Below are 72089 nucleotides of genomic sequence, written 5' to 3' on the forward strand. Positions count from 1 at the left end.
CCCCTGCTACTAGCAACATCATGGGCATGTGCCCACACGAATGTTTGCAAACCCCCCCCCCCCCCCCCAAACTGCAGGGAGGTGACTAGCGCGACCCTACGGCTGTTGCAGCTACCGCTGCGGACGTGAAGCTCACATCCACATGGCATGAATGGTTGAGGGATACCAGAGGTGACATAAAATAGCCTAGTTATTTGTGTGCTAGGCACTGTACATACACGTCCGTGTTCCTTTTTTTTTTTTCTTTCTCTGCCCGAAAGAGTTAAATATCAGGTATGTAAGTGGCTGACTCAATTCTGACAGGAAGTGACCTTCACTGATACGAAATTCCAACTATAAAACACTTTCCTAGCAGAGAATGGCTTCTGAGAGCAGGAAAGAGATAAGGTCAATAGTTGATACATTTTAACTGGCATACTTCAATGACTGTCATTGAGCAAAAACTATAAAAGATAAAACTTAAAAAGTAGATTTAAACATAAAATAAAACTGGAATATCTTGAAAAGTCATTTTTAGTAGAAGGAAGAAGGATACAATCATTTATTTCATTCGTTTATTTTTGCCTCGGGTGTCCTTTTGAAGAGGAGCTGTCAGCCACACTATCTCAAAAAACAAAACACATATATAAGTAGATAAACACTTGCTCTACTCACATAACATATGTATTGCACTGTCCATGTTTTGATTGTAGTGATTTTTTTCTACAGTAAAAAAAGAGAAAATGCTTCTTAACATTTCCCATTTTAACTGGCTATTTAGAAGCCAATCCTGATGTAATTTCCTCCCTTATTCTCCTCTCCCTGAGTGTGTATGCATTGCCTGCCCTCCACTAGAAAGGGCATTGTCTCAGCATGAGAAATATTGGCCAGTAAGAGAGGAACAGAGGTGTGGGAGGGGAAACCAGGAGGGAAGGAGGCTTCAGCCAATCAGGCTGCATTAGTTATGTCTGAGAGCCAAGTAAAGAAGCAAAAAAAGACAACCCAGCATGCCCTGCAACTTCCTGTGTGTGGCAGATGTACTAAATAAGAGTCGGGTAAACTGGGGAATGATTATTTATCAACAAGAAAAGTAATAGTGATTTTAACTTTTGGATTGCCTGGTTAGCATCCTTATTACTTGTTTACCAGATAAAAATAAAGAATTGATTTTATACCCGACAGTTAAACTTTAATAGGAAAAAAATATGGCAGCCTACATCTCCCTCTCGCTACAGTTGTCCTTTAAGCATGAGTGCAGCCGTACTGCGCAAGTGCAGTAAGGCAGCGGCTCTGTGCTTCTGTGCAGGGTGGCCGGACATGTTCTGCTGCAGCACAGCCATGCTCATGCTGGAAGAGGAGTCTGTGCTCGATCAGCTGGAGTGTACTCTGCAGCGGCATGGGAGGCCTCTGAAGGATCCAGAGGCTTTCCTCTCCTTAGGTATGTGATTTTTCACCTGAGGGGAAGCTTGCTTTAAAGTGGCCCTCAACTCAGAACTTCCTCTCTGCTCTAAAAGATAGGCAACAGAGCAGCCAAGATGTAGGTTGCACCCACCACACAGGACGACGTGCTTGTAGGTCCAAATCCCTCGGAGCAGTGCTTTTCAGCGCTGCTAGATTTGGGTGCAGCCGGCGACTTCATAGACTACAATAGGAATCACTCCTATTGCAGCGCTCAGTGAGTAACGTCTCTGTCAGAAGACGGAGCTGAGGTTGCTTAACCTCCCCGGCGTTCTGATAAAACCGCCAGGGTGGCTGCGGGAGGGTTTTTTTTAAATAAAAAAAAAACTATTTCATGCAGCCAACTGAAAGTTGGCTGCATGAAAGCCCACTAGAGGGCGCTCCGGATGCGCACTTTCATTCGCCTCCGGCGATCAAAAGTAACAAGGAAGGCCGCAATGAGCGGCCTTCCTTGTTTCGCTTACCTCGTCGCCATAGCGACGAGCGGAGTGACGTCATGGGCGTCAGCCGACGTCCTGACGTCAGCCGCCTCCGATCCAGCCCTTAGCGCTGGCCGGAACTTTTTGTTCCGGCTACGCTGGGCTCAGGCGGCTGGGGGGACCCTCTTTCGCCGCTGCATGCGGCGGATCGCCGCACTGCAGTGGCGATCAGGCAGCACACGCGGCTGGCCTGCCGGCTGCGTGTGCTGCTTTTTATTTGAGCCAAATCGGCCCAGCAGGGCCTGAGCGGCAGCCTCCGGCGGTGTTGGACGAGCTGAGCTCGTCCAGACCGCTCAGCAGGTTAAAACACACAATAATTCGGCCTCCAGCAATCACTTGGAGCTGAATTATTTCATTCCCCAACTATCCATGTCGGCCTGGAGGGGGAATAGTAATTAAAACGGCCCGGACTTGTGCAGCAGCAGGATCAGCCATATACCGCTGTATCCTGCGCTCAAGTCTACTGGCGCCGATTTCAAATGTACTCCAGATCCCTCCGACCTTGGGGATTGAAGAAAACTGGCAAACCAGAAGATGACCCAGCACCGTCTTCGTAATGTATTTATAAGCCCTTTATTAAAGCATCTTCAAGCAAAGGCAGGATACAGCAAAACAAGAGACCAATGCATTAGAGAGCGACGTTTCGGGATAACGTCCTCCCTTTCTCAAGCCTCCCTTTCTCAATGTCTCTGACGTCAGAGACATTGCAGGCTTGAGAAAGGGAGGACGTCAGAGACATTGCAGGCTTGAGAAAGGGAGAACGTTATCCCGAAACGTCGCTTTCTAATGCATTGGTCTCTTGTTTTGCTGTATCCTGCCTTTGCTTGAAGATGCTTTAATAAAGGGCTTATAAATACATTACGAAGACTATGCTGGGTCATCTTCTGGTTTGCCTAAAAGATGACCAACAGCATAACCTTCAAAGAAAAACTTTTTGTTACAGCTTGCAGAACTCCTGCAATAAATCTGCAATATGTCTACTTCTTGCTTTCACGGAAGCAGACATAGGGTTAACATCGTGTGTGTACCAATTAGCTGCTCTGCTGTGGCAGTCAGCTGACATAGCTGAGTGATCAAATTACTACTTGTGATGAGTCACAGGTGAGGGGGAATTGGACAGGCTAAACTCTCTAAATACATACAGGGTGTGTTACTCTGTTTTCCTTCTGTACTTGGTAAGAGTTAAGGTCCATGTTAAACCTGAACTCTTGCACCGGACACAAGGAAAACATAACAGAAATGCACCCTGTATGTATTTAAAGAGTTTGGCCTGTGTAATTCCCCCCTCAATTGTGTCTAATCACGAATTGTAATTTGATCCTCCCCTGTGTCACATGACTTCCTATGGCAGATAAGCCCATTTGAAAGCACAGGCTGTAAACCATACGTCTGCTTCCATGAATCAGGAAGTAGAAGCTGTGCAGAATCATTTTAGAATTTGTGTCAGCTGTAACAAAGAAAAGTGTTTTTTTTTGTTTATAGCTTGCCTGAGGTGGGCTCAAAAAATGAAAAAAAAAAAAAAGGGTACCTGATCTGCAGGGCTGAGCGGATCAGGTAGCTGTAAAAAAACGCCTCTCCCGTGGGCCCTAATGGCCCACTTTCACTTTTGTGACCTCTGGGTCACGACACTGCACGGGAGACTGTTATAGCGTGCAGGGAGGTGGGGGCGTGGCCAGGGAGAGAGCACAGGAAACTGCAGGAATGCCCCTGGGAAGTGTTTTGAACAGGGAATCCCTCTCCCCTGTGCTTACCTCCAAGTTAGCGACAAATCTTGTCAAACTCGGGGCTATAACGCAGGGGGGGGGGGGGGGGGGGCAGAGAGTGGCGGTTTGGGACACAGAGCCATGTCTTTAGGCAGATATGGCTCTGTGTCCCATCTGCCTCCTGAAGATCCATCTCTGGTTTTCTTTAAAGGTGGCTATGCTGTTGTGTATCTTTTAGAGCAGAGAGGAGTTCTGAGTTCTGGTCTAGTATGTTGGCAGGTGGGAGGGATTGGCGCTGTGACAGCGGCGTGATCAATCCATGGCGTCCTGTGTGTTTAGGCGCTAAGCGTTGCCCCTGTGGGTTGTATTTGTGAGCTGGCAGAGGGGAGGCAGCCCATACGCCACACTGAGCGGACTCCCCGCCATGTAGCCAGGCAAAGCATTTATCATCCAGAAACAGACCAGCATCAGCCGATAGATCAGCAGGAAACTGTCATCGATGTTCCATTTCCTCCCTCAATGCCTCCGAAAAAAAGAAAAAACTCATTAATGGTCTGATTTCACAGTTCATCAGCTACGCGAATTACACCAGATGGCTGATAACAAACAGCTCAGGGCTAATAGAAAAAGGCAGGCTTCAGCTTCTTAATGTATTCCTCCAACATCAAGAAATCGCTTGTCAGTTCAGCCAGCGTAATAATCCAAAATATGCTTTTCTGATGAGATAACCACACCAGCTGAATGTCAAAATCAGGCTCATGGGGGGGGGGGGGGGGGAAGAGCATCTTCTCTGGCCAATGAGGGGTTAAGAATCCCAAGGATGAAAATGTAGGGGGTTGGAAGCTGGAACAATCAAATGTGGGAGTTGATATATTTGTATGATATGTAAAGATGTTTTTACACACTGAATGCTTTCAAATGTTGTTTTATGTACCTAACACCCTAATGGTGGCCATACATGGTACAATTTTTTTCATCCAATCTTACCATTTCTATGTAAGAGAAGGGAACTGCCTAAATTATCCTTTCAATATTCACTTAATTTACCCTTATACTACATAGAAATGGTAAGATTGGATGAAAAAAATTGTACCATGTATGGCCACCATTACATGGTACAATTTTTCATTTTTTGTCTATTAGATAATTTAGTTCGATTTCGTTAGATCAAATATAAAGATTTTTCCAGCATGTCCGATCTGATTTTTCTCGAAAAAACGGGATAATCGTTCGAATTTCTTGATCGAAAAAAAAAAATATTTTCAACTTTCATTCGATTTGATCATTTAGATCGAATAAACGGGATAATCGAACATTTTTATTGTACCATGTATGGCTACCATAAGAGAAGGAATTTAAAGTGAAAGTTATGGTGGCCATACATGGTACAATAAAAATGTTCGATTATCTCGTTTATTTGATCTAAATGATCAAATCGAATGAAAGTTGAAAATATTTTTTTTTTCGATCAAGAAATTCAAACGATTATCCGGTTTTTTCGAGAAAAATCTGATCGGACATGATGGAAAAATCTTTATATTCGATCTAACGGAATAATCAAACTAAATTATCTAATCGAAAAATTGTACCATGTATGGCCACCCTTAAAGTGGACCTAAACTCTTGCACAGGGCAAAAGGGAAGCATAGAGAACCCTGTATGTATTTAGAGAGTTTAGACTGTCTAATTCTCCCTCATTTGTGACTAAGCACTAGTTGTAATTTGATCCGTCAGCTGACTGCCATAGCAGAGGGCGAAGAGGTAAACACAGGGTGTTAACAATATGTCTGCTTTCATGAAACCAGGAAGTAGACAAACTGCAAATTTATTGCAGGATTTGTACCAGCTGTAACAAAGAAATGTTTTTCTTTAAAGGTTATTATGCTGTTGCTTATCTTTTAGAGTAGAGAGGAATACAGAGTTCAGGTTTCCTTTAAATTTTGGGCTGATTTTAACTTTCAAGCACTTGAAAGTGAAAGAATCGTATATCCTATTTCACTGCGCTCCCTGTGACAGCAGGAACGCATCGGATTGGCCACCGGCCTCGCGCGTTATTCTCATGTTGAGTCAGGTACGGTGAAGCATACAATCAATGAAAAGCATGCTTCATTTCTAATGTTAATGCGTGTGTTTACCAATTACACACTGCATGTAGTGCATTACTATACTGCAACCCATTATACCACAATGTACCTGCCGCAATGTCAACGTCGCTAGAGGTGGTGCATTGCAGTGCCATAAGCCACGTTATGAAAGAGGCCTAAAGCATCACCACATGCTAGATCACGGATCCCCAAACGTTTTGGGTTGAGGGTCCGGTCAACATACTTCATACTGCTGGGGGGCCGGAGTGTACATAAAATGATGTAGAAGTCTTTGTGCGCCAGACAGTTAAGCTTACCCAGGTGACAACCTGCAGTCCAATTGGACAGCAGTGTCACCTGTTGTGGAATTTGATTGGAAACCTTTCATGTGGATGGGTGGTGCCAGCACTGCTATTCTATATGCGGACCACCAATATTTAAATATGTAGCTGCCTGCATCTATAAATAATACATTTTGTGTGTGGGGGGCCGATAAAAAAGCCTCAGGGGGCCACATTCGGCCCACAGGCCTTAGTTTGAGGACCACTGTGCTAGAGGGAACTCTGACAAGGCCCCCAGGAGACGCTGTGTTGGCAGAGAATCCTACTACTATATAGGAGAGAAACCGAGGGCGCAGATGGCGCAGTATGTTATGGTTAGGGTAAGGCAGTGCAAAATTATCTCAAAATAAAGTGTGGGTTAACTCCAAGGTAGGGGCAGGTGAGTATCATAAACCTGTCCCCACTAAGGATAAAATGGCCCTTGAAGAAGAAAGGAAGGGATGTATCGCTTCACCAAAGGTGGACAACTATAGCGTGGAGATCGATGGTGCAGAGGCGCCAAGCCATTCACGCTTGGACTAACATGATCAACAAAATTTTTCCTGAGGAAGCTGGTACACCCATGAAACGCGTCACGTGGAGTTGTTGCTGTTTCTCTTTTTAATAAAGAACTGCTTTTCAAAAATAAACGGCCTGTGTCCATCTAGCTGAAGGTAAGTCCATCTCTACCTCCTTTTAACAATTTTAAATCATTTTATTCTGTTTTGCACTATCCATCTCAAATGCTTTTACTGTGGCCCCTCCTACCCTCTATTGAACAGTATGAACCCAAGTGATTTGTCTGTACAGTGCTGTTCCTTGCACTGTCAACCCAACGACTGAACACGATTACTATGGGTCGTACTGATTCTGCGCATGGTAAATCCGGCCCAGATTTAGATTTATAGCTGGAGGCAGGCTTTCATTTGTGTTTTAAAGTTGCTGGGGGTTGTTATTCGTGTCCAGGTCAGGTGACGGGTGTTGGTTCGGGGACTGTAGCAAACATGATGGCATCTTTGACAGACTAGGGAAAGTATGGGGGGAGTTAAAGTATTTTGTAAAAAACTGCAGAATTCTGCTAAGACCATCTCTGGTGTGGAAGCTGCAAGTCTGACATCTGCAGGCCACTACATGCTACTGCATGTTGTGTGGTTTTTAAAAAGCTTATAGCAGACCTCCAGTTAATAAGCCACCTCTGACAAGATCAGCTGCATGCTGTTTCAATGTGTGATTCAGGCACTACTGTAGCCATAGAGATCAGCAGGACAGCCAGGCAACTGGTATTATTTAAAACACAGCTTCAGAACACTTTAGAGCCGGTATGTCAAACCGGTCCTACGAGGGCCGAGATCCTCACACATTTTTGACACAGCTCAAATGAATTGATGCGACTGAATCAGGAAAGGTGTGGTCCATCAGGTAGAACACATTCCTCTCTTTCTCAGTCCATCCTAAACACTGGCATGAATCCAGGCCTGGAGTTCGACACATGCTTTAGAGAAATGCTGATGTGGAGGTGGAGTTTCCAAATAGGAAGGATTTACTTGAGAGCGGGAAAGTTACTGCCAACACCTACTCTGACTCAGAGCTTTATGTTAAAGTGTACCTGAAGGGAAAGAAAAGTTCCCCTGGGAGTACTTACCTTGGTAGGGGGATGTAACAACACAGACCATAATATTTACACTCGGGCTCTGGAGGAAAAAGCAAAGCCGAAATAGGGACCGCTCTACCACGCAGGTAAAATCCATCTATGACTACGTAGTAGAACAGACCTGATCGGGCTCAGCTATTTCTGCTGGCGACCACTGGAAAGCTCTACTGCGCCTGCGTGCAGCGCTGACAAGCACTTGTCAGGAGATCTTTGTGGGTTCCAGCAATGGAACTCCTCTGGTGAGGACGATGAGAGAAGCCTTCTTAGGATCAAGAGGCTTCCCCATCCCGAGGGAAGTACCCCCTAGGGGCACATTATTTCTCTGCAGGTTTACTTTAAAGGTTTCTAAATGTACAATCGTTGTACTCTTTAATGCACTCAACTTGAATTTCAGGCTCAACTAGAAAGTCAAATGAAAAAATTCACAGCCATGCTCCCCTTCGTGTACGAGCGCCTGCACAGTAGAACGGAGCTCCTTGTGTGAGCGATCAAGTTCGGCTGACTGCACAGGTGTGGGCCATACTTGTGCATGGGCAGTACGGACTGTTTTTGTGCAGGAAGGGTAGCACGGCCGTGAGAACATATCCAACAAGCTCTTGTGGGCTAGGTTCAGTGGGTCCCTGCGTGGCAGTGGTGGTGTCAAGTTGGAGACGGAAACCACCTGGAGTATCTAGAGCCTACCCTCTACATAGGCAAGTATCTAACCTTTTATTTTACACCAACACAGGTTCTAAACGGTCACAGGTGTCAAACTTCAGGCCTGGAGGGCCAGATCCATGCCAGTGTTTAGGATGGACTGAGAAAGAGAAGAATGTGTTCTACCTGATGGACCACACCTTTCCTGATTTAGTCCCATCAATTAATTTGAGCTGTGTAAAAAATGTGTGAGGACCTCGGCCCTCAAAGGACCCGGTTTGACATCCCGGTTGGGTTTGAGACCTTCAGGCAACATTGCAGGGCCAACATTGTACAGATGCATCACTAGCCCGGTGTGTTGTGTTGCTATGCGGAGGGCGAAGGGCCAACGAAGCAACACAGGAGCCACCACCTTCCATTAGGGAAAACGAGCCCAAAAGGTATGACACTAAGGCCTCTTTTCCACGAACAGTTGAACTGTGTGCTCAGCAAGCAGGTAGCAGGCGTCAGTGAGCAGTTGTGAGAGTTTGAGAGGCATTTCACTGCTTATCAACAGTCCGTGGACAAGAGGCCTAAATATCTGGCCTTTGCAGCTTAGTGTTCAATGAGATGCAAATAATTCTGAGTCTATGCAAATTTATGTAGCAGTGACATTTAAGTGGTCCATTTTCAAGCTGCATACATTTGCATATTTCTGAATAAACTTGGAATTATTTACATCCCACTGACCACCCCAACAGCCTGGTTCCCCTCAAATTCACTTTGGCAGCTGTAAACACTGAGTAACCTCAAAGAGCATGGGAGTTAGACCACAAGGAGGGGCATCCAACATCAGGGAGCGGAGCTTCCTAGTCCATGTGCAGCTACCCAACATCAGTCTTCTATTGGCAGTGACACTGAAAGCTGAAGACCTTGCAAGTCCCACCCTTGGTTTATAAGCTTTCATTACCGTGGTCAACACCCTTTGGTCTCAGACATATTATGCTTTGCATGCGCTGTGTGTCAGGTTTGTAACCTTGTGACCACCCTCCTTGCTTATCTACTATAAGGCACTGTCACAAGGCTCCCAACCCCACATACAGCGCATGCACAGCGTAGTATGTCTGGTATGTAAATGTGCCAATCACTCTGAACATGGCAACGGAACAGGGCCTTTTTACAGCACAATGGAGGGGGGTGCTGGCACACAGGTGTGGTAAGCATCTGCACACCTCCCCACACACACACATAGCGTCCATTTCTCTATGACCGTTTGCCTTGGGTATTACAAGGTTTTCAGTCCTGTTGCAGTAACATCACACTGCTCTCCTGTGGGTTAGACGCAGTGTTCCCCAACCCTGTCCTCAAGGCCCACTAATGCTACATACACACTTGAGATAAAAGTCTTTGAAAAAGGCAAGATCACAGACTAATTTTATCCCCTTCCATGTAGCATGAGAGCCGTACTCTACACAGTCTATTCTATGGAGCTGAACTCCCCATCAGACAGAAATCATTGCAAGATGCTGCACACACAGATGCTGTAGACATGCAACAGATCAGTATCTGCAAAAGATCTGTTCCTGAAAAATGCATTCATAGTCTATATCTGCAGATCTCATACACACCTTGTTTAGCGGATATTCATCTGCAGATCAGATCCACCAGGATGGATCTTCAGACGATTGTCTGATCTGCAGAAGAATGTCTGTTAAACAAAGTGTGTATGAGGATCTGCAGATCTTATGAATGCAATTTGCAGGAACAGATCTTTTGCAGATACTGATCTGTGGCAGATACTGATCTTTTGTGTGCAGCATCTTGCAAAGATTTCTGTCTGATGGGGAGTTCAGCTCCATAGAATAGACTGTGTAGAGTATGACTCTCATACTACATGGAATGGGGTAAAATTGGTCTGTGATCTTTCATTTTCCAAAGACTTTTATCTTAAGTGTGTATGTAGCATTACAGTGCATGTTTTGTGGAAATCCACAGAGGTAATTAATCGGTTCTGCTGAGACACTAATTACCTCACCTGTGAATGTTTGTGGTTTTCTGCAAAACGTACTGTTGGTGGGCCTTGAGGACAGGGTTGGGGAACTCTAGGTTAGAGGGTTGCAGAGATTGGGTGGGGGCTTTGTTAATGCTGCTGACCAAACACTTACCAGCGTTCTTCAGTGATGTGACAAGTGGTGCAGGGAGTGAAGAGTTTAGCTTGACAGATGCAAGTTACATAACACAGAAGAAATACCTTGCCTGGCAGATAAAAGCAAACAACTGTTACTTTCTGGATGACCCTTGTACATCCAATCTGGAATTGCTAGCATCCCTATCTCTTGCCATTAACCTTTGGAAGTCCCAGATCCAATTCAACTTTTTGCATAAGCACAGGCCACCTTCAAGTCATCCACTGAGTCACTGACCCAAAAGTAAGCTTCGCACACCTAAGAGGCATGGTCTCCACACGGAACGGTCGGTCTACCTGTACATTATATAGTATAGCAAGAAGGATGGACATCCTAGTCTACAATTCTTTCTTGGAAGCATTCTTGAGCCACAGAGAAAACAAGCACCATAGGAAGACTGATGAACTTTATTCACTTCCCTGAAAATAACAGAACAGAAGGTAGACGCTGGTATAATTAAACTGTCCCCAGGTCTTCCTGAGTCCCTAAGAACAAATGACAATAGCAACAACAGGAGGTCGCTCTGGCTTCACCAGTCGGCAAACTTTACCTGAGGTTACAGTGCGATCAACGGAACATGGAGCTGCGTGTATTAAGGTGGCCATACACAGGTCAACATTTTCAGCAGATTATTATCCTTCCGATCAAGTCTGCCAGTAGTTCGAACAATCCCAACAAATCCCATTGAATCTCTTCCCCTTTATGTCAGACAGAGGATTGATTGAAAGGGTGACTGGGTGGAATGTAAACGTTCTTCAAGTGGGTGAGAGGAAGGAGTCACGAGATCGAGGGTTGGTGATTTTTAGGACATCAGATGGTATAACACTAATATGGGCAACGGTATGACTGCCAAAATCTGATCGAGACAACATGGTGCATCGATCACTACAACCCAATCAACTTTAGGTTGCTAGCTGGATTGGCCATTATTAATCCATGTATGTCAAACCTTTATGCTTTACTGAGTACCTGGAGGAACGTCCTGAGGACAGACACACATAGGCTAATGGTACGTCTGTTAATCTAACCCCAAAACTGGTTTCTGATCAATGGTTCCATTATAACGTAGTACTTCTTCTCACTCTCTGAAGATGTGATACCCTCCTCAACAAATCAAACGAATATGCAAATTAATGACCAAAAAGAAACAAAACTGACAGCAACCGAACCCAAACCAGGAGCTGCCGGAAGGCTTACAAGCAGACTATGCGCAGTACATAATGCCCACACTACAATGCAGGCATAACATGTTACTTTTCAGAGCAAGAATGACTATGGTAACGTGCTTGTTATCGCATGAACCGTACAAAGTGCATTTGGATAACGTGGTCTGTCGCAATGAGGGGTGTAAACATTACCACTCGCATGCACTAATGCAGTGCGCAGCAATGCGCATAGTATGAATACAGCCTAATTTGGCCTCTTAACCACTTGCCGACCGCACGCTTATACCGTGCGTCGGCAAAGTGGCAGCTGCAGGACCAGCGACGCAGTATTGCGTCGCCAGCTGCAGGCTGATTAATCAGGAAGCAGCCGCTCGCGTAAGCGGCTGCTTCCTGTCAATTCACGGCGGGGGGCTCCGTGAATAGCCTGCGGGCCGCCGATCGCGGCTCGCAGGCTAAATGTAAACACAAGCTGAAATAATCCGCTTTGTTTACATTGTACGGCGCTGCTGCGCAGCAGCGCCATAAGGCAGATCGGCGATCCCCGGCCAATCAGCGGCCGGGGATCGCCGCCATGTGACAGGGGACGTCCTGTCACTGGCTGCACAGGACCGATAGCGTCCTTTGCAGCCCCGATCACTGGGCATGACAGGTAGGAGAGGGAGGGGAGAATTTCGCCGCGGAGGGGGGCTTTGAGGTGCCCCCCCCCCGCAACATGCCTGCACGCAGACGCGATCAGACCCCCCCTGCACATCATCCCCATAGGGGGGAAAAAGGGGGGGGCGATCTGATCGCTCTGCATGAAACCTGATCTGTGCTGGGGGCTGCAGAGCCCACCCAGCACAGATCACAAAAAATAACGCTGGTCCTTAAGGGGGGGTAAAGGGTGGGTCCTCAAGTGACTACCTGCTAAAAAAACTGACGCGTTTTAACTTTCCATAGGGGTGCATTGCGAAAAAGCTTTCAGCTGAAACACGTGTAATGTGAGCCATAAGGAAACATGAACGTTAGTTACCTTACACATCAGTTAAAGGGGTACTATGCACATATTTTACATTATAAATTTTTTCGCCAGACAAATAAGAAGTACATTTTTTCCAGAGTAAAATGAGCCATACATTACTTTTCTCCTATGTTACAGTAGGCAGTAGAAATCTGACAGAAGCGACAGGTTTTGGACTAGTTCATCTCTTCATAGGGGATTCTCAGGGATTTATTTTCAAAAGCACTTAGGGCCCATTCACACAATTGATGAGAGGTTTTTTTTTTTTAAATCGCTCCCATTCACTTTCATTAAAATCGCAGTAAAAATCGTGGAAAAATCGCTGCAATTTTGCGATCGTGTACGTGAAAATCACGGCGATTTTTCCACGCTTTTTATGAAAGTGAATGGGAGCGATTTTAAAAAACGCGAATCAATCGCAAAACGCTCAGAAAACCACTTCTAGTGTGAATGGCAGTTGCTCTGTCCAACTGCCAAAAAACTGTGTAGCGAGCAGGGAAGCTGGTCAGCATCATTGTTTAAAGAGAACCTGAACTGAAAATAAAAAGTCAAAATAACCATACATAGGTCATACTTGCCTCCTGTATAGTCTACTCCTCAATCTCTTTCTCCTCTCCTGCATCCCATTTGACCACTGTGATCAATGGATTTCTCCGTCCTCCATTTTAAAAATTGCCATTACCCCATAACAGCTTCCTGGTCAGCACACTGTTAAACTGTAATATCACCCACTTGAGGCATAGGGGAACATGGACATTACCTTGCACATTCAGTTGTAACTGACAGCTGTTAATAAATAACTGACAGCAACTGGTATATTTCAGTTCTGGCAAAATATTGTCAGAACTGGAAGGGATCACTGTCAGAAGAAAATGGTGAGCTTCTGAGAAGAACCGACGGTGAGGTTAGTATGTAATATTCATTTGCAGCTACGTAGTGTTTATATAAAATTTTCCTCGGTTCAGGTTCCCTTTAAATCCTTTTTAGGGAATATCTTTATAAAGAACAAAAGCCTTGCTGAGAATCCCCTATGAAGAGATGGACTAGTCCAAAACCTGTCACTTCTGTCAGATTTCTACTACCTACTGTAAGTGACAGCAACATAGGAGAAAAGTAATTAATACTCTGGAAAAAACTTACTTCTTATTGGTTTATGTTTGCACATATTTTACAATTTTTTCACCATAGTGCCCCTTTAACCTCCTTAGCGGGGACACGGGGTAAGCCGCTGCGGAGGATTTCCCAGGCCCTGCTGGGCCGATTTGCATAATTTTTTTTTTATGCACGCAGCTAGCACTTTGTTAGCTGCGTGTTACCTACGATCGCCGCCGCTCCGTGCCGATTCGCCGCGTTAGAGGGTGCCCCCTCCCGAGACCCCGTGCGCTGCCTGGCCAATCAGTGCCAGGCAGCGCTGAGGGGTGGATCGGGACTCCCTCTGACGTCACAACGTCAGTGACGTCATCGCGCCCATCGCCATGGCGACGGGGGAAGCCCTAAAGGAAATCCCGGTCAGACTGGGATTTCCTGATGGGCCTGATCGCCAGAGGCGATCGGAGCGGGTGGGGGGATGCCGCTGCTCAGCGGCTATCATGTAGCTAGCGCTAGGCTAGCTACATTATTTTTAAAAAAATAAAATAAAAAAATAGTGCTACACTGCCTCCCTGGCCAGGGAGGTTAAGTTATAACTGGCAGCACAAAATGGCCCTCCCTAACAGCTTCTGGCTTTGATTCGGCTGTTGACACTTCCATTTTTGATGTAACTGAAATTTCCGCATCAGATTTTAGACCCATCACTGGTTTTTATAGCCCCAAAACATACTGATAAGTTTTCCCCAAACTGCCCATATTAGATTGTGAGCTCCTCTTGAGGACAGTCAGTGACATGACTATGTACTCTGTAAAGTGCTGCAGAAGGTGTCAGTGCTACATAAATGCATCATAATAATATGGTAGGACAGTAGACTATGCACACGGTAGAATTAGATTGTAAGCTCCTCTGAGGACAGTCAGAGACATGACTATGTACTATGTAAAGTGCTGCAGAATATAATATGCAGCTCCCAGTGCCACCAGTCTGTACTCGTACACCAAGCAGTGCTGAGGTGCTGTCTGCTGGTCTGACATGGTCTCTGTCTCTGCCTCGCCTGTGAACCCACCACTGCAGCTCATAGAGGTTTGTGATCCCTGTTATCTGAAACGTGTAACTCACTGTGAGCTGAAACTGCGATCAGAATACAGGACAGGCAGGAAAGGGATGAAGGAGACAAGTGAGATTAGATATATGAAAATCACATCACAGATATGTGTAAAATGTTCTTACATGGTGGAAAGCACTGAAGAGAAGGAGGACGGGGAAAGAGAAGTGCAGGAATGAGGTTAAGGCAAGACTGATAGGACACTTCCAGGAGAGGCATGATCGCAGTAATACATGTATGACGCCAAGAGGACAAGTAGAAGGGCAGCAGTGCAGATATGAAACCAGGCGGACAAGTGTGAAGCCATCAGGATGAGTATAAAGCCAGCAGGACAGGTATGAGGCAAAACAGGTATGTGATCAGTAGGATGGTTGTGAGGCCTGAAGGGCAGACAGAAGGTCAACAGGATGTGTATAAAGTCAGCTGGACAGGTATGAGGCCATCAGGATGAGTATGAGGCCAGCAAGACACCTATGAGACCAGCAAGAAGTCTAGGAGGCCATCTGGACATGAATAAGACCGGAAGTACACACTTAAAGAGAACCAGAGACGAAGCACCCTTGTGTATTTTACCATATATATCAGTAAGAACATTAGAGAAAACACTTACCCTGCTCTCTGTTTCATCCTCACTGCTAAAAGTGTCTTATCAGCTGTGATAAGAATCCCGGACTGAGCATTCAGTCTGGCTTTGCAGGGAATAATTATAGCGGAGTCATTATAGCAGAGCCACAAGGGGGCAGGCTTGGGCTTGAAAAGACACCAGAGAAGACAGACTCAGCTATAATCATTCCTTTGCAAAGCTAGACTGAGTGCTCAGTCGGGGATTCTTATCAGAGGTGATAACAGTCAGATTAAACAGAGAACAATGAAACAAAGAGCAGATTAGGTGTTTACTGTCATGTTCCCACTGATTTATAAGGTAAAATACAAGAGGGTGCTTCATCTCTGGTTCTCTTTAAAGCCAACAACCTCAAGTATGAGGTCAGTAGGACACAGATGAGGCCAGAAAGGTGGAAACAAGGCCAATAAGACAGGCATGAGGTCGGCAGGACACGTATTTGGCCAGCAGGTAGCACCGTAGTAGTGTATGTATGTGTACAGACTGCTGGAATAGCCGAGGCACAAACAATAGGCAAAATCATTAATGCATTATTGATCAGGGAAGGGGAGGAAGTGACCTGGAGACAAACCAATCGGCTAAAGTAATGACCCCACAGCTGGCTGCTTGTAGCCGGTGCCTGGGCAGGAGCAGGAGAGGCGACTGAGCTCTACAGACAAGATACCAACCACCGAAACTATCCACAGCCCAGCTAAACACAAACCGAACAAGGCAAATTCACAAAGTAATCATCCCAGCATAGGGATAGCATAAACTATAAGTAATACTGTCACAATGAAATGCTCATTGTATACCTCAGCTGTACACCTATCTGCACAGGTTTGAAGCGCTACTTCACGCTCCAATTTTAAATGCATAGAAAAATAAATTTGCATCGCATGCCTGTACTTTTTTTTGCAATAAATGTATTTAAAATACCTATCTGGCTGGCACCAGTAGCTCCTTTCTGCTGGCAGAAATTACTTGGCACAGAACGGCCCCCGCCCACCTCCTTCCTATGCCAATAATAATGAACTCTTTGTGGGCAGCACTGCAGCTACAGTACCGCTACTCTCCGTGTGTAATAAAGCATTTAACCCTTTAACATTCTGCCGAACTGCAGAGCTGCTAACCACAAAGAGTTAATCTCTCAAGGAGACGGTGGACAGGGTCAGGTGATCTATACACAGATAGAGAGAATGGCTGACCCCTCCCAGCAATTTCCCAAGTCGTGATAGGTTGGGGGAAGAGTTTGGACACCTGTCGCTGTCGGTCTATTAAAGTTGCGCACAACAGTTAGCCACTTCCTGCCCGCCCACAGAGACACTAAAATGGGCGCAAGGGTCCTGCAAAATGGACATTTATAACACGTCCTTTCTGCACTATAAAGTGCGGAATAGGACATTTTAAAACGTCCATTTACAGGAAGTGATGTGACTTAAAAAATAGATACCTACTGAGAGGGAAGGGTCCGGCTCCCATAGAGCCGGACTCTCTCTGTCCACCACCATTGAAGTTATTCCACGAACTGGTCAAATAAGACTTTTGGGAGTCCTCATGAAGGCTTTAGAAAGTCCTCACGTCTCGGAGTACTTCTGAAGACGAGCTGCTCCATATTGCGAGCTCGGCTGGCGCATGTGAAATACGGATGTACCTGTCTTCAGAAACACTCAATGATATGAGCAGGGTTGTGCTCATGAGTCCCTAAGGACTCGAATACATGATTGAAACGAGGCTTAATTGCCTCAGCTGTGCGGCCGGGAGAGAGGGGGTTACTTACCCATAAGTCCGCGGTCCTCAATGCGTTCCAAAACGTCTTGCACACGTCCTATGGGACGGGCTGCAAGACTCACTACCGCGGCCCTTCCTCCTTCAAGCCGGAAGGAGGAAGTGCATGGTAGTGAGTCTTGCATCCTGTCCAATAGAATGCGTGCAAGACGTTTGGAACGCATAGAAGACAACGTACTTATGGGTAAGTAACCCCCTCTCTCCCAGCCGCACAGCTGAGGCAATTAAGCCTAATTTGAATCACATATTCGAGTCCTTCGGGACTCGTGAGCCCACCACTGGATACGAGTACTATCAAAGCCTTCCGAGGTGTAACAAAGGCATGAAAATCCAACAGGGCCTGGCACAGGACCGATTGCACAGAGAGAGGCCCAGAAAGACTGTGGGGTCCAGAGCTTCTCCCTACATGGGTATCTCACTCCCCCCCCCCCCCCCCCACACACACACACATTTGCTTTAAAGATAAACCGCAACCAAGAATGGAACTTCATTCCAATCAGTATCTGATACCCCCTTTCCCATGAGAGATCTATTCCTTTTCTCAAACGGATAATCAGGAGGGTCTGTATAGCTGATATTGTGGTGAAACCTCTCCCACAGTGTGATGTCAGGACCATGGTTCTGACATCACACTGTGGGAGCCTTGTTGCATTGTGGGAAAAGAACAGCTGTTTCCAACTGTCAAAAAAGCATGCAGCATCTCCTTCCACTGACATCACCGGCCAGCAGTAAATGTCACCATGTGATAAATGTCAGACTGTAAATCAGGGAGAGGAAAGATTTTATAATGGGCAAACACTGGCTAAATTATTTATACATAATTATTGTAAAAAAAATAAGCACTTTTTCATTACATTATTTTCACTGGAGTCCCTCTTTAACAGATACATCCAGCCAGGTACTTTAAATGTATTTAGTGCAAAAACAGACACTCAATGCACAAAAATCTTGTGCATTGTTAATTAGTAAATATCTACGGCCATATGCAGTACAAATGGGCGGCTGGACTATGACACTAAGACCTTTACATTTCCAGTTAGTTCGCTTCTTGAGAAAAGTCCCACCTCCTCAGAGACACATAGCTTCCTTTGTAATGAATGGATCCTGGGAAAGGCAGTCCGTTATCCGCAGTTCTTCCTACTTTAGGCGCCACACCTGATTAACCTGCCCACCTGCTGAATCCAGAGAGGAGAGGAAGCCAACTGTACTCCATTCTGGCCAATGAAGCAGTTATACTGTCCACCTGTATACACGATTCATCACATTACTACCGGCCTGCTGTTAGAATTTGCCCTGTTCGGTTTTGGGGTGTAGCTGGGCATACAGGTCTGTAAGTACCTTTAGTTTCCACCCATCTATTACATCTGTCCCTCTTACTTATCCATATCTCAAAGGGAAACCGCAGTAACCAATAGCAGCAGAGGACCTTGCCTTCTATGTCTCTAGAAGCTGAAATCTGATTGGTTACTGTGACTTCCTCCCCCATCCACATTGCTCTATTTCCCTGCGGTATCCGCACAGCCCGCGGTGTGGGCGGATGGAGTCTGGCGCTGGAGGCAGTTCGGCTATTTCTGGGTCTCTGAGTCGTCGGAGCCGCACAGAGCCGCGTGGTCTTGGGGTGTCACGGCGTAGTTGCCGAGGGCATCGAGGAAGTCCTCCAGCGGGCAGAGGGCAGAGCGGCAGCCTCTCATCACCTGTTCCTGCAAATGACAAGAGGAATCATAGCACTCGTTAACTCCTACAGCTTCCATCTGTTTCCAGACATTTTGCAAGATAAATGAAAACGGAAGACTTGATTGTGGAGTAGTAGAGCTGTCTTGGCACCTTGCAGGAAAAGAGACAGGAGACAAAACGGGAGCCCAATAGTGTGGTATGTTGGGTAAAAAGTATATAAGTTATGAAGTAAAAAGCACTACTCACAAAGGGGGGTTGCAAAGGGGCAACCGACCACAACAAGCAGGTGGAGATCTTGAAACAGTCTCCACTCGGGATGGCCTTTACGGACCTGGCTCTGGTCGCACTCCTAGAGAAAAGGGGGACAGTTGCCAACCGTGGTAAACCACTGGTGTTCTGTCTCCACCCCTCACGTGGGGTGCGTGGGGTCTGGTATCAGGGCCAGCGCTACCATAGAGGCAAAGGGGGCAATTTCCCCAGGGCCACAGAGCTTGTAGGGGCCCCCAGTAGCTACAAGAGGGAAAAAAATTCAAATCGACCTTATAGTTTTTGAAAAAAATGATTTTAAAGTTTCAAAGGAAAAAAAAATACACATTTAAAAACCCGCCAGCTTTAATGGTTAATAGCAAATCCACCTTAAATGCTAGAAACCCTAAATTTGCAGGATATGTTAAGGAGATCATTGGGAATAAGAAGAAAAAACAATTTTTCAAAAAGACTTTATAGTTTTTGAGAAAATTGATTTTAAGGTTTCAAAGGAAAAAAGTATACTTTAAATGCGGTAAATGTCACTTTTTAGTAGCAAACCTAACGGTAGTGTAATTTTACATGTATCAAAAGAAAGAGCAATAAATTTCCTGACGGGGTTTCCAGGGGGTCCATACGCAGCCGCAGCACTTTGGCCAGGGATCGCTATACAGCCGCAATATGGCTGTATGAAGATCCCTGACATTTTTTCCTATTTTCCCAATTTTTTTTTATGTTTAGAGTGCGGAATTTTTTTTAAAAAAAAATTATGTGGGGTCCCCCCTCCTGAAACTTTTTAACCCCTTGTCCCCCATGCAGGCTGGGGTAGCCAGAATGTGGAACTCCGACCGATTGGGGCTTCACACCCTGACTATACCAGCTGCAAAAAAGGTCCCTTAATGCCGATTTTTGTTCCGGGGTATCTGTTGGGGGGGCTCCCCAGGTTTATTTTGCCCTGGGGCCCCATTGTTGCTTATACCGGCCCTGTCTGGTATGCACTATAGAGGTGCCCTGGTATGTATAAAAGCTTGTAAAAGCAGTTTAAAAGGTGAAACGAGGCAGCTTACCTCAATGATGAAATCTTTATATGAATAAAAGATTATTTTGCACAGGCAACACATTTCGCGGGTCTGAGCCCACTTCCTCAGGCCAATAACAGTGCCAACTACTTCATTTGGTCCTGGGATCCCCTCCGTTCGAGATGTTGACCTCGCCAGGTCATCATCTCCTGCGCCTGTGGGAGCGCCTGTGGGAGCGCCTCTCCTGGTCGCACTGACGTGGTTCGGGAAGACTGTGCCTGCGGAAGCACCTTTCCTGGTCGCGCTGACGTGGTTCGGGGAGTACTGCGCCTGCGGGAGCGCCTCTCCTGGTCACGCTGACATAACATTAGTTATGTTAATTAAAATAGATAGGTAATATAATCTCTCACCCACCCTGTTTTAAAAGAACAGGCAAATGTTTGATTTCATGACGGCAGCCATCTTTTTGGTTGAAAGGAGGTGACAGGGAGCATGATACACAGTTCCAACTGTCCTGTGTCCTGAGCACCACTCCCAGTTGCTAGGCAACGTGAACAACAACATAGCATCAGCATCAGGGAAAAAAATATAGGCTTTTTTTCTTTGATGGGTGGAGCTTAGTTAAAAATGCAGCTAAAAATGAAGCTTTGGTAAGAAAAACAAAGTTCTGATGCTGTGAAACTGTTAAAGAAACACTAAGCCTTTTCAGTGCTGCTGAGTAGATTTTTAGTCCGGAGGTTCACTTTAATGAAGTGCAGTCGGCAGTCGCCGGAGGTAGCTCGGAAGGAATACGCAAGCGGTGATTTTATTTACAGAAGTAATGATACAATCAGGGATGGGAGAACGACTTAATTTAATGTAAAAATCAATAGCTGGTGAAATAAAGACGCTGCGGTTATGTTGTGCGTTTTATCACTCGGGAGCCTCCGCGAGATTAACCGGGGGATTTAATAAGAGCGTTCCGGCTCCACCGTGTGAGGATTAGGAGGACAGAAGATGCCTCGGAGTCATTCCTGAATCCCGGAGTAGCTCTACGGATGGGAGGATGTGATCTATGAGAGCTAACCGATAGATTCATCGACTGCTCGCCTCTGTAGTAATCACGCAATGTTAACAGGCGGCTACGACTCCGCGATTGCTTTACACTTCATTACAAGAGGCTGTTAGAGGCGATCTATGCAGTCTCTAGTGCCAAACAGGTCATATAATACGTGTATTCCTTATGTATATACTGTATGTCCCACTGCCCTCTATATATAATAATTACCTCTTGTAAGCCTTGTACACACACACACACACACACACACACACACACACACACACACACACACACACACACACACACACACACACACACACACACACACACACACACACACACACACACACACACACACACACACCTGGCTGCCCGCCTCCGTTGAGAACCATCTAGCGTCTGTGTGATACCTTATTTGTCACACCCATTTCCTGCTGCACCACTGATCAACCCTAACCACCCCCCTGCTGATGCCCAACCCTAACCACCCCCCTGCTGATGCCCAACCCTAACCACCCCCTTTCTGATGCCTAACCCTAACCACCCCCCTGCTGATGCCCAACCCTAACCACCCCCTTTCTGATGCCTAACCCTAACCACCCCCTTTCTGATGCCTAACCCTAACCACCCCCTTCCGACGCCTAACCCTAATCACCCCCTTCGGATGCCTAACCCTAATCACCCCCTTCGAATGCCTAACCCTAACCACCCCCCTTCTGATTCCTAACCACCCCGCTGCTGATGCCCAACCCTAACCACCCCCTTCCGACACCTAACCCTAACCACCCGCCTACTGATGCCCAACCCTAACCCCCCCCCCCTGCTGATACCACCCCCCCTGCTGATGCCCAACCCTAACCCCCCCCCCCTGCTGATACCAAACCCCCTGCTGATGCCCAACCCTAACCACCCCCCTACTGATCCCCCCCCCCTCCCTGCTGATACCTATCCCTAACCACCCCCCTTCGTCACCTAACCCTGACCAATGCTGATGCCTAACCCTAATCATCCCCCTCCGACCCCAACCCCCCTGCTGATGCCTAACTCTAATCATATCCCCCTTCAACACCTAACACTAACTAACTAACTACTCCTCTGCTGATGCCTAGCCAACCCCCTCTGACACCTAACCGACAGCACTCCCTTGCCCTACCCTCACCCTCCCCACTATGATGCCTAATCCCCCCACCAAAACCTAACCAGCCCCCCCCCCCCCCCTGCAAATTTGCTGATATATACACAGCATAAAAATGAGAAATGGGGGGCCATGGAAGTTTGGGCACCGCCTTAGTCACCGAAAGTAATTTTGGCTGTGGGGGAATTTTGGCCCCAGAGGCCTCCGGTGCCCAAATTTCCTGTTCTCCCAACTGAAAGCCATTCTCTGTTCTAGAATCTAAAAGACATTTTATTGTTCCCACACGGTGACTTCCTCCGTTGTGATGAGTGAAGGAGATTTCCGGATTAGGATAGGAGGAGAGGTTACATTGTAGGAGTGATGTATTATCTCTTAGAACAGCACAGCGTCTAGTTGCATTTGCTTTAGTTTTCCCTGTTGCTGTAAGCAGGTCACATGACAGCCCAGGACTCACCTCGCCATTGTAGCAGAGGCGGCCGTACCACTGCTTAGACTTCTGGTGCTGGTAGAGCTCTAGCGTCAGGTCGGAAGCGTACGGCGGCCACTTCTCATCGAAGATCCCCAGAGCCATGAGGAGGGGAATAATGGTTACATCGTGAGACGCGTACAGAATGAGCTTCCTGCAAACGGGAGGAAACGGAATCATTATAGAGAAACTACTCTGAGATCTTCAAGAAACTCCGGCCTCCAACAGAATAGTGGTTTCTAATGTTTCCCTGATTTGCACCAGAACAACTGTCTTGCCGCGTGAATGTGACAGTTTCATAACACCAAGCGCAGAAGGAGTGCTGAAACTGGGGGGTTGGGTTATTAAAACTGGAAGGCGTTGTGACTGATCCAGCAAACCCGGGACTGCAGTGATAAAAAGGAAATAGTGGGGAGTGTTTAAAGTTTAGTAAACGAGCATGGCTCGGCTGTCCTGTATTTTTCATATTTCTTTCTGCCGACTCAACAACAGAATCATCTTAATTTTTAAGACGACAGTGGCAATCGCAGAACTCCCACTGGGCCTTGCTGTCTTCTAGGAGGGGAGGCATGACTAGAATGACATTTCTTAGCCCTCCAAATCAGGATGTGCTAGGGGCGTGGCTGAGCTGTCACTCCCCTGTATCATAGGTGAGAATGCTGGGGGTGTGGTCCAGACTGGAGGAAGGAGGATGGGTTTGGACAGCAGATTGCCCAGAGTCTGCTCAGGGGACTCCGCCAGTCCGTGAGAACAACAAAAAGCAGTAGTGGCTGCATTTCCTGTAAAACACAGCCATTTCAGGGCATTTTTTAACAATATATTTTTATCTTACAAGAGTAGGGGAAAGAGGAGAGCACCTGATAAGCAAATGTTATGACAGGAGAGGAGATTTAAATTCTTTATGTGGGTGTCTCATGACCACAACAACATCAACTGTTTAGCAATATTTGCTTTATTCTGGTATGACCCAGAAGGTTGAAAAATATTGCCAATTAATAACAGGCACTTATTTAAAAAAATCCAGTCCAGGTATTCTGGATCATTCGTGTTGCTCAGCCTTTAGTAAACGAACCCCTGGTTATGAAGGATGCTTCCGCTAGTCTGGAGACTGCCTTTTCTGTGGGGCTGTTAAAGAACAAGCGACACCCATGCTAACCTATAAATAAAAAACACATAAGTAGATAAATACTACTTCTACTTACATAACAGATGTATTGTGCTATCCACGTAATGATTCCTGTGAATTTTATAAAGGAAAAGCAGTAAATCCTATTCTAGGCAGTGGCCATCTTGCCAAGCTAATGCTGACATCATATCCTCCCTGACTCTTGTTTTCCCCCCTCCCTTCTCTTGCTCATTGTGTATTCATTAGCTGCCCTCCTCCCAGAGTCTTCAGACACTCCCACTGAGGTGTATACTTGGAACTGCACTGTCTATTTTTTTTATTTACACATCCAATCACTGAGTCACCTCAGCCTTGCTTGTTAACACAAGTAATCAGAGGGTGTTTCTGATAAGCAGCTAGGCAGGGAAATAAATGGAAGAGGAGGAATGTATTATAGATAAAAAGAACTCCCAGCATTCAACTCTTTAGTACTGTTTGGCACTAGGGCCAGTGCACCTAAAGGATGTGATAACTACAAACCATAACAGCAGAAAAAGTTTTGCAAGTTTTGAATGCGGGATGAGCCTCTTTATCACTTAATACAGTTGCTGTTTAAATTTGATTTTTATGGTGACAATACCGCTTTAAGTGCCTCAGGTCAGGTATTGGACACGCCCCCTGTGTGCTGGTGGAGCTGAGCAGAGGGTGATGATGTCATGTCACCACTGTACCAGCTGGAAAGGCTTCCTCGTTCCAAAGCATTCCATCATGGGAACTTCTACAGTACGTGTAAGTAGAAGAACTTTTTTTCAATACTATACAAATTAGGCCCAATTTACCAGTGCTGGAGCTCATCAAAGAACATAAGCGATTCAGTGATGGTGATCTGGATTTTTTTTTTTAAATTGTCTATTAGTTGAACAACCCCTGGGTCATATCAGACTATAGCAAGGAATACTGAATGGTTAGATGTTTGGAGAGGATTGGAAAAAAAAATTGCATTCTCCCAACAAATCCCAAACATTTTTTAGAGTGGTCCTTGAGATGATGTTAATTACAACAGGGGTATGTGAGCTACTTAAAGGGGTACACGCTGCAGTCATGCTGTGACGCACTACATACGAAGTGTTTACCTGGACGATACATCAGTCGGGGCCCCTCTGGCTACGTCCAGCATGTTATTCTGTAGGGTGTACAGGAACGGCCCCACCATCATCTTCAGGACGTCCCTGCAAAGCAAGCATCTGTCACATGACAAAATCAATTCATTTGCCGCACTGAGAATTAAAGTGAACAGGAGGTGAGAGGGATACGGACGCTGCCATATTTATTTCCTGCTAAACAATACCAGTTGCCTGGCAGCCCTGCTGATCCATTTGGCTACAGTAGTCTGAATAACACCGGAAACAAGCATGCAGCTAATCTTGTCAGATCTGACAATATTGTCAGAAACACCCGATCTGCTGCATGCTTGTTCAGGGGATGTGGGCACATGTGTGCGTTCGTCACACATCCTGATAACGCTTACCGTTCTTACTGCACACATGACCGAGCCACTCAGCCCGACATCTTGCAGCATGTCCGACTGATACATGCAACCAATTTTGGCCCAAAATTAATCGCATCGTCGATCGGGCATGCGCTTGGCGGCACCGATTTTCATCTGATACGATAACAGTTATCAAATCGGATGGTCGATTGCCCGCCAAGTGACCATAATTAGGCGCACAGCTACAGGCATGCAGAGGTACACAGTCTCCCATATGTAATTCACTTTTTCTCCCAAGTTTTCCTCTCCTCTGAAAATTGAGTATTTTGTGGCTTGCTTGTGGTTTAACAGGCATTTTATTAAAGTGAATGTTAAAGAGGAACTTCAGCCTAAACAAAAATACTGTCATTAAGTTACATTAGTTATGTTAATTAGAATAGATAGGCAAGATAATCTCTTACCCACCCTGTTTTAAAAGAACAGGCAAATGTTTGTGATTTCATGAGGGCAGCCATCTTTTTGGTTGAAAGGAGGTGACAGGGAGCATGAGACACAGTTCCAACTGTCCTGTGTGCAGATCACCCCTCCCAGTTGCTAGGCAACGTGAATGAAAACATAGGAAATCCCATCATGCTTTGCACAGCATCAAGGAAAAGCCGCCCGGCAGTTTTCTTTGATGGGTGGAGCTTAGCTAAAAATGCAGCTAAAAATGATGCTTTGGTAAGAAAAACAAAGTACTGATGCTGTGAAACTGTTAAAGAAACACCAAGCCTTTTCAGTGCTGCTGAGTAGATTTTTAGTCCGGAGGTTCACTTTAAGTGGAAAAAAAAGATACTTACCCATGGACAGGGGAGGCTCTGGGTGCTACAGGGCCTTCCCGTTCCTCTCGCGGTCCCCGCGTTCCAACACTGGATCCCCCGGTAGCAGTATCGGGCTGATCAGTTGAATAATGCTCTCTGCCGCCGCGGGAGGCATTGGGAGCCTAAGTGCTCCAGAAGACTGGTGGTTCCATACTGCGCAACAGCACTACCTCGCACACTCACACGTGCGCAGTACAGAGACTTCCAAACCCTCCCACAGCGAGAGATTCAAACGGGGGTGACATCGCTGGAGTGCGGGGACAGTGAGAGGAGCAGGAAGACTTTATAGGACCCAGAGCCTTCCCTCTCCTTAGTTAAACATCTGGGTTTTTTTTTCAATTGACATCAGCCTTAACAAGGTGTAACCACATCACTTAGGAGAAAACTCAGAAGAACAATGTAATTGCTTATGGGGCAATATCTTTTTGAATCTGAAAAGATCAGTTCTAAAAGGCAATACTTATAATTGACATGAATCCACATGACTGTTCTGTGTATGTGTGGTATAGAAGATATACTGTACACTGTATACCTGTTTGGTCCCATAATGTAGGACACAATATTGATGGCTTGTTGCTCCGTCTTCTGCAGATGTTTCTTGTATTTCAGTGAGAAGGGGAACCCGTGCACCTGCAGAGAGAAAACAGTAAGACACGCCGCAAACTGAGGGGGGCGCTGTACAGATAGTGAAAACAACATCCAATCAGCAAACTGCAATCCCTGAATCGATATAGTCACTGGCATCTAATGTCCTTTGACAAATAACATTTATATTGCGTTTTTCTCCTGGCGGACTCAAAGCTGCAGCCACTAGGACGCGCTCTATAGGCAGTAGCAGTGTTAGCCTAAGGACTAATTACTCAATACAGTAGGTGCTGGCTCTGAACCCAGGTCTCCTGTGTCAGAGGGAGAGCCCTTAAAGGGAACCAGAGACGAAGCACCCTTGTGTATTTTACCATATATATCAGTAAGAACATTAGAGAAAACACTTACCATGCTCTCGGTTTCATCCTCACTGCTAAAAGTGTCTGTTATCAGCTGTGATAAGAATCCCGGACTGAGCATTCAGTCTGGCTTTGCAGGGATTAATTATAGCTGAGTCATTATAGCAGAGCCACAAGGGGGCAGGCTTGGGCTTGAAAAGACACCAGAGAACACAGACTCAGCTATAATCTTTCTGTAGCAAAGGTAGACTGAGTGCTCAGTCCGGAATTCTGATCAGAGGTGATAACAGTCAGATTAAACAGAGAACAATGAAACAAAGAGCAGATTAGGTGTTTACTGTCATGTTCCCAGTTTTATAAGGTAAAATACAAGAGGGTGCTTCATCTCTGGTTCTCTTTAAAGAGATTCTGAAGCGAGTATAAATTTACTTTTTTAACATGCAGTCATGTTAATCAGTATAACCGCTGCTACAACGCCGCTATCCCGCGGCAAAACGAGGGGTAAAAACCCCCCCAAATCCCCTCTGCAAAATCCACGACATTCTTGGTGGTGGATTTTGTTGCTCATGGAGGCAGAGCTATGAGCTGCAGCTCTGCCTCCATGCGCGTCAATCGCCGCACGGATCTCCGCCTCTCCCCGCCCCTCTCTGTGAAGGCAGATTGAGAGGGGCGGGGAGAGGCGGCGATCAGCGGGGATTGACGCGCTGAGAGGCAGAGCTGCAGCCATAAGCTCTGCCTCATCAGGAAGCGCTCCCCGGAGGTAGGAGAGGGGATTTGGGGGGTATAAACCCCTAGTTTTGCAGCAGGATAGCGGCGTTTTAGCAGGGGTTATACTGCTTAACACGACTGCCTGTTAAAGTAAATTTAGACTTGCTTCAGAGTCTCTTTAACCATTACACTCTCCAGCCATCCGCTATCCAGAGTTCGATATGTTCTTACCTCACCTTAACTCTTTTACTCCTATGTCTGACATTGGCATTTCCCTGCATAGGTCCAATGTCGGACACAACCCGACCTGGCTGCCTTTAGGTGATGCTGTTGCTGGATTAAATCTGACACAGCCTCATCCTCTTCCGATCAAAGTCCGACGCACCAGATAAAACTCAATGGAGGCGGTCGATAATGACCACCTCAACTGAGAATCCAGCGTCTGTACGGCAGACCCCGATGTCTCCTGATCACTCAGCCAGCGACTCGCCTTGTGGATTACTTCGGCCTAGCGACAGGAGATAACATTGTTCTCCTACACTAACTCCACCCACCACACAACGTCACTTCCAGACCTCTCTGCCCACCCTTGCATGGAGCAGAACATGTTTCTCACTTGCAAAGCTAGCAACGTGTCTGCAAAGCACCGGCCCGGCAATGTAGCCCAAGGAATTGGCACCTGTTCAATGTAGGGTGACATGGAGTGTGTGTTCAGGCCTCTACCCTTCTCCACTCTACAATTACAATTTAATTGCTGTCATTTTAAAGATATTTTTTCTGACTTCCTGTCTGGGCAGGAAGTGTTAGAAGCAGAGGACATGGGAAGACACTAAAGATACAAATAAGGTTCTACTCACTTTCCACACTATCCAAACAATCCTACAATAAAAATTGGTCCTGGGATTGGGCTGAAATAAAAATCTCAATAAAGATCCACACCAACCACTCGGATGTCTCCTCACCAATAGGCCCTGAATTCTGATTGGCTGGTGTGGGCGGTTCCACAGTTTCCGTTTTACCTGTTCAGCCAGCAGGTTGTCCAGCAAGAGAAAGAAGTCCACTTCCTTCGTGTTGTCAATGTTCAGATCCTGCTGCAGCTTCTTTAGATCGTCGTCCATGCCTAGCTGGCTGGTGGCGTCCGCCATCCGCCCACTGCAACGCCAACACACAAGTTATAGCAGGGCACCCCGGGTACTGACCTGCATGTAAACCGACTACAGGACAGTATTTTTATCATGCATTCACATTTTCCACGGCACATTACAGACTACATCAAACATTTCACATCACTTAAAGAAAAACCGTGACCAAGGACTGAACTTCATCCCAATCAGTAGCTGATACCCCCTTTTATATGAGAAATCTTTTCCTTTTCACAAACGGATCATCAGGGGGCTCTGTATGGCTGATATTGTGGTGAAACCCCTCCCACAGTGTGATGTCAGGACCAAGGTGCTGGCATCACGCTGTGGGAGCCTTGTTGCATTGTGGGAAATAACAGCTGTTTGCAACTGCCAAAAAAGCAAGCAGCTTCTCCTTCCCGTGACATCACCTGCCAGCAGTAAAAATGTCACCATGTGATAAATGTCAGAATGTAAGTCAGGGAGAGGAAAGCTCTTACAATGGACAAACACTGACTAGATCGTTTAAACATAATTATTGTAAAAATGAAGCACTTTGGTTCATTACGTTATTTTCACTGGAGTTCCTCTTTAAGGCCCATGCTGTGGTCACTATGGTAACAATCAAGCTCTCATACTGGGTCTCTGTGTTTGCTAGCATTACTGAGGATCTGGCATCCCCCAGAAGCCACCCTGGTGAAACCTGGGCTAACTGATGGGGAGCGGGAGCAGCGATTCACTTCGGGCACCTGATCCAACACCACAATTTCACCAGAGACAATCACAAATGATCGTTTCAGACACAATAAAAACCCCTAGACTGTGCACAAAGCTTTAGCAGATCAGGCTCATAAAATATTCAGATTAGTGCTGCCCAATAAGAAATGACTTATGATTCTGAATACAATGAACAAGTACAGCTCCTCTCCAGTGCAGCCCTGAGCTGTGAACATCTCTCGGCAGTGTGAAAGTGGAAGCGTCTCTGCAGGAAGGTAGTCTCACCGCAGGCTTCCAACTCTACAGGGGAAGGAAGTGGTGACAGTGCGGTCGGCTCCCTAGACTCCACACTGCGGACTCGCTTATTATTCAGGTGACAGCAATCTGCAGGACACACTTCATATCCCAGCCAAGTGTCCGGCAACAGCACTACTTCCCCTTCTCTTATTTACACTCCGTGTACAACAGCAAGCCAGAGGCCTGAGCCTCTGTGTCACCCAAACACACAACACACACACACACACACACACACACACAACACACACACACACCCAAGCAAGACGGAGGCCTGAGCAAACACACTGGGTCACACACATACACACACAAAAGCAAGCCGGAAGCAAGCAAGCCAAAGGCCTGAGCCTCTGTGTCAGCCAAACACACACACACACACACACACACACACACACACACACAAGTCGAAGGCCTGAGCCTCTGTGTCACCCAAACACACAGGGTCACACACAACAGCAAGCCGGAGGCCTGAGCCATTGTGTCAGCCAAACACACACACACACACACACACACACACACCCACACCACGGCAAGACGAAGGCCTGAGCCTCTGTGTCAGTCAAACACACACACACACACACACCACGGCAAGACGAAGGCCTGAGCCTCTGTGTCAGCCAAACACACACACACACACCACGGCAAGACGAAGGCCTGAGCCTCTGTGTCAGTCAAACACACACACACACACACACACACACACACACACACACACACACACCACGGCAAGACGAAGGCCTGAGCCTCTGTGTCAGTCAAACACACACACACACACACACACACCACGGCAAGACGAAGGCCTGAGCCTCTGTGTCAGCCAAACACACACACACACACACACACCACGGCAAGACGAAGGCCTGAGCCTCTGTGTCAGTCAAACACACACACACACACACACACACACACACACACACACACCACGGCAAGACGAAGGCCTGAGCCTCTGTGTCAGTCAAACACACACACACACACACACACACACACACACACACACACACACACACACACACACACACACACACACACACACACACACCACGGCAAGACGAAGGCCTGAGCCTCTGTGTCAGTCAAACACACACACACACACACACACACACACCACGGCAAGACGAAGGCCTGAGCCTCTGTGTCAGCCAAACACACACACACACACACACACACACACACACACACACACACACACACACACACACACACACACACACACACACACACACACAGCAAGCCGAAGGCCTGAGCCACTGTGTCAGCCAAACACACACACACAATCTGTTCATAGTATTCAATATATGTTGACTCATAATCAGGGCTGTGGAGTCGGAGTCAGAGTCAAGGAGTCGTAGCAATTTTGGGGACCTGGAGTCGGAGTCAGTGGTTTCATAATGATTTTTTTTACCAAATCCACAGCCCTGGAAAGTATTAGACTAAGGAGTCGGAGTCAAGGAGTCGGAGGTTTCATAAACTGAGGAGTCGGATGATTTTTGTACAGACTCCACAGCCCTGGTCATAATAATAAATAAATCATTCATTAACAGACCTGGTGATACTTTTCAGCCCCTTGCAACCCTGGTAATTGGGGTACAGAATTTCACCGCTGGCTTCACCAGTGACAATCGTGACTGGTCCTGTTAAAAAATAATGAGATTATGTATCCTATAATTCTAGGGTCAGACTTCACAACAAAATAAGACATGTTCTGCATTCATCAGTAAGCTTCTGAACGCCCCTCCCCCATCCTGGAATAGATTTTCCTGGTTTAAGTTCAGTGGGGGCTGAGACTAGTTTACCACCGACTCTTTGTTGATGTTTACAAGCCCAATGGGGAGATAAAGCCCCACCCCTGAGGAACCATAACAGATAGGGAGGGCAGCTGAGAAGCTCCACTGCATGTAGCTGCCGCCACGCGTACTTCTTTATACAGGTAATCCCCGACTTAGGAACCACCCGCTGATACGAACGGCCCCATCCCGTCACAATGATGTCATTTCCATGTGGGGGAAGTATGAAGGAGCAGCAAACACTGTCCATCCGCCTCTCTCCGCCACCTGCTGGGTCTTGTGCACGACATGCTTCCTGTATGTCACATGATATACAGGAAGCAGTGTCATACACTGCAGGGAGCAGGAGAAGTTTAGTACTGTTGCTGCTGTGAAGTTAGTTCCACCAGGCTGGGGGTGGGGGGGGGGGGCAGAGGCACAGAGGGATATAGAAGCAAAGAGGGGGACAAGAGCCATAGAGTGGGACAGAGCCACAGAGGGGGATTCAGGCGTACGTATATGTACACCACTGGTGAGCTAGGCACAGGGTGAGCCCGGCAGCATAAAATACTATTACTTATCCAAGTCGTCGCAACTTGGAGGAATATTTAACCCCTGAATTACCCTTCCGTGCCTTGTGCAGTATAACATTACTGCTATGGCGGCGCCTAGTTTCAGTGCTTGACGCTAAGCGCCATGTGCACAAACCACCTGCTTAGGATTTAGAGCCAAAGAGGGGGAACAAAGGCAAAGAAGGGGACAGAGAGGCACAAAAGAGGACACAAAGGCACAGAGGGGGAGACACAGGCACAGAGGACGGCAGAGAGGCACAGAGGGGGAGACACAGGCACAGAGGACAGAGAGGCACAGAGGGGAAGACACAGGCACAGAGGAGGACAGAGAGGCACAGAGGGGGACACACAGGCACAGAGGAGGACAGAGAGGCACAGAGGAGGACACACAGGCACAGAGGAGGACAGAGAGGCACAGAGGAGGACAGAGAGGCACAGAGGGGGACACACAGGCACAGAGGAGGACAGAGAGGCACAGAGGGGGGCACACAGGCACAGAGGAGGACAGAGAGGCACAGAGGGGGACACACAGGCACAGAGGAGGACAGAGAGGAACAGAGGGGGACACACAGGCACAGAGGAGGACAGAGAGGCACAGAGGGGGACACACAGGCACAGAGGAGGACAGAGAGGCACAGAGGAGGACAGAGAGGCACAGAGAGGGCTAGAGGGAGACACACAGGTACAGACGGGGATACTTGAGGCACAGAGGGGGACACACAGGCACAGAGGGGAACAGAGAGGCACAGAGAGGGCTAGAGGGGGACACACAGGTACAGACGGGGATACTTGAGGCACAGAGGGGGACACACAGGCACAGAGGGGAACAGATAGGCACAGAGAGGGCTAGAGGGGGACACACAGGTACAGACAGGGATACTTGAGGCACAGAGGGGGACACATAGGAGGCACAGGGGACAGAGGTGGAACAGTGTTCCGATTAAAGAACTGATTCAAGCCGTTATCTCGTTTTGTTATCACAGGGATGAGGGAAGAACACAAACTACAAACTATGGCCACTTCTAAGCCCCTCCCCCATGACACATGACCAGGAATCACTGACCTTCCTGCTTCTGCTGGTAGAGGCCGGCCAGTAAACACCGCGCTGACTCCAGGTTGCGCACTATGTTGGTGGAACGGACACTGAAACAGAGAGAAAATCCTTACAGTCAGCTGAATGTAGCTGAACCCCAGCGATTGCGTTTTGTCACTAATTTTTTTTATGCAATCATGATTTTGAATAAGCAATGCACTTGCATTGCAAAATTGCTTTAAAAACCGAATCGCGGTAGTGGACAATAACTACCGCGATTCCTATGTTGATAGCAAATCCTAGCAATTTAAAAATCGCTAGCGTTTTGCAATTTAGCAATTGAGCAGTGCAGTGGAAAAGGGCCCTTTCTCCGGGTATTGCATAGTGTCCACTGCTATCTTTCTTGGCTTTACCACTACTATCTTCCTTGGTTTTAGATAGAACATGGCTGCCCTCTACAGGCCAAAATCAGATGTTCAGGATTAATTTTACAGAAGCACAGATGACTTTTCTGCAGGTACTCACTAGACCTCTGATGGCTTAAACACCGGTGACAGGAACTGCCTCTCCTCCATGTATGCCTTGCGCAGCCGCGTGCCAAGTCTGAACATCTGCTGCATTCCCACAGTGGTCAGTTGCCCGGGAAACGTCCCTCCCTGTGACGAAAGCAGGACAATCACTCGCGTCAGGTGTGTGGGCGGGATTGTAACATTAATACACATCACACATATCAACATGCACAATACCGCCCAAAAGTGCAAAGCTGCCTTCTTGTAAAGAAATTCCAACACTAGGAAATTACAAAACATCTTTATGTACTTTCACAGAATCCTAATCTATTGTAACACGGTATAAAATGCCTGAATCTACTGATGTAGTCTATTAATTGACTGCATTTTTAGCATATTTTTTTAACTGCTGTGAGGAATAAAATACTGAAATCCCAACATTCCCTGATAATTATCTTTTTTCCAAAATATAGGATGCACCGGACGATAAGACGCACCTAGATTTAGAGGACAAAAATCAGGGGAAAAATGTAAGTTCTAAACCAGGTGCGTCTATGGGCAGTTTTCCCCAACCCTGTCCTCAAGGCAAGAGCTCCCCCACCATGTCCTCAAGGCAAGAGCTCCCCCACCATGTCCTCAAGGCAAGAGCTCCCCCAACCCTGTCCTCAAGGCAAGAGCTCCCCAACCCTGTCCTCAAGGCAAGAGCTCCCCAACCCTGTCCTCAAGGCAAGAGCTCCCCAACCCTGTCCTCAAGGCAAGAGCTCCCCAACCCTGTCCTCAAGGCAAGAGCTCCCCAACCATGTCCTCAAGGCAAGAGCTCCCCAACCATGTCCTCAAGGCAAGAGCTCCCCAACCCTGTCCTCAAGGCAAGAGCTCCCCAACTCTGTCCTCAAGGCAAGAGCTCCCCAACTCTGTCCTCAAGGCAAGAGCTCCCCAACCCTGTCCTCAAGGCAAGAGCTCCCCAACTCTGTCCTCAAGGCAAGAGCTCCCCAACCCTGTCCTCAAGGCAAGAGCTCCCCAACTCCGTCCTCAAGGCAACAGCTCCCCAACCCTGTCCTCAAGGCAACAGCTCCCCAACCCTGTCCTCAAGGCAAGAGCTCCCCAACCCTGTCATCAAGGCAACAGCTCCCCAACCCTGTCCTCAAGGCAAGAGCTCCCCAACCCTGTCCTCAAGGCAAGAGCTCCCCAACTCTGTCCTCAAGGCAAGAGCTCCCCAACTCTGTCCTCAAGGCAAGAGCTCCCCAACCCTGTCCTCAAGGCAAGAGCTCCCCAACCTTGTCCTCAAGGCAAGAGCTCCCCAATCTTGTCCTCAAGGCAAGAGCTCCCCAACCCTGTCCTCAAGGCAAGAGCTCCCCAACTCTGTCCTCAAGGCAAGAGCACCCCAACTCTGTCCTCAAGGCAAGAGCTCCCCAACTCTGTCCTCAAGGCAAGAGCTCCCCAACCCTGTCTTCAAGGCCCACCAACAGTGCATGTTTTGTGGAAATCCACAGAGGTCATTAATCAGCTCTGCTGAGACACTAATTACCTCACCTGTGCATGTTTGTGGTTACCTGCAAAACATGTACTGTTGGTGGGCCTTGAGGACAGGGTTGGGGCGTTATGGACCGAAAAACACGGTAAATTATTACGTATATGCAGGCGGTCCCCTACTTACTGAGATGTATAACAAAGGCGCCAAAGTGGTATAAAAACAATTAAACATAAGTTTAAAAAGGAGGAGGTAGTGTTGGACTTACCTTTTCCAAGCAGACACCAAAAATCATTATTTTATAATAATCAACAATTTATTCACAGTACTCCAATAATCTTTGGAGTACTGTGAATAAAATTGTTGATTATTCTAAAACAATGATTTTTGTTGTCTGCTTGGAGGGGGTAAGTCCAACACTACCTCCTCTTTTAAAAACTGTTTTTAAAGGATACGTCCAAGCAACTTAAAAAATAAAAAAACACTTACCTGGGACTTCCTCCAGCCCCTGACCGCCGCCCTGTGCCTTCGCCGCAGCTCTGGTGGCTCCCGATCTCCTCTGCTGCAGATGCGGATCTCGCCTGGTCCGCTTCCGGGTTGGCCTCTTATGAGCTCCACCGTGCGGCTCACGTGGTCGTGCTGACGTCATCAGGACAGTACAGCGCAGGTGCAGTAGTTCTGCGTCTAAGCAGTACCGTCCTGATGACGTCAGAGCGACCACGTAACCCGCGCGGCGGAGGGCAGAAGAAGCCGACCTCGAAGCAAACCAGGAAAGATCCGCATCTGCAGCGGAGGAGACCAGGAGCCAGCGAGGGCACAGGACGGCGGCCAGAGGATGGAGTAAGCTCCATGCAAGTGGATTTTTATTTTTTAAGTTGCTTGGACGTATCCTTTAAATGTTTTTATACTACATTGGCGCCTCTGTTATACATCATCTAGTCCACCAAGTGTTACCCCATATTTCCGATCTACAGAGAGCGACTTCTTAACCTGAGTGGGGTCGGCTCTGTTCTCCCCACCTGCCATTACAGTGGTTGTCTTTGTGGTAACCCTGGTTTGTGAGTATAGCTATATTGTTGTTACCGGTTTCCTGGTATCACAACTTACTACACTATATTGGGCTCTCGGTGTCCTTTTTCCCTTTTGGTCTCCTACTTACAAACAAATTCAGTTGTGGGAAATTGTCTGTATGTTGAATTGGTTTGTAAGTGGATTCCCACGTTAAGGTGCCTGTTAAAGGTTCACTATCATGGCCAATTGATCGTTTCAGATCGCCGAGGTAAACAATCAGTCGAGTTCATTTCATTAATGGACAAATTCCCACTAGACATTTCAAAAAGATTAATGGAATCGACCGTTTTTAATGGATCGATCCCATTGATCGTATCAGATTGGTTAGCGCCAATTCGGCTATCACAACGGTGGTGGGAAACAATTGATCAGCCACGGAATTGTACAGTTAATAGCAGGGCTGGGGAGTCGGAGTAATTTTGGGCACCCGGAGTCGGGAGTCGTTATTTTCATAAACTGAGGAGTCGGAGTCGGCTGATTTTTGTACAAAATCCACATCCCTGTTAACCACTTGCCGACCGCGCACTCACAACGTGCGTTGGCAAAGTGGTAGCTGCAGGACCAGCGACGCACATCTACGTCGCCGGCTGCAGGCTCATTAATCAGGAAACAGCCGCTCGCACGAGCGGCTGCTTCCTGTCAATTCACGGCGGGGGGCTCCGTGAATAGCCTGCGGGCTGCCGATCGCGGCTCGCAGGCTAAATGTAAACACAAGCGGAAATAATCGGCTTTGTTTACATTTTACAACGCTGCTAACAGTAGCAGCGTTGTACTAGATCAGCGATCCCCGGCCAATCAGCGTCCGGGGATCACTGTCACATGACAGGCAGGAGCCTGTTAGAGGCTGCACAGGACAGATCCGTTCCTGTGCAGCCTCCGATCTCCGGGGCAGGGAGGGAGAGGGGGAATCCTGCGGTGGAGGGGGCTTTGAGGTGCCCCCTCCCCCGCCAGCCACACACAGGCAGGAGCGATCAGACCCCCCCAGCACATCATCCCCCTAGTGGGGAAAAAAGGGGGGCGACCTGGTCGCTCTGCCTGGTATTTGATCTGTGCTGGGGGCTGTAGAGCCCACCCAGCACAGATCAGCGAAATCAGAGCTGGTCCTTAAGGGGGGGGGGGGGGGTAAAGGCTGAGTCCTGAAGTGGTTAAGTATTAGACTAAGGAGTCGGAGAGTCTGAGCCATTTTGGGTACTCGGAGTCGGAGTTGTGATTTCATAAACTGAGGAGTCGGAGTCAGAGTCGGAAGATTTTTGTACCGACTCCACAGCCCTGGTTAATAGTGAAACGTGGCTAAATGATTCACTTTCGGACAACTCTGGATTTGGACATGTAGTATAAGCTACGATTTTTGGTTGTCTTCAATGTGCTTTTAAAGTGTTTCAAAACTACTTACAACAGTTTATACAATATTGTAACAATTAAAAACAAAAATATTTAATAAAAACAATACTGCATATTTTGTAAGAAGTTTTGAATGTACATGAAGACAACTTTGTTTGTATCTCTGAAATGTTGTAACTAGAGTTCTTTGTAGGTAGGGGACTGTCTGTACATTTTAAGCTACTATGCAGGCAAGATGGCGCTACATAAACATGGGACTTAAATCAAAAACCATTTGTTCTGCACCTACAATTCCCAGAACTACTTCCTGAACAGTCCCGCACCTCTCTACCCCTCCCAAATCCTGAAACTACAACTCCCAACATGCCTCACTAGCCGATCCTATAACTTACACATACAAAAATCCCCCCAAAAAACACAAAAGCGGATCCCTGGCTTGAAATTGGTTAGACCCATACAACAAGCAAGAGTGAAAATATCAAAAACGTAACAGAAACGCAGTTTACCTTGAGTTTGTGGGACCTGTACCTGTCCTCAAACGGTGCGGGGGGTCTGGGCCCGCCCACCAGATCTGTGACAACATAATCAAACTGGGTGTGTTCTGGAGCATCGAGAAGGGTCGGGGACCACTCCACCTGTAATTGGAAAAGATACGGTGATGAGCAGAGAAATTCCGGAACTACAAAAGGGCGGAACCAACCACAGCTTGGAATAGGGCCTATCCGATAGGCCTGAAGGATAAATCGAATTTAAACCAAAATCGCGATCACCGAGATCACAATTTTGGATTCGTCAGAGCAGCGATTTCTACAATTATCTCATTTCCGCATGGAGGAAGTTTAAAGAAGCGGCTTCAAACTTACCCCAAGTCCTGGCGCGTTAATCCCGCAGCATCTGCAATGTTGGACATACCTTCTGCGTGAGTCCAACTCTGTCCGTCCTCTCTCGCCATCTGCCGGCTCTTGTGCATGGCATACTTTCTGGTTCCTGTATGGCACATGATATACAGGAAGTATGCTGTGCATTAGAGCCTGCAGGAGGCAAAGTGGATAGACAGGCATCGCTGGACGCTGCTGCAGCTTCGGGGACAGAGCGGACACAGAGAGAGGCACAGAGCGGCACAGAGAAAGACAGAGGGGGCACAGAGGAGACAAAGCAGACACAGAGAGGTACAGAGAGAGACACAAAGGGGGCAAGAGAAAGAGCTAGAGGGGGCACACAGAGACACAAAGGGGGCAAGAGAAAGACCTAGAGGGGGCACAGAGTGAGACACTAAGGGGGCAAGAGAAAGACCTAGAAGGGGCACACAGAGAGACACAGAGGGGGAAACAAATCTTGATTTGAAGGAAATCATGAAACGAAATCGTGATTTGGGACAGAAATTGTTCAATTCAATTTTTCCTAAAATCGTTCCAGCCTACTATCCGAGCTGGTGGGAAGTACATTCTACTGGCCAAGTTTCAACCTGAACACAGTTAGTACGAAGTCACCAAGCAAGCCAGAATTACTAACATCTCGCTGTCCTTCTTTATAAAAGGCAGTCTGAATTCCAAAAGACCGTCAGCAATAATTACTATCCCGATGTGGCTAAAAAGGGATACAGTGCAAATTTTACTCTGGGCCCCCTTCCCCCCCGAACTGCATGTATAATAATCACAAAACACTTTCTGAATTCAAAAGGAGGCTTTGTCAGGGTCTATGCTGGCCATCGCTATGCTGCTACATTACTGATGTATTGTTTTCAAATGTATTTTCAATTCACTTGCACTTTTTGGGGGACACAGTTATCACTAGTACCCCCGACAAAGCCTCCTTTTGGAAGTGAAACATGTAGACACTTTCCTGGTGTAATTTGTTTTAGTTAAGTAGAACTGGGAGATCAGGCACCCAGAACAGTTTGATTCCAACTTTTCCTTCTCCAGTTTTCTATCTGCAAATTCAGCAATTGGCATTATACTAGCTTTCTATCTTGAGTTTTTTAATCAACCCAATTAAAAGTTAAGTTTTAATAATTTTCTCCTCCTACTGGATCATTCCCATGCAGGCAAAATTGTGTTTTCTATGTATAACAATCACATGATACAGACCACCAAACCAGCTTTCTGAGTACAGCCCACCGTGTGAGAGAGATGTAAGCAGTGGAAGGAGTGGCGTTTAATGATTAACACTAGTCAAGAGCACATATGAAGGTGATTATCACCACTGCAGCACCAATACACAGCTGATGCAGTGAGTGCAGGTGGGCCCCATATGTAGGTAGGTGGACCGTTTAGGTCCAGTGTTCCCGATGCAATTGCAACCTATGGCTATGTGACTGCCAGTTACACAGCGTTGATGCATTTCCCACAGCACATTACAGAGTAGGGCTCACAGTTAGACATCCAGTTTCTACTCTCAGACTTGGAGTCCACTACAGATCGTCAATGGCTGTAGCAAACAGCCATTGTTTTTGCCAGTGTTTGCTACCGTGATTTAGGCACGATTTGTACGGCGATTGACCAGCGCTTCCTAAGCATGAACTACTTGCCGGGTCTCTCAAGGTAAATCTTTGCTAGCTTCCAGCGCATAACACCAGCTCCTAGCACAAGAGGTCATAGGCACCTCTCTATCTACATATAGGGAAGCATCAATGACCTCTTGCACTAGGGGGCGGGGCTACACGCCAGAACCTGGTGGACGTAGATTAAACTTTATTAACACATGAAAAACCCCCACAAAGTCACTGCAAAATTGCTTTTGCTTTGCTTCGGAAGTTCCAAAGCTTGCCGAGGAGTCCTAAAGGCATGAATTTTAAACAATGGACAGCGGTGGAACAAGGAGACAGAGAGATAACCGGGATAGCTCCATGGTATTCAGAGCCTTCCCTCTTCTTAGGTATATTACATTGCTGTGACCGTTATTACCAGCAGAGGGCGCTGCAAGAACAGCAACTGACTCCTTTTCCTATATTTAACACAAGGATGAATCTATCAACCAGAGTCTGTGAGGCAGATTTACTCCTCTGGAGTGGGGAGGGCATCAGTGAACCAGCAAACATGGTCTGAATGAACTGCAAATGATCTGATAGAAGACCGCTAGCATTTTCTTCCCTCACCCTCGCTATACCAGACTACAGTAAGCGCTGTCTTATTCTACACTCAATTTGCTGCGTTTTGCGATCCGTTTCAGATCACATGTAAATCCCAAAACGCAAGGGGGCCTACAAAATGAAAGAAATTTGAGGGAACACTTTTATACCGCTGCCATGCAATTACGTTTCGATAGCCTTATCATAAACCTCACGTTAGAAGTCATGTAAGTGTAAATGTCAACAGGGCGGCGTAGTGGTTAGCTCTGGGTCCTTGGTTCAAATCCCTGCCAGGGCACTCTCTGCACAGAGTTTGTATGTTCTCCCCGTGTCTGTGTGGGTTTCCTCCAGGCACTCCAGCTTCCTCCCACATGCCAAAAACATGCAGATAAGTTAATTGGCTTCCCCCTAAAAATTGGCCCTAGACCAGGATACATGCACTACACCATACATATATATGACTATGGTAGGGATTAGATTGTGAGCCCCTCTGAGGGACAGTTAGTGACAAGACAATATACTCTGTGCAGCGCTGCGTAATATGTTGACGCTGTATAAATACATAATAATAATAATAATAATAATACCTCCCAGCTTTTTGAGTCAAAGAGAAACTTTACCCAAAAATATTTGTAGTGGGAGAAAAATGAATACATTGCAAAGTGAGAAGGTAAAAAACAGAAGAGCGATCAAGAAAGTGTGAAAGTGATCAAGGGTGATATTTGCCGTGTAATTCATTCATGTTATTTGGTCCACCCCGAGCCTGCAGGTTATCATCTTTACTACTGGCAGACAAAACAACAACCAAGACATTGGTCTCAATTCACTAAGCTTATCTCCTGTCTTTAATACTGTTTCTATAGTTATCACCATGGTGATAAGGCAGGTAGTATTCAGGAAACCTTTTACCTCAGGCAAACCTAAAGTTAACTCTCCTGTCTTTAAGTTAAGGAGAGATATCTAAAGTTAACTCTTCAATCCTTAAAATAACTCCAGAATTCTAAAGTTAAAGACAGGCTGTTAATTGACTGCATGTGAAAATAACTACAGAGGGGGGTAACTTAAAGACTGAAGTGATAAGATAACTTTATAATAATAAACATATCTCTGCACCTTAATAAGGCAAGAAAGATGTGTGGCGGTAAGTTTTCTCTTGCCTTATTATCTACAGCATGATCTTATTGGCCTCAATTCACTAAGATCATGCTACCTCCTCTGTAGTTAATTAAAAGTCTGTCCTTAACTTTAAAATTCTGTAGTTATTTTAAGGATTGAAGAGTTAACTTTAGAGATCTCACCTTAAAGGACTTACGAGGTGACATGTGACATGATGAGCTAGACATGTGTATGTACAGTGCCTAGCACACAAATAACTATGCTGGGTTCCTTTTTTTCTTTCTCTGCCTGAAAAAGTTAAACATCAAGAATACAAGTGACAGTTTCTGTCTGGGTCGGGACCGGGTCGGACTGGGTCAGACTATAGCATAACCCTCACTGATAAGTAATTACAGCCATAAAACTTTTTTCTGACAGTAAATGGCTTTTAAAAGCAGGAAAGAGATAAAAAAGGGTCAGTAACTCATAGATTTGAGCTCTGGCATATTGCAATGAATGCGTCATTGAGCAGAGACAATGAAACAGTAAAAACTTAAAAAATAGATTTAAATATAAAATAAAACTGTGGGATATCTAAAAAAAAGTCATTTTTAGGAGAAGTAGGATAGATATAATTGTTTTTCTCAGAAGTTTATTTTCACCTCGTAAGTCCTTTAACTTAAAGAGAAGAGTTAACTTTCAGTTTGCCTGAGGTAAAATGTTTCCTGAATACTACATGCCTTATCACCATGGTGATAACTCTAGAAACAGCTCAGAAACATTATTAAAGACAAGAGATAAGCTTAGTGAATTGAAGCCATTATCTATAAACACACCCAACAATGTGATGGGCTAAAATGTATTTTTTTTTATAGATATACATTTGCACAGAGGGAGATATTGCTTGCTTGGCAGTTGGAAAGACGTTATTTTCCACAATGAGGTTCACAGACAGGAAACTGTCAGGACCATGGTGCTGACATCACACTGTGGGAGGGGTTTCACCACAATATCAGTCATACAGCGCCCCCTGATGATCCGTTTGTGAAAAGGAATAGATTTCTCATGGGAAAGGGGTATCAGCTACTGATTGGGATGAAGTTCCATTCTTGGTCACGGTTTCTCTTTAAAGAGCATCTGAAGTGAGGTGATATAAAAGGTGGCCATGTTTATTTTCTTCTAAATAATACAAATTGCCTGGCTGTCCTGCTGTTCCTTTGCCTCTAACACAGACCCTAAAAAAGCATGCAGATCAGATGTTTGACTGACGTTTGACTGGATTTGCTGTATTAGAATATCAAGCTTCATAGAGCCACATCAATCCATACCATGCACTGATGAGGATCAACCAATCCAAAACAGTCTGCATGCATGTTGGATTATTGTGGCTCTGAACAAATAACAAGCTGACACATCATTGCATTCCTGCGGATCTGGGGGCGTGTTTAGCTATCAAGGACAACAAAGGATGATTTGCATATTCAGCAGTGATGCATCCTGTGACATCCAAGTGCTAACTCCAACCTGAATAATCGCAAATACCTTCTGTTTTAAGAAGGCAAACTTCTGATTTTCATATCATCTTAGTAAGAGGGCTTTTTGGTCTCTTTCAGCCCTTTACACACTCCTATGAGTTTTGCTTCACCATGAGCAGGCTGGGCCATCTGTAGCTCTGTATTAGAATCTCGTAATAGCAAACTTTGATACATAATATAGCCTCTGGCTATTGTAAACTCAGTAATGTAATTAAGTCAGCGCAGGTCACAAGTAGGTTCACATCTGGGTATCAGGCCAACAAAAGTGAGTTCCAGTACCCAAAAGGAAAAAGGCTTACCAGCCAATAACAACCCACGTTATAAGGATGTACAGTATACATAGCATGAGGCGCCCATTGGTCACAGAACTGCTCCAGTCTTTAACTGCGTAAAGTCGTCCTCCAGATAGCATCGGTATACGATCGATGATATATCATAAAATGATAAAAAAAAATCTCACATACGGGGTCCAAAGTTGTGGCTACCCCGAATAAAAAGAGAAAGTGTATACTGGCCAGTGGTAGGAACAAGAATATGAGGTGTCACTCGTCCTGTCACATGTCTCCTTCCAGACTGGTTTCGCAAACTTGCGTCATCAGTGACGCAAGTTTGCGAAACTGGTTTGGAAGGAGACGAGCAACACCTCCTATTCTTCTTCCTACCACTGGCCACTGTACACACGTCATTTTAATTCGGGGTACCCATAACTTTGGGCGCCGTGAGTACTCTTTTTACGTCTTTTATGATTTTATGGTTTATTTATCCTCAATAAAGCGGTCTACACTTCGTACTGCTTTTTTTTAAATCATTTTATGATATAACATCGATCTTATACCGATGCTATCTGGAGGACGACTTTACGCAGTTAAAGATTGGAACAGTTCAGTGACCACCGGGGGCCTCATGCTCTGTACACAACATTATAAGGTGGGTTGTTATTGGCTGGTAAGCCTTTTTCCTTTTGGGTGCTGGGATTCACTTTTACTGGCCTGATACCTCAGATGTAAAGCACGGTGGAATTGTATGATATACCTACTTGTGACCTGTGCTGATTCCGTTATATTATTGCTTGAACAGTGGACACTGTTTTCTCTCAGCTGCGGTCTTTAGATGATAAACATTGGCGCTCTTCCTCTTTCTCTTTATAGTAAACTCAGTTCCCAGGTTGCAACCATGCGCCTGTATGAATATACAATGTATAACCAACTCCGATATAGTAAACTGTGATAGACTACTTGGCCTGGTCCCCTGAAGTGTATTATAAAGCGATTCTAAATAAATTGTATACACACACACACAGTATACATACACACACACACACACACACACACACACACACACACAGTATACACACACACACACACACACACACACACACACACACACACAGTATACACACACACACACACACAGTATACACACACACACACACACACACACAGTATACACACACACACACACACACACACACAGTATACACACACACACACACACAGTATACACACACACACACACACATACAGTATACACACACACACACACACACACACACACACAGTATACACACACACACACACACACACACAGTATACACACACACACACAGTATACACACACACACACACACACAGTATACACACACACAGTATATACACACACACACACACACACAGTATACACACACACACACACACACACACACACACACACACAGTATACACACACACACACACACACACACAGTATACACACACACACACACACAGTATACACACACACACACACACACACACAGTATACACACACACACACACACACATACAGTATACACACACACACACACACACATACAGTATACACACACACACACACACACACACACACACACACACAGTATACACACACACACACACACACACACAGTATACACACACACACACACACAGTATACACACACACACACACACACACACAGTATACACACACACACACACACACATACAGTATACACACACACACACACACACACATACAGTATACACACACACACACACACACACACACACACACACACACACACACAGTATACACACACACACACATACAGTATACACACACACACACACACACACAGTATACACACACACACACACAGTATACACACACACAGTATATACACACACACACACACAGTATACACACACACACACACACACACACACACACACACACATACATACAGTATACACACACACACACACACACACACACACAGTATACATACACACACACACACACACACACAGTATACACACACACACACACATACAGTATACACACACACACACACACACGTACACACACACAGTACACACACACACAGTATACACACACACACACACACACACACATACATACAGTATACACACACACACACACACACACACAGTATATACACACACACACACACACACACACACACACACACACACACACACACACAGTAAACACACGCACACAGTATACACACACACACACACAGTATACACACACAGTATACACACACACACACACACAGTATACACACACACACACACACACAGTATACAAACACACAGTATATACACACACACACACAGTATACACACACACACACAGTAAACACACGCACACAGTACACACACACACACACACACACACACAGTATACACACACACACACACACACAGTATATACACACACACACACACACACACAGTATACACACACACACACACAGTATACACACACACACACACACACAGTATACACACACACACACAGTATACACACAGACACACACACATACACACACACACACACACACACACAGTATACAAACACACAGTATATAAACACACACACACACACAGTATACACACACAGTATACACACACAGTATACACACACAGTATACACACACACACACACAGTATACACACACAGTATACACACACAGTACACACACACAGTACACACACACAGTACACACACACAGTACACACACACACACACACACACCTTGCAGGGATATTTTAGGAAACATTACAAACATTTATATAACACTCCTGCGTGTTTCCACATGTGGCAGCCGTGGTTAGTTATGCAGCTGGCAATTAGTATAGCCGCTGGTGGGAGAGGGATGATTGTTGAGAGGTGAGTCATTGCGGGCAGTGCATGGATTTCATTTTGCAAAGAGGATATAAGATTGGTATAAACACTACATTGTAAAATACTTACAAGCTAATGAAACATCTTGCGGTGACCGTGGTATATACTCGGGGTGGTCAATGGGATGCAAATAATTTGGAGTTGGTGCAGGATGATGCAAATTGTATATGCAAAATTATGCCGCTTGAAAATGGACCAATCAAATTTTACCTCAGCAGGATTCGATTGGTTCATGTTCAAGCTGCATACATTTGCATACAAAATTTGCCTAATGCTGCATCAACTCAAATTTATTTGCATCTCCTGACCATCCCTAGTACATACAGCTCTGAATTGTATGCTCAGATAGCAGCGCTGTGCTCTGTAGGCAGTAAGACAAGCAGCCTACAACAGTTGGGGTCGTTGTAATACTAACATTTTGTATAGCGCTTGTCTCCTGTTGGACTCAAAGCGCCGAAGAGCTGCAGCCACTAAGGAGACACTCGAGGGGCCACCCTGCAGTGCTAGGAAGTCTTGCCCAAGGACTCCTTACTGAATAGGTACTGAACCTAGCCAGGATTCCAACCCTGGTCACCCATGTCAACGTTTTGTAGTCCCTTAGTGTTTTTAAAACAAAAGCACTTGCAGCCCTTTTCCTCCAGGCGCATTGTGAACTGAAAATTGGAGGGGACACGTTTTCTGGCATTGGGGAAATGGCGGGTTGCACTGTGATTAACTCTGTAGTCCCGGTGCCCCTTTTCCACCATGACGATCAAGTGCATTGGGATTTTCTTAGGTACAGTCTACAGGAGTGCATGAAAATTGAATAGCAAGTGCGGTACTATGCGATTTTGTGGGAGTTCACTATGCAGCGTGAAGTCCCACCCCTTGATTTCCCGAAATCTCAATCCTGCTGCACATATTGCTGAATCACAGAGCGATGGCGATTTGCAGTGGAAAGGGGCTCTCTAAGTGTGCCTTTACTGCTCCAATCAGCGGCGAGGGAAGGGACGTGGGCGGGGACCGGAGCGATTCAGGAGGCGGGGGAGAGCGGAGACTGACATTAGTGAGGTAAACATAGCCCGCACAGCGCGGCTGTGATTAATGGGGTCTCCCTGAGCGCAGGGGGGGGGGGGGCTTTGGAGGAAGCTAAATAGCAATAGAGGCTGGGCTCTATAGACAGACCCAGCCTCTGTATGGGGATTGCGATGTAAGAACCCTGTCTCGGGTTCTCTTTAAGTGAGAGCACCTGATCTGCATGCTTGTTCTGTCTCTGTGCCTTAAAGAATTGGAGGCAAAGGGTGAGCAGGACAGCCAGGGAACATGCATTGTTTGAAAGGTAATAAATATGGCAGTTCAATAGTCCACTTGCTGTGGGGTCACTTTAAGTGGTGAGCTTTCTCTGGACTAATAAGTAACATTGCAAACAAGCAATTTAAAGAGACTCTGAAGCGAGAATAAATCTCGCTTCAGAGCTCATAGTTGGTCGCTTCTGGAGCCAGGGCTACCGGCTGCAGCCCTGCCTCCAGTCGCGTCTGTCAGCGGCGCATCGCCGCCTCTCCCCCGCCCCTCTCAGTGAAGGAAGACTGAGAGGGGCGGGGGAGAGGCGGAGATACGTGCAGACAGACGCGCGTGGGGCAGGGCTGCGGCGGTTAGCCCTGCCCCAACCAGGAAGCGCTCCCCCGCTGCACCGAGGGGATTTGGGGGATCAGGGACCCCCGTTAAGCCGCGGGATAGCGGCGTTTTAGCAGGGGCACACATGCCCCTGCTATCTATGAGGTCTGAAGCGAGATTTATTCTCGCTTCAGAGTCTCTTTAAGAAGCATGCTGAACAAGCTGTTTTGTAAAACCTGCTGGGATTAATCTTTATATGCTTTTTCAAAGAGGACACCTGACATCAGAAGGATACGGAGGCTGCCATATTTATTTCCAGTTGCCTGGGTGTCCTTCTGATCCTCTGCCTCTAATACTTTTAGCCATAGACCCAGAACAAGCATACAGATCAGATGTTTGACTGGATTTGCTGCATGCTTGTTTCAGGTGGGTGATTCAAAACTCTGCTAATACTTGAAAGATCAGCAGGATGCCAGTCAACTTGTATTGTTTAAAGGATACCGGAAGTGACATGTGACATGATGAGATAGACATGTGTATGTACAGTGGCAAGCACACAAATAGCTGTGCTGTGTTCCTTTTTTTCTTTCTCTGCCTGAAAGAGTTAAATATCAGGTATATCAGTGGCTGACTCAGTCTTGACTCAGACAGGAAGTGACTACAGTGTGACCCTCACTGATCAGAAATTCCCCTTTTTATCTCTTTCCTGCCCTCAGAAGCCATTTTCTGCTAGGAAAGTGTTTTATAGTTGGAATTGCTTATCAGTAAGGGTCACACTGTAGTCCCTTCCTGTCTGAGTAAGGACTGAGTCAGCCACTTACATACCTGATATTTAACTCTTTCTGGCAGAGAAAGAAAAAAAGGAATACAGCACAGTTATTTGTGTGATAGACACTGTACATACACATGTCTATCTCATCATGTCTTAAATCAGGTGTCCTTTAAGCCCATCTTATTGCGTACAGTTTTGTCTTGTCTCACCTGCTCATTGTGAGGGATGGGCTTCAGGGGGGTGCGGGCTCCATGGCGGAAGACCACTTGCACCAGTTTCAGCTCATAGTCCCGCCCCACGCTGCTGGGGTGGGCGGGGTCCCGCTTCAGCTCAGCGAGGGCATTCTTCTTTCTCTGCAGACAGTAGACGATGGACCCCAGTAGACCGGCGCGTACCCACAAGCTCATTGTGCAATCATCGGGGGGAGTCCTTCTGTCAGAGGAATCAAAGAATAGATTGTTATCAGTGCATAACAGGGCTGTGGAGTCGGAGTTGGAGTCGGAGTCGGGACAATTTTGGGCACCCGGAGTCGGACTTTCATAAACTGAGGAGTCGGATGATTTTTATACAAAATCCACAGCCCTGTTAAGTATTAGACTAAGGAGTCGGAGTCGAGGAGTCGGAGCAATTTTGAGTACCCAGAGTCGAAGTTAGAGTCGTGGTTTCGTAAACTGAGGAGTCGGAGTCAGAGTTGGAGTCGGAAGATTTTTGTACCAACTCCACAGCCCTGGTGCATAATGCCTGAATATACATAGTGCTTCTGACACATACAATAAATAAGGTCGCCAGGAAAAAAGGGTGCGGTGTGAAGCCAAAATTGTAAAATATCATCTACAACAATATTTGTTATTGTTTCTTTATCTCAGTTAGAATATTAAATATGTAAAAATAACGGTATTTAAAAGGGCGTGGGATGAAGCCGAAAATTACAAAATAACGATTACAACAATCAAAACGAAGAAAAATATACAGTGGTAATGAAGATTGAAAAACATTGGTAAATATAACTGATACTAGGGGTCTCAAACTCAATTTACCTGGGGGCCGCAGGAGGCAAAGTCAGGATGAGGCTGGGCCGCATAAGGAATTTCACAATCGCGGTGCATCGCCGCCTCTGCCCGCCCCTCTCACTCTTCCTTCACAGAGAGGGGCGGGGAGAGGCGGTGATTCGTGCGGCGATTGACGTCAGGAGGGGCAGAGCTGAAGCTGAAAGCTCTGCCCCTTCCAGGAAATGCCTGCGGATTGGGGGCTCTGCAGCCTTCGTTTAGCGGCGGGGATGCGGCGGATCACTTGGGAGCACTGAAGCAAACTATAGGAAGCTTTTGCCGGCGAGGGCCACAAAATATTGTATCGAGGGCCGCAAATGGCCCGCGGGCCGCGAGTTTGAGACCCCTGCTTTACAACAACTAAACCTAACCTACGCTCACACAGAACCCTCCCTCTACTGATGCCTAACCCTTAGATCCCCATGGTGGTGCATAACCCTAAAACCCCCCTTCCTGATGCCTAGCCCTAAACCCCCCCCCCCTTCCTAATGCCTAACCCTAAAACACCCCTTTATGATGCCGAACGCTAAAACCAACCTACCTCCCCTGTAAATTACATAAAAAAAAAAAAAAAAAAAAAGATGAATTTCTAAGACAATAAATTTCAAAACTATAGTTTACTAAATAATTCTAAATAATTCTCAAATGAATTACAAAATATTCAACAAATGCATTTATCTGTGCAGTCACCTTGCCCTCAGGAAACAGCTCAATTCTCCCTCCCCCCCAATAGTAAGAGAACATGTCGCTACAACAAATAACATATAACATTCTCCTAGCTAACTCACAGCACTTGAGTTGCAGCCACTAGGGTGCGCTCTGCAGGCAGTAGCAGTGTAGGTAGTCTGAATAGGTGCTGGCTTACCAAACAGAAAGAGCCAAGATTTGAACCCTGGTCTGAAGGGAGAGGTACATGGAGGCTGCCATGTTTATTTCCTTTTAAGCAATACCAGTTGCCTGGCAGCCCTGCTGATCCTCTGCCTCTAATACTATTAGCCATAGCCCCTGAACAAGCATGCAGCAAATCAGGTGTTTTAGACTTTAAAGTCAGATCTGACAAGACTAGCTGCATGCTTGTTTCTGGTGTTATTCAGATACTACTGCAGAGAAATAGACCAGCAGGACTGCCAGGCAACTGGTATTGATTAAAAGGAAATAAATATGGCAGCCTCCGTAGACCTCTTACTTCAGTTCCCCTTTAAAGGACAACTGTCATGAGAGGGATATGGAGGCTGCCATATTTATTTCCTTTTAAACAATACCAGTTGCCTGGCAGCCCTGCTGATCTATATGGCTGCAGTAGTGTCTGAATAACACCAGAAACAAGCATGCAGCTAATCTTGTCAGATCTGCCAATAATGTCAGAAACACCTGATCTGCTGCATGCTTGTTCAGGGGCTGTGGCTGAAAGTATTAGAGGCAGAGGATTAGCAGGGTTGCCAGGCAACTGGTATTGCTTAGAAGGAAATAAATATGGCAGCCTCCATATCCCTTTCATTACAGGTGTCCTTTAAACAGTACACTGTCCAGACACTAGTACACTATACAGAAAGTGGGGTAGCTAAGAAGCATTGGGCCCCAGTGCAAGTTTTACACGGGGGCCCACCCTAAGCACTCTAAACATAATAATTAATATGGAGTACCAAAACCTGCCAAGGACAGCTGCAGTATGAGGGCCCATTCACACTTGCTGATCGCAAAACGCTAGAGATTTTGCTAGCATTTTCCTCTGGCATTTTTTGGCCATTAACGCCAAAAATATCACCATTCACACCTGGCGATTTTTTAGCGATCGCGTTTTGCGCTTCTATAGCACTAAACCGCGATTGCCGGGAAATCGCCTGAAAATGTTGCAGGCTACGCGTTTGCGTTTAGCGTTTTTGGGCAATTTGCAGCGATTAGTGCACATCGCCCAAATGAGAATGGGCCCATAGACTTTTATTACCCTAGCGCTTTGAAAATCGCTAGCGTTTGAGCGTTTCGCTGAAACGCTGGCAAAACGATCAAGTGTGAATGGGCCTTTAGAGGTGCAAGAAAAGGATGGGGCTTATTCTAAGCATCTATAGAAGTGATCATTAACAGCACAGGACCAATAAGGAGCTAATACTGTCGCTGAGGGCAGGGCTGTGGATCGGGAGTCGGAGCAATTTTGGGTACCTGGAGTCGGAGGTTTCATAAACTGGGGAGTCGGAGTTGGCTGATTTTTGTACCAACTCCACAGCCCTGGTTAAGGGAAGGGCCCTCTGGTTCAGGGGCCCGGTGAAGTCGCAACCTCTGCACCCCCTATTGCTACACCACTGTATACAGCCACTTTAGCCCATGAAAAGATTGTGCAGCACCCATCTATGGCAGTGGCGTAGTTCAGGAGCTGTGGGCCCAGATGCAAGTTTTACAATGGGCCCCCCCTCGAGCACTCTATACATAACAATTCATATGGCGCACCAAAACCTGCCAATGGCAACTACAGTGTCAGAGGTGCACGAAGGGGATGGGGAACAGAGGGCCGCAGCATTTTGCACAGATCTGTGCTGCGTGGGCTCTTCAGCCCCCAGCACAGATCAGATTTCACGCAGGGCGACCAGACTTTCCCCCTTTTTTCCCCACTAGAGGGATGTCCTGCTGAGGGGGGGGGGGGGGGGGGGGGGGTCTGATTGTTGCCGCGACGTGTGGCTGAGCGGGGGGGGGGGGGTCTCCTCAAAGTCCCCCTCCACAGCGCTATTCTGCCCTCCCTCCTCGCTGTGGGCGGCACAGGTCTGCGATTCGTCCTGCGTTGCCTCTGATAGGCTTCAGCCTATCAGATGGCGGCGATCCCTGGCCAATCAGAGGCCGGGGATCACCGATCTCCTTTACGGCGCTTCTGCGCTGTACGATGTAAACACCGGGGATTTCTTCCCCACGTGTTTACATTTAGCCTGTGAGCCGCGATCGGAGGCTCGCAGGCTGTTCACGGAGACACCCTCCGTGAACTGACATGGAACGTCCGCTCGAAAGAGCGGCCGTTTCCATGGAAACACCACTGCAACCTGCGTCCGCCTATCGGCTGACGTTGGTCGTTAAGTGGTTAATGATTACCACTAATCAAAGTACCCATAGAAGTGATTATTATGAGCACAGGACCAATAGAGAGCTAATTCTGCAGTTAAGGGAGGGCCCTTCGGGGCCCCTCTGGCCCAAGGGCCCCCGATGCGGTGGCTACCTCTGCAACCCCTATTGCTACGCCCCTGATCTATGGTCTTAGTTATTATTTTTATGGAAAGGGAAGTTTCCCTTGAAGTATAATAATGAAATGAGTGTGGCTGGTGCAGCAGCAGGACACACATGACAGGCAGGCAGGCAGGCATACAGGGGAGGGTAGAGCACTGCACAGGATGCTGATGAGGCACAGAGGAGGGGGGAGGGGTCACTGCAGCTATAAGATGGGGTGAGGAGCTGAAGCAACCCTAAGGGTGAAACAAATCTCTTTCCCCCAAACCTACATCCAGTGTAAAGCGATCTGTGCCTTGCTGAGGGCTTCTGCAGGATGATCCCCGATCCCAGCCACATACAGACCAGCAGCCACCGCAGCGTCGCCCTCCTAGTGCCGTCCCAGGTAAGGCAGCGCACCTTGGACTCTGACAGCTGCTCAGCAGAGGCCGGGACTGAGGCATGCCGGGAAACGTAGTTCAGAGAGCGGCTCGAATAGGCGTTCCCCTCCGGCGAGCACTACAGTTCCCACAGGGCAATGCGCGCACACGCTGTCTCCGCTCAATGGAAGGCTTGGCGCTCCCGTCCGCTAGAGCGCGCCTTGTTCCCTGAACAGGTTGTCTCTGGTGTGCGGACCGCCGGGCGCCATTTTGGGTGAGTCATCTGAGGTTTCCATGGGGAGAATACAGGATTGGTTTAGCATCCGTGCCCACGATCAATGGATGCCGCGTTTCGTTGTTTGTAGGAGAGACAGAAGAGAATGCTGTGGAATACTGAGGATAGAAACACACTAGGCAGAAACGCTGAAAACGCACATAATGCAAGTCAGTGGGTCACATGGAAAAACTCATATGTTCAAGCCCCCCAAGTGTCCTGGATTCTGCGTGACTCTCCCGATTTGGCGGCTCTCCCGCTATCACCCCCCAGTGTCCCGGTCTGCTGGGCAGTAGTGATGGGTCGTTCGCCAACGAGCCGGCTCTAAGAGCCGGCTCTTTGAAGTGAATCAGAGGAGCCGATGCTCACTCTGAGAAGAGCCGATGCCTCAGCCGCCCCTTTTAGCTCTGCTTTGCTCCGTAATAAAGGGCGCTGAGGCATTCTGGGAGATGTAGTCCTCCTCTTGCAGCTTGTAGGAGTGTTTGGGGCGGAGCAGAGCAGTAGCAGGAGGGATTGCCCGAGTCAGAGAAGCAGTCTGAAGTTGGCATGGAGGCGGGGGCGGGGCTTTTAATCCGATTCTGAGTGGTGTCTAGTGATATTTAATTAAGAGCCGATTCAGAGCCGTAAGAGCCGGCTCTTTAATGAGAGCCGATTCTCTGAGAAGAGCCGGAATTCCCATCACTACTCGGCAGAGAGGGTGAAAAAAAATGAGCCAGCCGCGAAAATGTGGGATGCGGGGTCAGCATCACATTCCTCCCTCCCTCGGAATGTGTCCCCCCCCCCCCCTGCTTGCAGAGTATCTGTGCGCAGTGGAGCGGGCTGTCATTTTACCATTCATCCACGCATATCGGCAGCTGGCTTCACTCTACTTCCTGTGACATCACAGGAAGCAGAGAAGAGCCAGCTGCCGGTACAGAAGCATCATTGGTAAGAGGACAGCCCGCACCGCTGCACACACAAAGGGCCTGTTTCCACTACGTGCTTATTCTGGATGCAGAAAACTCCACATGTAGTCGAAACAGGCCCTTACTCTGCAAGCAGGGGGGCACATTCGGAGGGAAGGAGGAATGATACTGGTGAGTAAAATGAGTTTTACTCACCTGGGGTTTCCCTCAGCCCCCTGCAGCTGATCAGTGCCCTCGCCATGTCCCTCTGAGCCTCCTGTCCCCGCCTGCGGCTACTTCCGGTTTCGCATCACCGTCCGTCAGGCTGGGAATGCGAGTGATTCTTTGCATTCCCAGCCACAATATCGTTCCCTATACTGCAATTGCGGCAAGGAAGGCTGCAATATCAGCATAGGGGGAGATATTGTGGCTGGGAACGCGAAGAATCACTCGCGTTCCCAGCCTGGTGGAAGGTGACGGCGAAACCGGAAGTAGCCGCCGGCGGGGACAGGAGGATCAGAGGGACATGGTGAGGGCACAGATCAGCTGCAGGGGGCTGAGGGAAGCCCCAGGTGAGTAAAACTCTTTTTTTTTTTTTTTTTTTGACTTAAAGGACTTACGAGGCCAAGAATAGAGAAAAAAAAAAGTTAGCTACCTGCGTCAGCTTGTCAGGCACGGAGGACGCTGTTCGCGTCCTCCGTGCCGTTCCGCCGGGTCCCCGCCGCTCAATAGCCCCCCGAACGGTCCCCGACCGTGTGGCCCAGCTCGGGCTCTCCAGCCTGTACAAAGATGGCGGCCGGAGCTGGCCGCGGCTGCGCAGTACGCATAGCCGCGAGTGCAGCCGCGCAGCTCTAAAGCCAACCCCCGATCCACGCTACTGTTACGTGGATCGGGGGGTTGGCCTTAGAGCTGCGCAGCCGCACTCGCGGCTATGCGTACTGCTCAGCCGCGGCCAGCTCTGGCCGACATCTTTGTACAGGCTGGAGAGCCCGACCCGGGCCGCGCGGTCGGGGACTGTTCGGGGGGCTATTGAGCGGCGGGGACCCGGCGGAACGACACGGAGGGTGCGGACGGCGTCCTCCGTGCCTGACAAGCTGACGCAGGTAGCTAACTTTTTTATTTTTTTTTTCTCAATTCTTGGCCTCGTAAGTCCTTTAAGTGCCTCTTTAAGCCCTGGAACATGCACTGCACTTTACATTGCCCATCTTCAATCCGATCAATAGCAACTATGTTGAACCGAGCTGTAAACAGGTTCAGGGTGTTATGACTGAGTGGATGGTTGCAAATGAGCGGTGACTAAATGTGGTTTTTACAGGGCCATTTCTTGGGTAGGGCGCAGAACAGCAAATAGAAGAGGGGGGCGCAGGCAGAAGGACATAACTGCTAGGGAACTGGTGACGCGCGGTGCAGCCACATGGAAGAAGAGAGAAGATTACCAGTTTGATCACCTTCCTTGACTCCTCCTGGGCTGCCTGCGTCAGACGTCAAGTCATCATTACATGACAACCGTGTGATGACACCCGATGTCCTGTAGCGGTACTGCAGGCTGTCAGTGCACGGCGTCCATGGAGGAGTCGGCTTTCCGGGCTTTCTTCATCTGTGTGTTTTCCTGGTCCCTGCTTCCTCCTGGATGAGCGGCTGGTCACTAGTAAGTAGGCAGATCTACTTGTGACCTGTGGCTGTGTGACTGTCCCTACAGAGTAAGGGTTTGCAAGTCCGTGGGGGGAAGGGGGCACAATTTTTACACCCCTGCCCTGGGTGCAATTTAACCTTAAAACTGCCCTGAGTTTTTAGCTCAGAGACAGCAGTAAGCCGAGTGTGGCTAGATTTTATGTATTCTTAGCGTTCTATATTACTCTGTGTTATTGTGCTGATTAGTAAATTCCACTGGATGCAATACTTGTTGCCGAGGCACAGGAGTCTTTTTATTTTTATTTTCAATCTCTGCAAATGGTTGCAAGCTAGAGCTTGCCATCAACTGGAAAGATGTCCAAAGAATATTATTATATTCTTTGCGCTGAGGAGGACCAAAAGTCCGAAACAGGCTGTCTGTCTACCTGTGGGGTTGGTGTGATTCACTAAATGTAAAGCTATAGGCTTGCTAGACACCAGCAGCTCCGGATGTAAGCCTGGCCTCAGAGGCATAAAGAGATCATTTTCATATTCAGTAGCTACTAAAAACAGATTGATTTCTGTAGCGATTTCAGGGAATGTGATTCTGGCCCCTGTATTCCCTGAATGAAATCGCTCTGATAGTGCTGCGACTGTGTGACTTCAGAAAATCGCAATAGTTCTTGTGCAACCACTGCCATAGGCTTTCACTAGCCTAGCGCATTTGGAATTGCTGCTTATTCCTAAAGCACACATTGCTGCTGTTACAGCTGTAGAGGGTCCCTGGGCCTAAACGTTGACCTGTTTCGGGTTGGCGCAGTTTGATGGGTGTCCTGTAGGGTAGACCACCATGTTCACTAATGGTGATTACATACAGATATACGGAACAGATATACCGTATACTGTGCATTAATGGCCTTTTCCTGGCAGCTGTCCTCTCTGTGTTATTTGTAGAGGTGCAGGAGGCCAGAGAAAAGCAAGAGGTGACACTAACCACATTTATTAGAAACAGGCCTAGGCGACATCCCTGCATAGTGTCAGAGGCGTAAATTACAACACATGAAGAGCAGAGAGATTAAGCCCTGCAGACTCAGGATTTATCCCCGGGTGTGTCCAGAATTCTTATCCACAGGAGTTATTTTCAGAAATATACAGCTGAGAACCCAGCAGGTTTGTAACTTTCTTTATGCTCTCTGCACTGTCAGAGTTTTGAATCAGGATGATACCATTTATTGGCTAACTTAGCGGTAAATAAAAAGTAAGCTTTCAGCTAATAAGCCTTCTGCAGACTTGGTTCCTGTATGTTAACAAGATGTTAAAGTACATAGCTTATATACACTGGAGGAAAATCATTCTTTTGAAAACATAAATATTATTTACAGTGGTATGAAAAACTATTTGCCCCCTTCCTGATTTCTTATTCTTTTGCATGTTTGTCACACTTAAATGTTTCTGCTCATCAAAAACCGTTAACTATTAGTCAAAGATAACATAATTGAACACAAAATGCAGTTTTAAATGATGTTTTTTATTATTTAGTGAGAAAAAAAACTCCAAATCTACATGGCCCTGTGTGAAAAAGTGATTGCCCCCCTTGTTAAAAAATAACTTAACTGTGGTTTATCACACCTGAGTTCAATTTCTGTAGTCACCCCCAGGCCTGATTACTGCCACATCTGTTTCAATCAAGAAATGACTTAAATAGGAGCTATCTGACACTGAGAAGTAGACCAAAAGTGCCTCAAAAGCTAGACATCATGCCAAGATCCAAAGAAATTCAGGAACAAATGAGAACAAAAGTACTGTAATTGAGATCTATCAGTGTGGTAAAGGTTATAAAGCCATTTCTAAAGCTTTGGGACTCCAGTGAACCACAGTGAGAGCCATTATCCACAAGTGGCAAAAACATGGAACAGTGATGAACCTTCCCAGGAGTGGCCGGCCGACCAAAATTACCCCAAGAGCGCAGAGAAAACTCATCCGAGAGGCCACAAAAGACCCCAGGACAACATCTAAAGAACTGCAGGCCTCACTTGCCTCAATTAAGGTCAGTGTTCACGACTCCACCATAAGAAAGAGACTGGGCAAAAACGGCCTGCATGGCAGATATCCAAGGCGCAAACCACTTTTAAGCAAAAAGAAAATCAAGGCTCGTCTCAATTTTGCTAAAAAACATTTCAATGATTACCAAGACTTTTGGGAAAATACCTTGTGGACCGACGAGACAAAAGTTGAACTTTTTGGAAGGTGCGTGTCCCGTTACATCTGGCGTAGAAGTAACACAGCATTTCAGCAAAAGAACATCATACCAACAGTAAAATATGGTGGTGGTAGTGTGATGGTCTGGGGTTGTTTTGCTGCTTCAGGACCTGGAAGGCTTGCTGTGATAGATGGAACCATGAATTCTACTGTCTACCAAAAAATCCTGAAGGAGAATGTCCGGCCATCTGTTCGTCAACTCAAGCTGAAGCGATCTTGGGTGCTGCAGCAGGACAATGACCCAAAAGACACCAGCAAATCCACCTCTGAATGGCTGAAGAAAAACAAAATGAAGACTTTGGAGTGGCCTAGTCAAAGTCCTGACCTGAATCCTATTGAGATGTTGTGGCATGACCTTAAAAAGGCGGTTCATGCTAGAAAACCCTCAAATAAAGCTGAATTACAACAATTCTGCAAAGATGAGTGGGCCAAAATTCCTCCAGAGCGCTGTAAAAGACTCGTTGCAAGTTATCGCAAACGCTTGATTGCAGTTATTGCTGCTAAGGGTGGCCCAACCAGTTATTAGGTTCAGAGGGCAATTTCTTTTTCACACAGGGCCATGTAGGTTTTGAGGTTTTTTTCTCACTAAATAATAAAAACCATCATTTAAAACTGCATTTTGTGTTCAATTATGTCTTCTTTGACTAATAGTTAACGGTTTTTGATAAGCAGAAACATTTAAGTGTGACAAACATGCAAAATAATAAGAAATCAGGAAGGGGGCAAATAGTTTTTCACACCACTGTATGTTTGCAAAGGAAGGTTTCTCCTCCGAATGTCCAGTGTATATAAGCTGTGTGTTTTAACTGCTTGTTAAAGTGGATCAGAAATACACTTTTGCTCAATGCATAATTGTGCCCCTTATATACAGTTTAATGGGCATTCCTCAAGCCAAATACTTTTTTTTAGTTGAAATACCCTAATTCCCTATAAACTAAACAAGCCTCGCCAAAAGCCCCTCCAGTGCCTAGGCATTCTGAGACCCATGTAGCAAGTGCTCATGGGAGCTCAGTCTGGGGAGGAGAAGGTTTTTCCTGAAGGAGGAGGAGGAGGCGTTACCAGGAGAGAGGAGTGGAGTTTTTTCATGCTGAGGGGTGGAGATGCAGTGCAGCTTGCCTGTGTAATGACGACAAGCAGAATATGGCTGCTCTCAGTGTATCACAGAAAGAAATAATCATATACTGTTGCAGCTGTTTGTAGCTAGATTTACTGTGTTAACCATCTAAGCTTTAGATAAGATATATAAACAAGTTACTTCCTATAGTTAGTTTTTCATCTCAGATCCGCTTTAATATGCAGGAACAAAGTCTGAAGAAGGCTGAAAGCTTACTTTTAGCCGAAAGCTTACTTTTTATTTACCTAAGTTAGCCTATAAATGGCATCATCCTGATTTAAAATGGTTTACTTTGACTGATGGCTACCACAGTACAACACTCCACTGCTTCCACTCTTGGATGCAGAGTACAGTGGAACCTTGGTTTGGGAGTATAAAATTTGTTCCAGAAACATGCTTGTAATCCAAAGCGCTCTTACATCAAAGCGAATTTCCCCATAAGAATGAATGGAAACCCAGTTTATTTGTTCCAAAATCCAAAAACAGTTATGGCAAAATAGTATAAAGTAAAAATGTAAACAAAACGTTCACTATAACAGGATCATGGCCATCTCTTGGCTCGCCCCAAACATTTTTTTAGTGTGGCTTTAAAGAGACACTGAAGCGAAAAAAAAATTATGATATTATGATTTGTATGTGTAGAACAGTTAAGAAATAAAACATTAAGATCAGATACATCAGTCTAATTGTTTCCAGTACAGGGAGAGTTAAGAAACTCCAGTTGTTATCTCCATGCAAACAAGCCATTAACTCTCCGACTAAGTCTTAAGGTGGCCATACACTGGCCCGATTCGCGGCCGTTTCGACAGCAGATTCGATCCTGGGATCGAATCTGCTGCCAATCGTTCGCGCTAAACGCACCCGCCGATCCGATTTCCTCCCGAAATCGGATCGGTCCGTCGATCGCGCCGTGCGGGAAATTACCCTCGATCGCCCGCGGGTAGGTAGCGCGTCGCTAGCGGCGGACGATCCGATCAGGTATACATTACCTGACGCTGGCTCCCGGGCATCTTCTCCGCATCTTCTCCGCGCTGCACCCACTCCATCCCGGCGCTTCCTGTCACTGCAGTGACCAGGAAGTTCAAATAGAGGGCGCTCTATTTGAACTTCCTGGTCACGGAGTGACACAGGAAGCGCCGGGATGGAGCGGGTGCAGCGTGGAGAAGATGCGGAGAAGATGCCCGGGAGCCAGCGTCAGGTAATGTATGCGCGGGGGGGGGGGGGGGACAGGCGGCAGCGGCGGCTCCACAGATTGTGATCGGTTTCAGGCTGAAATCGATTCACAATCTGTTTGCAGTAAAGGCAGCCATACGATCCCTCTCTGATCAGATTCGATCAGATAGGGATCTGTCAGCTGGTCGATCTAATGGCAAATCGACCAGTGTATGGCTACCTTTAGTCGTGGAGAGGGCTGTTATCTGACTTTTATTATCTCAACTGTAAGGGCTCGTTTCCACCATAGCGAAATCCGCATGCGGCGCCGACATGCGGATTCGCTTGGTACATTGAAGTGGCCGGGGCTGTTTCCATATGTGCGGCGTGCGGGAGCGATTTGGCGGCGGGCCAAATCTGCACGACGGGACCCACAGAATTCGCCTGCGTCGGGAATCCATGCGAATCGCCGCTAATGTATTTAATAGGAAAAACGCATGCGTTTTTACCCGCGATTCGCGTGCGATTTCGCACCTTTTTCAATGTTATTTTGCCCTGGCAGAGTCATGGTTAATTTCGCATGGCACCCTGCCATGCGAAATCGCGGGTAAAAACGCATGCGGAAACGCATCCGCATGCGTTTTTACAAGCGTCGGGATGCCGATGAAATCGCGTCACAACAGTGGAAACGGGCCCTAAGTGAACTGTTTACTTTTCCTCTAGCAGAGGAGAGTTCATTACTTCACAGACTGCTCTGAAAGACTCATTTTGAATGCTGAGTGTTGTGTCATCTGCACATATTATAGAATGATGCAATGTTAGAAAAAACACTATATACCTGAAAATAAAAGTATGAGAATATTTTCTTTGCTGCTAATCTTCTAGTAATTATTCATAGTACACAACCAATTCACTATATCATATATTTTTTTCGCTTCAGTGTCTCTTTAACAAGGAACTAATGCAGTGACAGTTACTTTTGCCTACTTTTGAGGATTACATGGAAATGTGACTTTGCACAGTCTCTACGCTTATATTAAAGAGAGTCTGAAGCGAGAATAGATCTCGCTTCAGACCTCATAGCTAGCAGGGGCATGTGTGTCCCTGCTAAAACGCCGCTATCCCGCGGCTTAACGGGGGTCCCTGTCCCCCCAAATCCCCTCCGTAATGCGGGGGAGCGCTTCCTGGTTGGGGCAGGGCTAACCGCTGCAGCCCTGCCCCACGCGCGTCAGTCAGACGCGTATCTCCGCCTCTCCCCCGCCCCTCTCAATCTTCCTTCACTGAGAGGGGCGGGGGAGAGGCGGCAATGCGCGTCTGATAGACGCGCTGGGAGGCAGGGCTGCAGCCGTTAGCCCTGCCTCCAGGAAGGAAAATTCTGCGACCAAAATGACGACCAAGGTTTGCGGGGGGTGGGTTGGGGGTGAAGGGACCCCCGTTAAGCCGCGGGATAGCGGCGTTTTAGCAGGGGCACACATGCCCCTGCTATATATGAGAGCTGAAGCGAGATTTAGTCTCGCTTCAGTGTCTCTTTAAGTACAATTAAGTACAATCCTGCAGCGCCTAATGGGAGAAGAACTATCGGCTCGGTTGTGATCATGTGACGCATGTATACTTATTTTTATTTTTTTTTTTGGTTGTATATCAAGTCAAAATTTCACAGTAATTTTTGCTTGCATTGCAAAGCACTGTTAAACCAAGTTACACTCATTCCAAGGTTTTACTGTATAGGCAAATTACATTGAACCTCCATCTACCTTTTAACCTAATTCCACAGCAGTTGCTAAGTCTAAAGCTGGCCACTAACGGTACAATTTCTAGCGAAAAATCGTTCGAGCGATCAGAAATTCTGATCGGATTGGTTGTAAATAATCTCCATTGGTGGACACAATCGATTATGAACGAGTGAAAAAAATGTCACCCGAATGAATTTTCGTCGAACGAAAATTTGGATTTTCTTGGTGGTCGTGATAGATAGGAAGCAGAGATTGGTTAGTTGATGGTGTAGTGAACAATTTTTCGTCCGATCAGAATTTCTGATCGCTCGAACGATTTTTCGCTAGAAATTGGACAGTTAGTGACCACCTTAACTGTCAAAATAATAAGATACCAGCCAATCTCCCTTCTAGCTGGCAGGCTATTGTGGCAGTTGGATTGAGCAACTTCCATTCAGAAAATGCTTTGAAAAACAAAGAAAACCCTGAGAGCCCCCCATGAGGAGATGGACTAGTCCAAAATCTGTCAGTTCTGTCAGATTTTAAGCGCTTACTTTTTTTGCTGTAGTGGTCCTTTGAGAAAACAGTTGATAATGTGATTGTTCAGGTTCGAATGGTCCCACCAGCTTCTCTGTTTTCAAACAATACAATCTGAATAATCTGATCAAAATAGGACTGTACACTAAAAATTGTACCCTTAACCTTCCTGGCGGTTCGGGGTAAACCGCGCAGGAGGTTTTCTCAGGCCCTGCTGGGCCGATTTGCTTAATTTTTTTTTTTTTGCTGAACGCAGCTAGCACTTTGCTAGCTGCGTCAACACACCGATCGCCGCCGGCCCGCGCTCGATCGCCGCAATCCGCTCCGCCGCAAGAGCCCCCCCAGATCCCGTGCGCTGCCCTTGCCAATCAGTGGCAGGCAGCGCTGAGGGGTGGATCGGGACTCCCAAAGACGTCACGACGTCGGTGACGTCATCCCGCCCCGTCGCCATGGCGACGGAGAAGCCCTCAAGGAAATCCCGTTCTTTGAACGGGATTTCCTGATCGGAGATCGCAGCGGGCGGGGGGATGCCGCTGAGCAGCGGCTATCATGTAGCGAGCCTTTAGCTCGCTACATGATTTAAAAAAAAATAAACAAAAAAAAAACTGCTGCGCTGCCTCCTGGCGGAAAACATTAGACCGCCAGGGGGGTTAATGGGCATTTTAATGAATTCTGGACTTTCAAACAAATTTGATTTATAAAGGCACCCCAGCAATCAGAACCTGTTTGTAAGCATGCAAGATTTTGCACATGCTTCAACCCTCCTCTGAATTCCCAGTCAGGAGAATTTGGACAAGACTCCCTAACACTGCTACTGCCTATAGAGCGCACCCCTAGTGACTGCAGCTCTGGTACTTTGAGTCCGCCAGAAGAAAAGCGCAGTATAAGTGTTCTGTGTCTGTCTGAGTTCTCTGGAACAGGGATGCTCATGCGGATTCTGGATATCTGGGTAACCCGAATATCTGAACTTTTTCCGCTATCCAATTCGGATTCCGGATTTTTAAAAAAATCCGGCTAGCTATCTGCGGATATTTGGGCGCATAACGCGGATATCCGCGGATATTGAGGATATCCGGAACCGAAATACTGTAACTAATGAGATGATGTCCTGGAGCCAATCAGAGGGCTCCCAGCAGAAGCCCTAGCAACCAATCACAGAGGGGAACCCTGGTCAGCCCCACCTGACCTCATTCAGCCAATAAGAGGGCTCCCAGCCTAAACCCTGGCACCCAATCACAGAAAGGAACACTGGCCAGCCCCCCTGTATAATAAGGAGGGATGCCATGATGAGACATATCGTCTTAGCTTGCTGAATGCTCACTGAGAGACATGCTCCAGTGCTGGACTGGTGGCCTAGCAAGGGCTGTACACAGTTAGATAACCTAAAACACACTGGCCCGTACGCAATTAACTTTTTTCTCATGAGTTTTCTCCTCTGTGATATTTTTAAACTTGTTAATAAATTGACTTTTAAGCCACCAGCAAGCAAGAAAATACTCAAAATAATTTTAATAGTACCTTTTCACCTACTTTACAGTATTTTTCAGTTGATAAGTGCCAGAAAATTATTTTAAATAGAAAATTAAAATTTTTCTCCTAGTAGAAAACTCCGGTAAAAAATTAATTGCATATGGGCCTCTAGGTATGAATAGTGTATACTACCCCACCTGTTGTTCCCCCCTATTTTTTTAGATTGTAAACTTGCAAGGGCAGGACTCTCTCAGTTTATGAAACCACTGACTCCAACTCCGACTCTAGGTACACAAACTGTCTCAGACTCTGACTCCTTGACTCCAACTCCTTAGTCTAATACTTACCAGGGCTGTTGATTTGGTACAAAAATCATCCGACTCCCAACTCCGACTCCTCAGTTTATAAAACCTCCGACTCCAGGTACCCAAAATTGCCCCCACTCCGACTCCACAGCCCTCGTGTCTTGGCGGGCTAGTAAAAAAGGGCGCATATGGCTAGTGAACAAAAAGGGCGCCGCCATAGACTGCAATGCAAAATATCGGCTATTCGGCGCCCCACAGGAAAAAAGAGCACCTCAGAAATAGCGGTTGCAGGGATCGTTTTAACAAAAGTTTTAGTTTACAGCATAAGGTTTATAACAAAGATCATTTACAAGTTCGTTTTGACTTTGTGTTATACTTATTTTTAGTTTTTAAATTTCGCTTATAGGAGCTTTAACTTATTTTCCCGCTTTTAAATTTCACTTACAGGACTGTAACAAGTAGATTTTCGTTTACACTTATTTTGTCATTTAAAAATCGTTTTCATACGTATAATGCTTAAATATCGTTTTCAACCTTATTCTATTAGAAATACATCGCTTTTGGTATTAAAGAGACTCTGTAACCTCAAAGACATCCCCTGAGGATTAGTCACCTCGGGTGGGGGAAGCCTCCGGATCCTAATGAGGCTTCCCACGCCGTCCTCTGTCCCACGGGGGTCTCGCTGCAGCCCTCCGAACAGCCGGCGACAGACCCAACTGTGACTTCAATATTTACCTTTGCTGGCTCCAGCGGGGGCGCTGTGGCTGCTTTCCGCTCCGAACTACACGGAAATACCCGATCTCAGTCGGGTCCGCTCTACTGCGCATGCGCCGGAAACTTGCGCCTGCGTAGTAGAGCAGACCCGATGGCGATCGGGTATTTCCGTGTAGTTCGGAGCCGACAGCCGTCAGAGAGCCTGCGCAGGAGCCGGGAAGGTAAATATTGACGTCATCTTTCACGGAGGGCTGCAGCAAGACCCCCGTGGGACAGAGGACGGCGTCGGAAGCCTCATTAGGATCCGGAGGCTTCCCCCACCCGAGGTGAGTACCCCCCAGGGGATCTTTTGATGTTACAGATCCTCTTTAACTTTGTTTTTCACACTTATAATGCGTCGATTATAGTTTTATTAACCTGCTGGGCGTTCTGATTCCCGCGGCCGTACGTCGATGCTATACTTTCCCCCCCACCCTTCCCATCGCCGCCGGCGATCACGCCCATAAGGAAATTTCGTTTTGAACGGGATTTCCTTTAGGGCTTCCCCCGTCGCCATGGCGACGAACGGATTGACGCAATCGACGTCGTGACGTCACAGGGACTCCCGATCCACCCCAAAGCGCAACCTGGCGGCGATTGGCCAGGCTGCGCACGGGGTCTGCGGGGGGGGCTCTTTCGCGTCGAGTAGCGGCGGATCGGCGGCGAGCGGCGGCGATCGGGTAGGACACGCAGCGTTTAAAAAAATATTATTCAGATCGGCCCCGCGGGGCCTGAGCGGTGCCCTCTAGCATCTCTGGACGAGCTCAGCTCGTCCAGAACGCTAGGGAGGTTAACACTAAGATATCGCTTTTAATATTACCATTATTTTAAGAATTCTAATGCGTAAGTGGTTGTAAGGCTATTTATTCTATTATATATATATATAGTGTGTGTGTGTGTGTATATATATGTGTGTGTATATATATATATATATATATATATACACACCTTTTTTCTATTTATAATATTATTAATGCATATGTGATTTTAAGGCTATTTATTCTATTACAAATATATAAATTATTCTATTCATGTTATTTATAGTGAAGTATTTTAAGGATTATATATATTGTTGTTTATGTGTATAAGGGTGTTTGTGCAGTGGGGTTAGGCACCACCAGGGGGATGGTTAGGGTTAGGCACCACCAGGAAGGTTTTAGGGTTAGGCACCACCAGGGGGGTGGTTAGGGTTAGGCACCACTAGGGGGGTGGTTAGGGTTAGGCACCACCAGGGGGGTCTTAGGGTTAGGCACCACCAGGGGAGTTTTAGGGTTAGGCACCGCCAGGGGGTGGTTATAGACGCTATTTGACGTTTCATTACAGAATTTGTTTGTTGTTATAGACAGTATTTTGACGTTTAATTGCCGTTTAGTTAACCGATTTAGCACTACATTTTTCGTTTACAAGCTATAAACGAAAATTATTGTTTTACATTACAACCTATAATTTCGGCTATATCCCGCGCCCTTTTTTCCAGGCGCCCTTTTTTGATACACGTGTCTTGGATATATTCATATTAATTTTGACAATGTAATTACCAATTCTGTATTTTGTACAAACTCTGTGTTTCATATTTTGGTGTAAACCATTGTCTGTATTATTTTGCACCCCATCTTTGTTTCTTACTTTGTAAATTGCCACAGAATATGTTGACGCTTTATAAATCAATAATAATAAGTAGGGGTCGGCCTGTATTTCTGTTTCAGCAAGTCATTTTTCCTGCTCTAATCGTTGTTTGTCTTTCCCCGGACGCAGTGTTATGTCAGGACTGGGCGATGTCCCTTCTCCGTATCAGCAGGTTGGGTATAAAACAAGACCAGCGTTCCAGCATAATTGCCCTTTTGTCACTGAGCTGTGTTCCGGCGTTCTGCGCTCTCCTGTTGACACAGAATATGAGGAAAGCACACCTCTGCGAGCGGCCTGCGGGGGGCCTGATCTCCCAGCAGCCCTCTCCTGCCCTGGGTGCGCTCCGGATTCAATACATTCTTTCATCTGTTTTCAAATATCTCGAGTTCCAAAATAAGCAGCATTGCCCCGAGCATCGGGTCCGGCCTCCCTGACCAAACAGCTGGGATCTTCTACTGAAAACATCTCTGATGGCAAAACACAAATTCCACCCCAAAAGCAGAGGCTGTACGTTAGTCCTCTGAAATTATTCCAGGTCACAATGTACTGATCTTTCGGCAATCCTTGCCATGCTCTAATATAACCTAGGAGCCGATGCCACATAATAGACAAGACAAATACATTTATATTGCGCTTTTCGCCTGGCAGACTCAAAGCACCGGAGCTACAGCCACTGGTGTGCTTAGTTGGCAATAGCTCACGGACTCCTAGTTGAAAGTAAATGGGAGTCCTGTATAATAAAGCCGCAGGTGTCCCTGCGTCATTCTCCTGTCCGTGTGTCCGTGGTTTTGCGCTACTGCTCATGTGTACCACGCGGGGACAGGAGGAGGACGAGGCCAGGGTGTGAGCGCATGCACGCGTGGCAAACGGGTGCGCGCATGCATGCACGGCAGGTGCGCGCGTATGCGCACTGACATGCAGCAGTGGCAACGGTGGGACAGAGACCTAGAGCCCGTTTTTAACGGGCTTAGGTCATTTAGTCAATAGATAAAAAATCAGCCAGATACTTACCAAAGGAAGGCTCTGGGCCCTATAGAGCCTTCCCGCTCATCTCCCGGTGTCCTCGGTGCAGCGCTGTCCCCAGGAGCAGTATTGAACCAATTTGGTCAAATACTGCTCGCTCTGCCGCCGAAGGAGGCTCTGGAAAGGCTTCTGGAACCTGAGTGCTCCCAAAGACAGCCGCTCCACACTACGTACACACGAGCGCCTTCTCTCTGGCACTCGTGCGTGTGAAATATGGAGCCACCTGTCTTCAGGAGGACTTTGCTCCTGAAGACTTGCGCAGTCCCCCACGGCGGGGGATTCAAACGGGGGAGCCAACGCTGCACCGATATCACCGGGAGAGGCTCATTAGGACCCAAAGCCTTCCCTCTCCTTAGGTAACTAGGAGAGGGAAGGTACACCGGCGTACCTACCGGGGATGCGACCCCCTCAGTCGCAGGGGGGCCCGGGGCTGCTCTAGGGCCCGCTCACTGTGCGCCGGGGGAGCGCTGCTCTGGACCCCCCAGCAAGGTGCTCAACTGGCCGCAGCGTCTAATAGACGCTGCGCCAGTTCATTCCCCTCTGCCCCGCTCCAGCAGCCTGCATAGTCTCCGGCAGGCAGAGCAGGGCTACGGCAAGATGGCCGCCGAAGAAGCCCTACACTGGAGACTATGTGTCTCTAGTACAGGGCTTCGGCAGCCATCTTGCCGTAGCCCTGCACTCTGCCTGTCAGCGCGGGAGATGTGCTGCAGGAGGACTCGGGGAGCTGCGAGCCAGATGCCGGGAGAGGAGAAGACTTCTGTCAGGTAAGTGAATTGTTTTTTTTTCCACAGGTGCATTTTTTTTTTCTAGTGTCTGCTGCCTACATTGTGATTTTCAGGTGTCTGCTGCCCACATTGCGATTTTCTGGTGCCTGCTGCCCACATTGTGATTTTCAGGTGTCTGCTGCCCACATTGCGATTTTCTGGTCACTGCTGCCACATTGTGATTTTCAGGTGTCTGCTGCCCACATTACGATTTTCAGGTGTCTGCTGCCCACATTGCGATTTTCTGGTGTCTGCTGCCCACATTGCGATTTTCTGGTGTCTGCTGCCCACATTACGATTTTCAGGTGTCTGCTGCCCACATTACGATTTTCAGGTGTCTGCTGCCCACATTACGATTTTCAGGTGTCTGCTGCCCACATTACGATTTTCAGGTGTATGCTGCCCACATTACGATTTTCTGGTCACTGCTGCCCACATTGCGATTTTCAGGTGTCTGCTGCCCACATTGCGATTTTCTGGTCACTGCTGCCCACATTGCGATTTTCTGGTCACTGCTGCCCACATTGCGATTTTCTGGTCACTGCTGCCCACATTGCGATATTCTGGTGTCTGCTGCCCACATTACGATTTTCAGGTGTATGCTGCCCACATTACGATTTTCAGGTGTCTGCTGCCCACATTACGATTTTCTGGTGTATGCTGCCCACATTACGATTTTCTGGTCACTGCTGCCCACATTGCGATTTTCAGGTGTCTGCTGCCCACATTGCGATTTTCAGGTGTCTGCTGCCCACATTGCGATTTTCTGGTGACTGCTGCCCATATGGCGATTTTCTGGTGAACTCTGCCCACATTACGATTTTCTGGCCCACATTATGATTTTCTGGTGAACACTGCCCACGTTACGATTGTCTGGTGAACGCTGCCCACATTACGATTTTCTGGCCCACATTATGATTTTCTGGTGAACACTGCCCACGTTACGATTGTCTGGTGAATGCTGTCCATGTTACAATTTTCTGGTGAACGCTGCCCACATTACGATTTTCTGGTGAACTCTGCCCACATTACGATATTCTGGTGAACGCTGCCCACATTACGATTGTCTGGTGAATGCTGTCCACGTTACAATTTTCTGGTGACTGCTGCTCACGTTACTATTTTCTGGTGACTGGTGCCCACATTACGATTTTCTGGTGAACTCTGCCCACATTATGATTTTCTAAAGGCCCACATTACGATTTTCTGGTGAACTCTGCCCACATTACGATTTTCTGGCCCACATTACGATTGTCTGGTAAAATGCTGCCCACTTTACAATTAATTTACAGTGAAACGCTGCCCCATTACGATTATTTGGCACCTATGGGGGGGGCCCCATCCAAATATTCGCAGGGGGGCCCAGTGATTTCTAGTTACGCCCCTGGGTATCTACCTTTTTATTTTTATCTTCACTGATTCTTCTTGACTTGAATAGTTGATAGCTTACTGAACAGGAAATGCTGAGCTCTGAACCTGGTCTCCTGTGTCAGATGCAGGGTCCTTAAAGGGACTCCTAGACAAGTGTTAAAGAGGAACTCCAGTGAAAATAATGTAATAAAAAAATTATTATTTTTTACAACAATTATGTATAAATGATTTAGTCAGTGTTTGCCCATTGTAAAATCTTTCCTCTTCCCGATTTACATTCTGACATTTATTACATGGTGACATTTTTACTGTGGGCAGGTTATGTAGCTGCTGCTAGCTGTTTTGGCTGTTGGAGACATTCTATTTCCTGTCTGTGAACCTTGTTACATTGTGGCAAACTGTCAAAAGTACCCCGGTCCTCAGAGCTTCTTGTGGGAGGGGTTTCACCACAATATCAGTCATACAGCGCCCCCTGATGGTCTGTTTGTGAAAAGCAATAGATTTCTCATGTAAAAGGGGGTATCAGCTACTGATTGGGATAAACTTAAATTATTGGTTGGAGTTTCTCTTTAAGCTAGTTTTTTTTTTTTTACTTACCCGGGGCTTCCTGCAGCCCCATAAGCACGGCTGCGTCCCTCGCCATCCTCCTGCTCACTCCCGTTCAGCCCACAGTGAGCCCCGGTAACGGGCTCAGTCGAGGCCAGTCAGGGTCTTCTGCGCATGCGCGGACCAACTGCGCATGCGCAGTAGACCCGAAGTGACGTCACTGAGCCTGTTACTGGGGCTCACTGTGGGCTGAACGGGAGATCGCAGGAGGATGGCGACTTGGCGAGGGATGCATCAGTGCTTATGGGGCTGGAGGAAGCCCAGAGTAAGTAAAAAAACTAGCTTAAGACTCGTCTCTGAGTTTCTTTAAAGGGACCCTGAACAGACTAGCAAAATGGAAATCTGAACTTACCTGGGGTTTCCTCCAGCCCCCCCGGAGCCCACAAGGTCCACTGGTATCCTCTTGGTCCTCTCTGTGGTCCTGCTGGCGGCTCCATTAGTTGAACAATTTCGGCTGAAGTCATGTGCAACTGTGGCCCATCATCGTAAGAATTTGGCTCATGCGCGGTTCAGTCTTCCGAGAACCATGCTTGTACAGAACACTCACGGCGACTGGCCCGTGATGGAGCACTGCTGTCACGTCCCCGTTGTCCGGAGTGTACTGCGCAAGGGCAGTAGTTCTGCTTCTACGCAGTACACTCAGGGCAAAGTGGACTTGATTGACAGCAGCGCTGCTACAGGCGCAGTAGAGGACGACCTCGGGAGGTCGACCTCTGCATCGGCGGGGACTCCGGGCTGGTGGCTGAGAGTGGGGCTGTGGCGTGAGACATGTCGGCTGCAAGGGGCTGCAGGAAGCCCTAGGTAAGTAGATTTTTTTTTTTTTTTTTTTTATTGCTCGGATATTAGTGTTTACTGTAGGGGGAGAGCTGCCATAGCAGAGCTCCTGCAGTCTTTTTACAGCTGCTGATAACAACTAATTAGACACTTTGATTTGGTAAAGCAAACACA

The 72089-nt window shown here is 47.0% G+C and overlaps 1 protein-coding gene across 1 annotated transcript; it reads right to left on the bottom strand.

Annotated features, from left to right (window-relative positions):
- Positions 1–17665: 17665 nt before the first annotated feature.
- Positions 17666–53743, bottom strand: ACP6 (acid phosphatase 6, lysophosphatidic). The gene is made up of 11 exons (XM_068266189.1): positions 53594–53743; positions 49281–49503; positions 38306–38434; positions 33936–34066; positions 33441–33520; positions 31586–31673; positions 28930–29062; positions 26791–26888; positions 25043–25138; positions 22793–22958; positions 17666–18925 (listed from the first exon to the last, which is right to left on the bottom strand). The coding sequence occupies exons 2-11, from the start codon at positions 49476–49478 to the stop codon at positions 18791–18793; spliced, it is 1254 nt and encodes a 417-aa protein (XP_068122290.1). The 5' UTR covers positions 49479–49503; positions 53594–53743; the 3' UTR covers positions 17666–18790.
- Positions 53744–72089: the final 18346 nt, after the last annotated feature.

The sequence above is a fragment of the Hyperolius riggenbachi genome, chromosome 2 (genome assembly GCF_040937935.1).
Source record: "Hyperolius riggenbachi isolate aHypRig1 chromosome 2, aHypRig1.pri, whole genome shotgun sequence".
Taxonomy (NCBI): domain Eukaryota; kingdom Metazoa; phylum Chordata; class Amphibia; order Anura; family Hyperoliidae; genus Hyperolius; species Hyperolius riggenbachi.

Excerpts from the sequence above, each read along its gene's own strand:
- ACP6 (XM_068266189.1), bottom strand. The coding sequence starts at position 49,478 with ATGAGCTTGTGGGTACGCGCCGGTCTACTGGGGTCCATCGTCTACTGT. Across the intron at positions 38,435-49,280 it reads CCATCCCTCACAATGAGCAG|GTGGAGTGGTCCCCGACCCT; the intron begins GTGAGACAAGAC and ends TTCCAATTACAG. Across the intron at positions 26,889-28,929 it reads ACAACCTGCTGGCTGAACAG|GTGCACGGGTTCCCCTTCTC; the intron begins GTAAAACGGAAA and ends TTCTCTCTGCAG.